The 72,089-nt window shown below is 35.8% G+C and overlaps 1 long non-coding RNA gene across 2 annotated transcripts; it reads left to right on the forward strand.

Annotated features, from left to right (window-relative positions):
* Positions 1-24,284: 24,284 nt before the first annotated feature.
* LOC110344657 (uncharacterized) lies at positions 24,285-28,813 on the forward strand. 2 transcript variants are annotated; one of them, XR_002387348.2, is made up of 4 exons: positions 24,285-24,550; positions 27,044-27,248; positions 27,627-27,790; positions 28,721-28,813. It is a non-coding gene; the product is annotated as an uncharacterized LOC110344657 (long non-coding RNA). The 2 variants fall into 2 exon arrangements; XR_015443867.1 differs by lacking the exon at positions 24,285-24,550 and adding an exon at positions 26,487-26,573.
* Positions 28,814-72,089: the final 43,276 nt, after the last annotated feature.

Consider the following 72,089-nt stretch of genomic DNA (forward strand, 5'->3'; position numbering starts at 1 on the left):
GTCATATATGCACTAATACAATTGTAGTGGGGGACCTCAACACCCCACTGTCACAAATAGATAGATCAACTAGACTAAAAATAAGTAATGAAATATGAGAACTCAATCGAACTCTTGAACAAATGAATTTAACAGATGTTTACAGAGTGTTCCACCCCAGAAAATCAGAATATACATTCTGCTCAGCTGCACATGGGTCATTCTCAAAAATAGACCACATACTCACTCATAGAACATGTTTAAGTAAGTGCAAAGGAATTGAAGTTATCCCCTGTATATTATCAGACCATAGTGTGATGAAATTGGAGATCCATAGCAAAAGAAACTAAAAAAATTTCATAAACACGTGGAAATTGAACAACACACTTCTGAATAACCAATGGGTCACAGAGGAAATTAAAGAAGAAATCAAGCAGTTCCTTCAATTAAATGACAATGACAATACAACATATCGGAATCTATGGGACACAATGAAAGCAGTCTTACGAGGGAAATTCATAGCAGTGAATATGCATATTAGGAAAACAGAATGAGCCCAATTAAACAACATGATGCTGAAACTCAAGCTTCTAGGAAAAGAAGAGCAGGACAACCCCAAAGCTCATGCAAGGGAGGAAATTATAAATCATGAAATCAACCAATAACAAGTGCTGGTGGGGCTGTGGGGAAAGGGGAACCCTGCTCCACTGCTGGTGGGAGTGCAGACTGGTGCAAGCACTGTGGAAATCAGTATGGAGATACCTCAAAGAACTAGGACCGGAAGTCCAATTTGACCCCACTCTTCCACTGCTGGAGATCTTCCCCAAAGAATTAAAAGAATCATACCACAGTGATATATGTGCACCCATGTTCATAGCAGCACAGTTTGTGATAGCTAAAACTTGTAAACAGCCAAATGCCCATCAACTGGAGACTGGATAAAGAAAATGTGTTTCTTTTATAAAATGGAGTACTACTGAGCCATAAAACATGAGAAATTAGAGACATTTATAGCTAAGTGGATGAACATTGAGGCAATACTCTTAAGTGAAATAAATAGGACACACGTGTAAATACAGAATAGTTTCTCTGGTGTGAGAAACTGAAAGTGTAAATAAGGACTAAATGTATAATAAGTAATGTGAAATAGGAAGAAAAGGGGCAAAGGGGAAGGAAGTGGGAGTTCTAGGAGAAAGGATAGAAAGGAATGGGATTAATATGAGAAAATGGAAAAATAGGAACAAAATCTTTGTAAATAGGGAGGACTGGAGGGGTTGAAGGGAGGACTGGGCAAGGGTGAATAATAAGAACCAAGAAAGTCTATGTAAAGTTGCAAATTTCCAATGATGAATGTCATTATATTGTATACCTAAAATGTACCAATGATTAGAATGAATAATCAATAATGTAAAATAGGAAGAAAAGGTCCAAAGGGGTAGGGGTAGTGGGAGGGGCAGGGGAAAGGAAAGAAGGGAAAGGAATAATGGTGAGAAATGGAAAAAATGGAAATAAAGTCTTCATAAATAGGGAAGGGTGGAGGGGGTGAAGGAAGGGCTAGGAATGGGGAAAAAATAAGAACCAAGATGCATCATGTAAAGGTACAATTCCCAATGAGAAATGTAATTGTGTTGTATACCTAAAATATACCAATAAAAGAATTTAACAAAAAAAATTAATCACATAGTTTTAATAAATATACCTATTTTCATTTTCTAACATTGCAATTCACATACCCATCCTAGAATAAGCATAGCATTTTAATTTTAATTGTTTTATGCAATGTTTTAGCAAGAAAAAGTAACAAAATTAATAAAGTTATAAGTAATATATTTTATGACCATATAATTACCAATATAGTATAACCATACCAAATAAATTATTTTATTTGAATATATATATATTGTTGAATTCATATTTGAATACCATTAATTGTATATTTAAAATCTTTATAAAGAAATCAACCATATTAGCTATGAATTGCAATTGAGTGTGTAGAGAATAGGATATGTTTGCTGAGTTAAGTATTATGTGAATTCTCAACCATTATGTCATATTTAAAACTCTCTTGAATAATGGCTGGATCTGACAAGCCTATTGTACCTGCTATTATAATCAATGGTTAAGTTTTGAAAGCATTTCACCAAGATCAAGAACAGAGAAGAACATTCAACTCATTGCTTCTCTTCAACCAGCCAGAGAAAAGAGAGAAGAGAAAGAAACACAAAGCATCCACATAGAAAGGAAAAAGTAAAATGATCTGTAAGCAGATAACATAAACTTGTCCATACAAAATGCTACGAACTGACTATAAAATATTTACAGTTAATAAATGAATTCAGCAAAGTTTCAGATATAAAATCAACATACAAATCAGTAGCATTTCTATACACTAATAATAATCTCTCCAGAAACTAAACTTGGAAAACAGTCTCATTTTAAATGACCCCAAAATAAAGATAATTAGAAGCAAATTTAACCAAAGAAGTAGCTGTCCACTGAAAACAATAAAACTTTAATGAAACAAATTGAAGACACACATAAATGGAAAGATATCCTGTGCTCAAGAATTAGAAAAATTAACATTTCTAAAATAAGCCAAAATAAAATAAACCAAAGCAGTCTACAGATTCAGTGCAATTCCTGTCAAAATTCCAGTAAAATTTTTCACAGAGATAGAAAAAATGGTATAATTTGTATAGAATAAGAGTGGACACCAAGTAGCTAAAAAAATCTTGAACCAAAAAGATGAAAGCTGGTGATATCAGGCTAAAAGACTTCAGAAGATTGTTTACTACTGAGAAGTAGACCAAGTGATATTGGAATACACAATGGATTACACGTGGAATTCCCATGTGAATACAATTAGTATGTACTGAAAATATGTTCTAGTAAAAATTAAAAAATAAAGGGAAAGTGAACTTCTCATTGAAGCTAAATAATACTCTAACAGGTACTCAGTAATAGAAAAGTCTGCTACTGCCATAGAAACAGACAAAAAAAAAAAAAATCCAGAAACAAGCAACAGAGTTGCTGTCAAAAGATTTCCAACAAAGACAGGAACATTGCTACCTCAGTAAAGGATGATATTATTTATTTATTTACTTTTGGTTTTTCTAGACAGGGTCTCTCTATGTAGCCCAGGCTGGCCATAAACTCTCTGTGTTCCTTCTGATTCATCCTGCAGAGGGTTGGGATTACAGGCTTTGACCACCACGTCTGACAAGTCATTTTAATTAATGTTGCTAACAGAATTGGATATACACCCTCAGAATAATGAAAATAGACCATCATGTCACACCACATACAAAAATTAGCAAAGTATGTGTTAAATATTTAAATTCAAGTCTTGCAACTGCAGAACTACCATAAGAAAAAATTCAAGAAAAGGCTCCATTTATTGGTATAGGCAATTTTTTTCATATAACCTCAAAAGTGGAGGTAAAAGCAAAACTAGATAAATCGGATTCCATTAAAGTAAAAGCTTCAACCCAGCAAACAGTCAACAAAGAGGAAAAAAAAGGCCCCTGGAAATAAGAATTTATTTTCTAAATTACATAAGGTACTCAGATAACACAGTAAGGATACAAATAACTCCATTATAACAGAAACAGGTAAACTAAATGGGCATTTTCACAACACACACACTCTCATACATATACACATATCTCCAACAAGTATGAGAAAATGCTGAATTTCACTAATTATTAAGGAAATGCAATTTGAAATTACAGTGAAGCCAAAAATCACATGCATAAATACTTCAAAATGAAGTTAGCCTGAAAGGGCAAAATTAAGACACCCATGTCACCAGATATAATTTTTAATTTTATAACTACTCTCTTTCCCAATTAATTCCCCTTTTACTCTAAGTCTAAGCCTTGAATTAATATGATTATTTAGTTTCTGTTCTACAATAATTACTTCAATTAACATTTCTGAATCCAGATTATGCTTTTCGGCATATGTAGAATTCACCTGACACTTGCTAGGATGAGTATTATACAAAAGACAAAAGTGAGTGGGAGTGAGGAGTGGAGAAGCAGAAATTCGAACAGTGTTACTGAGCAGGCACATTAGTGCAGCCATTATGGAAATCAGTATGGAGGCTTTTCAAAGAACTGAAAATTTGACTATTTATGACCCACTCTTCCTTCTACGGGCATTCATATCCAAAGAAAGTAGAATCACTGTGTTCAACAGCCATTTATACCTCTGCATTCATCCCAGCATTATTCACTATAGCCTAGAAATAGAATGAACCTAAGTGTTCATCTATAGATACAAGGGAAAAGAAGATGTGGTACTGACACCCAGAGGAACATCATCCTGTCATCTGACACGACGTGGAGGAGCCCCGGTGTGATTAGATTGAATGAAATTAGGCAGCCACTGAAAGACGACCACCATGTGATCTCACTCCCCTGTCGAACCTGACAATGTTGAACATCTACGGAGGAGATGTTGGAAAAGAACACAAAATTATGCCCACACTTAGACAGGAGGGATAAATTCAGGAGATCTGTACGTCATGGGGACAATAATTAACAGCAATATATTGCGTAGTTGAAAACGCTAAGAGAATAGATTTTTAGATGCTCTCCTGATAAAAATAACATCTCTATGAGGTATGCCCACATTGAAGAACAGGTCGTTCTGCAACGCATAGGTACATCGAAACATCATGCTGTACACATCACCATGCAAAATTTTTACTTGTCAGTTAAAAGAAAAGAAGAACCAGGCATGGTGCCGCAGCTTGTAATCCTAGCAGTGGGGAGGCTGAGGTGGGAGGATTTCTATAAACTCAAGGCCAGACTGGGTTACACAGTGGTTTAAGGCCAGTCTGAATTACGGAAAAAGACCCTGCCCCCAGACCTCCCTCCCAAGAAAACCCCTGAATAGTCAAAGAAAGAAAGGAAAGAAAAGAAAGAAACTACCCGCTTGAGGCTGCTAAATCAACTCTTCAAAATTAATCACTCTCAGTTGGGAATAAAACCAACTGCTTCTACACAAGAAGAAACAAAACACAGAAACTGTCTCTGTATTGTTTTCTTGTAGTGAAATGTCTTACCCAGGTAACTGATCTAATTAATGAGCATATTTATCAAAATTCATAGTGAGCTTTGCTCTGATACATTTAGAGTTGTGACAATGAGCATTCTTTTTCAATGGACAGATCATGGCCAAATAGTGTGTTTACTAATACACAAATTCAGTAATTCCTATATTAAAGGAATATTTAGTTTCCTATCAAGTTGTTTATTTCCCCTTCATGCTGAAATCTGTTTTTCATCACTGAACTTGCCAGGACATTTTCAAACAAGTTTTCAGAACTCTGAAATGTGCTTTTGATGTAATATTTCTCAAAACACACCTAATTACTATTTTTATGGAAAAAAATGGCACACATAAATATTTCATATTGAAGTTAGCTCTTGGAGGCAAATTTAAGACATAATGTCAGCTGGCATCTGTGCAATTCCTTGCCATTATTACAATAAAGATAATTTTGAGTTTTATAATTATTTCCTTTCTACTATTTTTTTTATTTTTTTAACTATCAACCTTTGAATGAAGAGGATAATCCCTTTCCCAGTCTATATCAATTAACTTAATTAAAATGTCAGAGTCTAGATAATACTTTAATATGTATAAAACACAATTTTACCATCTCTAACTGGTACATTCTCTTCTCTTTTCTCTCTTTCCAGGGTTACTGCCTCTTTCAGAATTTCTGAGGCCTTTTACACTTCTAATCTCTTCATGATATATGTCACACAGTATAATTTATGTTTTAATTATATTTTGCTTCTTAGATCTTGAAACCAAACAGCTGTTGTCTGTTGTGACTCTCCGGAGTCTCTCTCACATGATCCATTACTGTTGAAAACCTTTTACTCATGTTTGCCTTCAAAAGCCCCAAACTTTGAAACACACTACATCAAATCATTTCTGCTCTTATTCTTGATGTCAGGATTTCCTAAGACTACCTAAGATTCACTCCAGTCTGTGACCAGAATGAGCCCTCATGTGCCCATAACAATCCCCAAGCCTCTCATCCTGCTGTATTTGTATTCCTTCTCCATGCTCCTTATGGGCCCAGTATTTTGCATTTCTTTTTACTTAGCGCTATAACAGCTCTTTTGCAAGCATCCAAACTTCTGCCCATTGGTGTTTTGTTTTTATTTTTGTTTTGAGGAGGGAGCCATCCACACTTGCCGCAGTAAGAATGTTTGAAAAGCCTCAGCATCTGCAAGTGCTGCACATCCCCAGGCAGTCAATGCTGCAGGAGGAAATCCCGCACTGGCTGGGCTCACTTTGTACATATAAGTACTTAGAGAAAGAGGCTCCCAACATTCACGGACAAGGAAGCTGCGTTTCTCCAGTGTGTCAGCTGCTCTGCTCTATCTAAGCCTTCTCAGATCTTCAGCAGCACCCCTCATAGTTCTCAGCACAGGAATGACATGATTAAGTTCAATGACAACTTCATCTTCGCTTCGCCACTCCCCCCCGCGTGCGCCCCTATGCTCACCTGCCACACCTGTGTGCAGGCGAGGACAGCAGCTGTTCAAAGCCAGCCTCAATCTCTGGGTCCTTGGCACCATTGCTCCCTGGCTCCACACTCAAGTTCATGGCATCGCTTTGTCCTTCAAGGCTCCCTGAACCGCAGGGCGCTCACCCGGGCCACCTTGGTGTCTGATTCCTTCTTCCACAGCTGTCCTCTTGCACTCATGCTGCATGGATCAACTACAGTGTTGCTTTGCTCTGTGTTTTGTCACTCCATAGATTCAAACCTCCACCTCGTGCATGGTAGGCAAGTGCTGTACAGTACCTCCGAGCTGCCTCTCCTTCCTCTTTTTCTATTTGGAGATATATTCTTACTAAATTGCTCGGGCTGCCTCAAAACATGCCACCTTCCTGCCTCAGCCTCCAGGTAACTGGGATTACAGGGTTGCGACTGGCCCGTGCTCACTCCAGTTATTTTTCTTAAGTGTAAATTGACATGCTCTTGTCTGACATCCTTCAACTGTAAAAAAGTAGAAGTCAACCCCAGCTCCCCATCCTGACCTGGAAGACCCTGCGGGGCTTGTGTCTGCCTTTTTCAGAGCGCTTGGCCCCTTCATGCCTTTTCCCAGCACACCTTGCAGCTGGCCTGGCTCTGCGACAGCTGGGTTTTTCCTGACCGTCTCTTCCGCTGCCACCCTTTGCTCCCAGGATGAGCTTCTTCCAAGTCCTGTATAGCTCTCCCTTCAGAAGTCGGGTGTCAGGTGAGGGCTCATGCTTAGCGATGGCTCACCCGACCGTAGCCCAAAAACCTCGCTCTCCGTGCTTCTCAGAACTCTGGTTTGCATGTTCCTTGTTTTATGTTATTCATAGCATTGGTTAGTAGCTGAAGTTATCTTAATTATTTCTTTATATTTTCTGGCTTGTTTTAAATTTTTTCAGTATTCTTTTTAGGCAGTGTCCCTTGCTGTGTAATTCAGTCTGGCCTTGTGCTTCCAGTGGTCCTCCTGCCTCAGGCTCCACAGTGCTGGAACTATGGGTGTGCACCATCACACTAGAATTGTATTTTCTAGTTTATTAAAGGTATTTAAAACAAAAGAAGCATCTGATATATGATAAAAATACACAGGGAATGTTTAAATTTAAAACACGTATTAGAGTAAAAGACACATTCCCGTTAACTCCTCTCAAAATACCTCCCCTGCCTTTAGCACTCTTATCCCATTGCTCTTGCCACTTTCTGAAAGAATTCTGGAAGTTCCTATTTTATGACTGTCTTTATGAAATGCGATGGAACAAAAAACATACTGTGAATGCTGCTGCTGGGTGCCATCCAATGGCAAGGGAGGTAAAAACATGACAGTGTGTCCTCATCTACCTCATTCACCAGACCTGCCCACTGTAGAACTTCTTGCTCTTCCCCAAAGCCAAATGACTGTGAAAAATAACGGTTTTGAATCAATTCAGGACATGGATGCAGCTGTAACAGCACAATTAAAGAAAGACACTCACAGAAGAGAATTTTCACAGCTGCTTCTGAAAATTGCAAGAAAGATGGGAGAAATAAATATTTCTACTCCTAGCTAGGAGGGTTAATGGCAATGTGTCTTTTGCTGTAATTTTGCCTTCAAATTTAAACATTCACTATATAATCACACCAAGCAGATTGTGTCAGTTTCTATCAGCATTGTGTACATGGTACCTGGGGGATGTTTATAATATAGGGCCTGCTCAAAAAACATTTGTCAATTGACTACACTAACCAAATATCTTGAACAACATATCTGCTTTAAAAATAATTTGAAATAACATGTTGGTTATATTGCAATGCTTATAAATAGTTGTATTTTTCACTTCATATATAGAATTATTAGGGTACTTATTTATTATAGCATACTTGGAGATCTATTAATACCTTCAGTATTCCTTTTATACACACACATGTAATACTTATGTAAGAACTAATTCTGAGTGAACTTTTCACAGAGTTTCCTTTTAGTTACTTTGGTTATTCTCAGCCCTAGAAATGAAAATAAAATAAAACCCAAGTGTGGCTCTAAGTAGAATGGGATAAAGAGTGGGAAAGCATTTTAAAACGATGTTTTTGCATCCATAAAACTTGGGATAGAATGATGGTAAAGTTTGCTTTTCTTTTACATCGGCAAGATACCATTTTCAAGTATTAGATATATTACCAACAATTATTCTACCTCATTTGAGCTATTGCAAGCAAACTTGAATCAGTACCACACATTATGTGATGAACCTGAAAACGGCATGAGAAGAAAATGATTTATATCTGGTGAATTGTGTCTTTGTAAGATTATTAATGTTATTGGTTAACTTCAGCTCATCAAAGACAACAATCTTCCCCATTTTCCACATTCCAGTGTGCTTTTGACCAAATTTTAGGGACTGCTTAATTTGTCAAGATTTTCTCTATCTAGATTTGTGAATTTTGTTTAATTAGAGTATTTTGGGTAGTGATAAATGTTTATTAACTAAGTGAGTAAAACTGACCTTTAGGAAAATTGATTCAGGATTTAATTTAAAATGAACAGTCTGTATTATCTCAGTTTTCCAAGATAGACCTCACACTGGCGGATGTGTTGCACTTGCAGTTCTGACCGAGGTCTGTGTGGGTTTGTGAGCCTACGTGAGCTCGTGTGTATAGAAATCTTTAACTGTTATCAGGAACGAATCACAGGCAGGGTTTAGGAAAAGTCCTCTTGCTTCTTGGATTAGTGTCTGGCAGGGACAGCTGAAGTGAGGCAGTTGTCATAGGGTGTCAGCAACTAGCAGGAGCACTGTTTCTGGGGTCTCTGTCTGAACTTCCACTTGGGAAAGGCATTTTCCAAGCCCCACTTACTGGGAGCCCCAGAAATTCCCCTCAACCCTAGGTTCTGTTGTGAATGTACAAACTAATGGGTTGTTTCTTCCCACCCGTTCTCAGCACATAAAGATTGTAGGTGGTCCTTCCTGCCTATCCCTGTAAGTATAAGCAGAAAACCAAGATGGAGGCTCGGATGAGATGGATAGGAGGAAAATCTCCATCTGCCGTGCACTCAATGGTATCCATGACAAATTATCATAAAAGGTGAATCTAGCTTTTGAGATTTAATTATTCTATCATATCTACACTTCACAGTGACTAGACTGGTTCACACTGAGGTTATCACTTCTAAGAATCTCTTAATATTAACTATGAAACACAGACTTAATTAAATCATTTATCAAATTTGAGGATTCTGGAATAATCCCAAATCCTCCCAGAAGACAATCAAAACTTTTAAAGCTATAAAAATGTAAAGAAAAAAAAAGAAATATCATGTGCAATTATTTTCATATGCCACGTTTAGTTTGGCACTATCCCTTCACACAGATGTCTAAAAAATAGATAAACACTGTTACTGTCTGTTGTAGAAGCAGAGCAGATGGAACTCAGGGTCAGGGGGGTAAAACCAGAGGCTCACATCTGGACAGCTCCATATGCAGCCCTGACCTTACCAAGGGCATCCTGAACATTTTGAGAGAGCAGAGTCCTGAAAATATATTGTCATCATGCATTCCTTATATTTGGCCACTCATATCAGATCTGTTCTCTCTAATTTAAGCTTCAATCTACTGAACTGAGAAAGGAAAGGATGATGCATGTTACTCATTAATGACTTAAAACTCCAGCCTCAGATTCCTAAACAATATTTCTTAAGATATAGTCTCCTGGTAGTAAGCTGCTAGCCTAGGAAACAAGGCTGTTGAAATGCTATGAAGTTCAGGATGACAAATAAAATCTTGAGAGTAACTTTTTAACATTCTATGGAGAAAGGAGAATGTATAATGTATTTGCATTAATGATGCATCAAAAGGTAAGCAATTTGGGGAAAATATTTGTTCAGAGAATTTAAGTAAATTACCAATACAGATAGATGGCCCAGATTCATTTTGGTTTATGATATAGATAGATAGATATGCATAGATAGATAGATATGTGTGTCTCTGTGTGTACGTAGACATATGAATCCAAACATCTATAAGAACATTAGAGATATAACTACGCTCATACAATAACCACCGTCCGATTATGAGACAATTTACAAACTCAGTAGCATTGTTGTGTCTTACATTACAGAACAGTCTTAGCAAAACTTTTTGAGGTAGTTTTATCAAAACACCAATTTACATACTTCATGAAAATTTTATTAATTATCTTATCAGTCACTTGCCTGTTATTTCTCTTGAAGGATTTTTTTAAAACTCCATTCCTTCCACAGTTAGCCTCATGTTTGTCAGGTATTTGTTAGTCTTGGCACTTGGTAGCAAAAAGCAGGTTTGTAGGTGCCTTCCAAGGTGCAGGATGAACAGAGTGGTGATGTTCAGGAATAAAACACTTCAGTTTGTAGCGATTCTGATTTCATGATTGCAAAACTAACCTCCCCAGATGAAAATGAAGTTACTGTTTTCCTTAGGGAGGAGGACAAAGTCAGAGCCACGCTCTTGAAACAATAGAGTCATGGCCAACGTTATGCCCTGCTCTAATGCGACGTATCAGGGCCTAAACAGCTCTGTTTCCCAGCGCCTTGCTCCCTAAGAGCACATTTGTTTAAGCACAACCTCTATTTCAGCATGACTGCAGAGGGAAGAATAACGGACCAAACCAGGCATATCTCGCGGGTTGTGTTACGGGCACAAAGTGAATCCATCATTTGCAGGAGAGGCAAGGAAAAGTGACAGACTCATTCATGCCCCGGAGACATTTTTAGGTCTACTGAAAATTTTAATCTGTGCACTCTGGATGAACCTTCTGCACTCAGCAATTTGGTCCATGCAGCCGGGTGCAGGGTCTGCCTGCCTCAGATAGGGTGGCTTCTGTAGGAGGCCCCCCCTCCGAGCAGTCTTCCTCTGAATCCATCCTGCCTTGAACTTAGCTCACACACATAAGCTCCATTTACAGGAGGATTTCTGAGTTAATTAAATGCTGAATTTGTTTCTTTAGAAATCACATGTGCCTCGGGGTTAAAGCATAGCATCGCAGCAACTACTTTCATTTAGGATTAAGCATACTGTACATTTTCTGAGGAAATTTTATTTTTGTAAGTACACATCTATAGAGATGGGGAAATGCCTCCCTCCTTTGTTACCTTAAAAGGTTTTAAAAATAGGTTTAAAAAGCAACCATATGCTAAAGATGCTGCGAATCAGCAAATTCAAAATCATCCTCTTTTCGTAAAAGGCATTGGAAGCAGACAAACTAGAAGGGTGGTAAATTTGTTGTCTTGCGGATAAGGTCGTCGAATGGCTTCTCCCAAAGGCTGCTTCATTAGATTCCTTTTCTGTGCATCTGCTCTGTGCACGCCACGGTGACAATCCCAGAACTGTAATATTTACAAATATTTGGGTCCCAGATGATGGGTCTGTGTTTTGTTATCAAACTGGCAAGTCAGTACGGATATAGGGCATTTTATGCCTACAAAATGGACTATGTATTACAGTGAATACCTACATTCTTAATTTTCTTAAAATTGCATTTTTATCAGGGGGAAAAAAGCGAGGAAATGGACAGAAAAATTCAGGATCCTAGTATTGTCCTCAGTGGCTTTACTTTAAAATACCATGTTATAGAATCTTCACAATTAATTTAGCATCTTGAGATTATTTTCAATTTCTTTGAGCATCTTTTGGAAAGATGAACTTTGGCAAATTATCAATCTCTTCTTAAGTCATAGACTTAGAGTTAAAAAAAGAATATTCTTTGAAATCAAATTCAGGAAAACATAGGGAAAAAAAGAAAAAATGCATTTAAAGATTGTGAACAGTCCCAACCTTGTACTGTTTATATGTTTAGTTTAAATTATTAATGAGACTTGTGTGTTCATTTCAAAATGGAATGTTTCTTTCCCTTCCTGTGCTTTTTCACTGGCCGTAAAGTTTGGAATAAATCAGTAAAGTTTGAAATAAAAATAATTATTGCAGTGTTTGAGGTAGATATACAATTAGGCAGCCTTTGGCATTTTCTTTAGGTCAGAGGAGCATATGGATTCTTGGAGGTAAAAAGTTCAATTTATGAAGAAGAACAGAGACAACCCAAGGCTACATGGCTACAGTAAAATAAAACAGCCTGAAGCCCAGTTGTGTAAAGCTCCTGTCCATAAATCTTATTAATCAGGAGTACTTCAAAATAAAAGGAGCAAGGGAGAAAAGTGTGTCCTATTTTAGACTTGCCCAGTGTCTTTCTTACTTAAAAGAGAGGGTAGGAAAGAGAACCTATCAGAAAAATGAAAAAAAGTTACTCAAATCAAAGAATGACACAACTTTTGTAATCTGAAGAATAACATCATGTATAGTATTTTGAAGAGGCATGGGCAGCCTATATTAAATGTGTCAAAATTTTATATTTACACATGTGCAGAATTTCTATTGGTTGCATGAAATACTTTTATTTTTAGAAGGTTATATCTGCATGTCATATAATTTCCACTGCTTGACCTATTAAGATAAAAATAATGGTCATTCTAAATGTATCCTCTGTCTAAATGTATTGTTCAGGAAACTTTTCATTCTGGAACACTTGCTGTTTCAGTTCTTTTCAATTTAAGAAGAATTCATTTTCCTGATTTCTAAAAGCAGACATTGAGAAAGGAATTGAATAAAATAAACTAAGATGATCTAATTGTAAGTCAAAGTCTTTTAAAGCATTGTAACATGGAAATTTTCTCTTAATGTCTCTCCTAAGAAGCTGCTGTTAAAATAGAGAAAAACAACACATATAATAGTGCAAACATTAACATGAGCCTAATTAACCCATTATTAGATAAAAATTAAGTACTCATGATTATTTGGTAAATCATAAAACAAGATGACTTTATAAAACTTCAAAGCTGTAAATGTAGTAAAATAACCTTTAAGTAATTTTTCATTTTTTAAAAATATTTTTCTTTATTATAAAACAATGTAATATTTCATGAAATTTCAATACACACATAATAAAATAAATGAGCCTATCTCAAAACATGTAGTAGTAATACTTACATTTTGGAATGTGTCTTTCTCATTTTTCCTTTTTTTGGTACCAGGGATCAAACTGTCTTTCTCATTTTTATTACTTTCATTCAATGAGGACAGATTTCAACATAGCTATGTAGAAACAGATGCATATATAAGTCAGATTTTACTGTTTAAGTGAATTTTTGTGGAAGATTAAAAGCAGTTGCACATAAATAGATAGCAAAATATCAATCTCTTACTATATCTTTGCCTGCTGTCACGTAATATTTACTATATCAAGTATTTATTTACTATATCAAGTATTCTTTAGGAATTTTGCAGCTTTATTCATTTCCATTGAATAGATATATTATAGTATAGTCGGTTAACTACATCTCTGAGCATTTACTGTATTTCTTTTATCCTCATATTGAAAAAGACGCTATGCAGTTTATTTTTTCTTCAGAAAAAGCAGATCAATTATAATGAGCTTAAATTACCTATTTTGAGGCATCTAATACAAATATCTTTATTTCCATAATTCAAACAGAAATATTCACCTGGGTTTATGTAGCCTTCTTGACATTTTCATAATTACAATTATATTTACTTATCGAATATTTTGTTTCTTTTCTAATCAATATTATGATCTTTTATATGATCAGTGTTTTTCTTAAATTTTACCAATATTTTGCTATTATAAGGGACCTTGAAAAGTCATCCCAAATTTACAAAATTAAATACAGCATTTCATTGTAATTTGTACTTTTATATGTGTTTATAATATTTTCTAATCATGAAAATATTCCATCTTTAATTGTATTTTTCTTTTGTTTTTTTATACTATTTTGAGTATCACTTCTTGAGTTTTATGTGTCTTATGTTTCAAGAACAGATTTGATCTGGGCCGGGGATTTAGCTCACTGGTTTTGCCACTTGCTGTGCAAGCGCAAGGGCCCGAGTTCGATTCCCAGTACCAAAAAAAAGGAACAGATTTGATCTTATTTTTAAAGTTATCCTACAAATATTAATGAAATAATCTAACTTTTTATGGTAGATTTTAGTGTCTCTGAAAATCAAGACACTTATGACTGCATTTGCATTCTTTTTGTTTTCTATAAAAGTTTTTCCTATTCAGTAGAATGACACTAAAATCATTGTAGCTCTACTAGTATTTCAATATTTGATAGATTAAGTCCTCTCATTATTACTATTTTTAAAAACCTGGACAAATTCCTATTAATTCCTTTATCATTCTTTTGTTAATTTCTCACACTTGTTATTATATGCACTTATATTTCACTTAGGAATGTTGCATCTTGAAAACATTTTTTTGTAGATTCACATGATTTTATAAACCTCTCTCACCCCCTCTCTTCCTAACATGTAAGGTTGATTCTTCAATGAATAGCACCCTTGTGGCATGTGTTAGTGAAGGCTTTGTGTATATGTGCTACTTGTGAATCATTAGATTTTGGAAAGCTGAATCTATTACTCTGAATACTATTTACTTTATTTCTTTGGCTTATATATTGAATGAAAATATTTGCAAAGTTGATTTTTTTACTTCCCTATTTTCTAAGAAATTTTATAAATTTTCCATGCTCCATCATTTTGGGTAAAAAAGGAACAGCACCGATAATGACAGAATAGACACTCTCGCCATTGCTTTTCTCAGGTCTGGAAAGACAGCTCTGAGCTCGGCAACCACACCTGGGATAAGAAGAACTTGACAGCTCCAATTTATTCCATATTTATGCCTCCTTTGAGAGTTCTGAGTCTTTTAAATACATATTAGTCTGTGTTATTTTTCAAAGATGGATTTTAATAATTATCATTTCTATTCTTTCCTGTTAGATCATTAACATATACTTTTTCCTTCATTTGCTTAATTTTCTGGATGTTTAGGCTATTTTTATTCTAGTTTATTGAGTCTAATGCCTGGTTTATTTTAACACCTTTCCATTGGTTTTGACCTGATTAATCTAAGGTTTTATTGTGTGGCTTCTAAAAAGTGTAAATTGTTGTATTGTGAACTTTTCTTTTTACCCATAGTCAATCCCTAATACGATTTTTTTTTTTTAGAGGTAGGTATACACATATAGAGGAGGCATAGGTAGGTCAGAACTCAGATATATAATAGACTTATACTTCCACACATAGAAAAATGAAGGAAAAGAAGCAGCCTTCATCTATTCCTAGTACTTTCCTCGGGCAGTGCAAACAATTCCTCTCCTCCTCCGTCTCCTATTTACTCTTGGACTCCAGGGTTAGGGGTCCGGTTGTTTAAATAAGAAGGTCGTGAGGTGTCGAGCGAAGAGCCCACTAGCTTGTCTCTCAAGGTCCCTTACCATCACCTGAGCGAGCAGGTGCCTGTCTGTCACGCTGGGGACCTGCATGCTGTCCTTTGTTTTCAGGTCCTGGTAAAAGAAGGACTTGACTTTAGGAGGCTGTGGGTGAGACCCCAGATGCAGCCCAGCATGACCTGGCTCCAGGGGATCACCTTGAGCAGGGACAGAAGAACACTCTCCTTCTGGACCAGGTTAGGGCTATTGTTTAAAAGTTATGGGGAAAACAAAATACACCAAAAAGCCCAGGTCTCAGCTCTTTCCAGTTGCGGTCAGGTGCTGATGTCTAAATGGCGGGTCTGATGAAACACATTCAGATAGTTTAGAGTGGGAGATGACGCGCTCCTGTCCACCCCAGCCAAGGGACAGGATTCTCTGAGCACAGGCGGTGAACTGTGCGTCACACATGCTGGTCAAGTGACCTGTCTATCATGAGCTCCTGGCTGCTCCCTCAGCCCTTGCACTCCACGCAAAGACCTGGGGCCATGTGTGACCATGTGTGACTGGATTCCACCTCCCTGGAGCACGGGGCTCGTTCTGGTCAGGCTAAACCCAAATCTGTTGTGAGAAGTGACTGCTTATCTTCCTATCACTTTGTGTTCATATTACTTATTAAGGTTTATGTGTTTTCTTTCTCATTTAGCAAATGAAATTTTTATCAATACTTTAATCAATAGAGACTTTATTTCACCTACAACGTTGCTTTAAGGAAAGTAAAAATCTTTAGAGGAATTTTTTGCACTAATTTCCATCTTAAAAAAAGAGATTTTTTTTAGATACAAACTTATAATGCATTCTTAAAAGATTAGATCTTCATAAAAAATGATTCAAGAAACCCAATATTCTTTCAGAGTTAAGTGTAGAGTTCATTCCGATGTCCTTAATTTGGTTGTACAAATAAGCATTTCATAATTTGTAAGAATGTGTGTAATGTGTGATATCGAGCATGAAGTATTAATGATTATTCTGAACCAAAACTTAGATTGTTAACATAGACTTTATTTAGTAACTCATGAAAGCCATGGTCACAAGTACTTTTCATCTTTCTTTTCAATTTGTTTGTGTCATAATTTACCAGATTACCTCATTGAATCTACAGATTAGAATTTTAGAGGTAAATTGCTATTTGGGTGTATTTTTTTTTTTTTTTTTTTTTTTTTTGGTACCAGGGATCGAACTCGGATCCTGGCACTTGAGAGGCAGGCAGTGAAACCACTGAGCTAAATCCCCAGCCTTGGGTGTATTCTTGACAAACATCTGTATTCTACCTCTACTTCAGAATCTTTTGAAAATTAAAAGCATGTTTGTATAAAAAAGAAAAAACTGATTCTAACAATTAACTCTTAAACAAAGTGTAAATTTGAAATCCTAAGTTGCTTCTTCTTTTTTGATGAATAGCCTACATCACTATTATTAATGATATTTGAGAATGTTTGCATACAATTTCTTTTTTATCTTAATGTACATGGAAACACTAGAGGATCAAGCTTTATGAATCTTCTACATTCACCAAATAAATAATTGAGATTTCATTAAAAAGAATTCCTGAAAGACTAATTTAAATGATGCTACATCTTCAGAGGTAGATGACTCACTACACAGGCCATTGGAATTGCGTGCATCTGCCAGCCATTGGACAACTGGCACTGTGGCCTTCAAAGCCTTTAGTATGGCCAAGCCCTTCAGTGGCAGGCTGCACATGCATAGTGGTTTGGCTATTAACGTGATAGATGCAAAATGCTTTAAAAAATCATATGATGGCAACCAATAACAGGTAATATTGTTAGTATCACTATTATTAATATTATTAGTGACACATAAATGTCAGAACAGAAATATAGAAGACTTCATCAAGATACATGGTAAATGATTTTTAAAATTTATTACAGTAAAAGATGCATTGCCATTAATTCCCCTCAGAATACTTCCTTTGCTTTAAATATATTTATCCAACTTTCTTATGATTCCGGAAGCATCTCTGGCAATCCTTTTTCCAGAGTGTCCTTATGAGGTGTGATCACAAATATGATGAATACCTCAAGGGAGCGCCATACGGCATCCAACAGAAAGCTGCATTTACCATGGATAAGAATAAATACGCACAAACAAGGGCAGAAAAGGTCATGTAAAAGTAGCTACCATTCATGCACACATGCAAAATGCAGACCTAGGCTGTGCTTGTTATGACCACAGCTTGGGTCTAATTGGAAGTGGTCTGTGATTCACCTTGACCTTTCCTATTTAGCTGTGGTTTTGTGTGTGTGTGTATTTTTTTTGTGGCCAGATTTTGGGGTAGAATAGTACCTTTAAATGAATTTCATTAAAGACAAACAAGATGATTAACAAAGGCAAACACATCTTATAGCCTCTACCTACCACTGTGGCTTTTACCTAGCACAAACCATTCTCTCGAGTCCCCAAAAGAAGGAAATCATCTCTGTGTTAGTGATGTTTTCTTTTGTCATTAATTGGTCTATGTCTCTGGTACATAGTGATCACATTCCTCCTCCCAACTGGTGCATCGACGTGTCGTGCCTTGATCATTTTAGGGTCCCCTTTGCCCATCCTCCCGTCTTCCTCCTTCCCTCAATCCCCTTCCTTCTCCACAAAGTCAATCTCCTGGTTTCCTACTTTAAATTATTTATATTTTGAGTTTCTCATATATAAAAACCATTCAATATTTATCCTTTTGAGGCTTTTCACGTATCCATCTCAAGATCCATCCATTTTCCTACAACTGACTCAAATGTATCTTTATGGCAGAGTAGTACTCCACTGGGTGTAAATATTGTCTGGCCTTGCTTCACTCACCTGCTGATGGACACATAGGCCACTTCCATAATTTAGCTACTGTGGATTGTGTTGCTAAGAACACGGATGTGCCTGCATCAGTATAGTATGATGACTTTACCCAGAAGAGGAATAGCTGGGTCCAACAAAATTTCTATTTTTAATTTTTGGGGAAATCTCCAATTGGTTTCCATAGAAGTGTGAATTTAAATCCCTACTTTGGTTTTTGTTTTGTAATTCAGAAAATGCAAAACTTGATGGGCTTGTTAAGACAAGTGGCTTAGAATGAATGGACACTCTTTGGGGTAATTATTTTTTCTTTTTTTTTTGGTACCGGGGATCGAACTCAGGTCCTCGAGCTTGCGAAGCAGGTGTTGAAACCAGTGAGCTAAATCCCAGGCTAGTATGGTTATTTTTTCATAAAATTCATGCAGAAATTCCCCAGAGTCCTTTGTCGAGTGATGTCCTAGCAGTTTTCTTTCTTTCCACTTGTTTTAATAGTTTTCTCACTCTGCAGCTCTTGTGCCCATGCTCCTGCCCATGCTTTTTCTGGCCCTGTGTGAGCTGCTGCACTGGGCACATGCACCTCAGCCTCGGCTTTGTCCCCAGTTGGTGAGTCTTGGACTGGACTGGAGGGAAGAATGGCTCCTTTCCTGGCTGCTCTTCACTCTAACTCAGCCCCTCCACATGAGTCCCTTCTCTTCAGTCTCCAGTCACCCTCAAAGACAGCCCGCACCCCAGTGGTGCAGAGCTGCTCACAGCCCCAAGGCATTTAAAAGGCCACTTCTGATTTCGATAGCTCTGGAACCATGAAGACCCATGTTTCATTTCCCATGGAGTTAAGACAGAACTGCTTCCTGGAGCACACAGCTGTTCTGCCCTTTGCTCCAGAGAGAAGAGGACCCAGCTAAGAGTGAGGCAGAAAGGGAAGCAAAAGACCCTGGGTCTGGAGCTGGAGAAGTGGACACTGATAGCCAGAGGGAGCCCCCGAGGCACATGGATGCTGAGACTTCCCCCGGAGAGTCTGTGACTCTTCAGCACTATCTGGCAAGTGGCCCTCATCTTCAACTTTGGGACAGCCGTGCCTCATGATATTGTTGACCCTGTCTGCAATGGGCATCACACCAATCTCTCTGGCTGGGCCTCTGCCACAGAGCCAGGTAAAGCAAGAGGTAAGGCAGATGCCACCTCTGCTTCCCTTGCAGAGCCCAAGAGTGTGTGCTGGGCTCCCTAGCTGGAATGGAAATGGATTTTCTCCAGGAGACAACATTGGCACCAGGAAAGGGATCAATAACTCTGATTGTGGGACTGTAAGTTGTGTTCATTATGCATGAAGTTAACTTTTATGGCTCTTCTTCAGAAGCCAACCACAGTTCCAACACTTTCTCTAGTAAAAGGTCAAGTTCTGGGTAGGGAATTATAAAACCAACTATTGAAATGTGACATCTTTAAGTGGAACTGGAGTGAATTTCTTCAGGAACCTGCGCACAGAGAGGCTGTGTGTCCAGCAACCATCGTCCCCACTAGAGTTTTGGAAGTGGAAATTCAAACAAATCCTCAGTTATTGTATCATCCTTCAGAAAATGTGGCTCATCTTTACTTCAAATGTGCTAAGATTCTGTAGGCAGCAAGTTGGGCCGAGTGCTGTTTCTGGTCCCCTTACAAAACCTAACTGTAGGGTTTGCCTTTCAGGGTTTCATTGATGGAGTCTGGCTAAGTGACTCAGGGCATGGAAAGTTCACTCCCAGCCCAAGGTTCCTGCAGCATTTATTTCCTTGTCAGTGTTATGATGTTGGCAATAGAGGTGGTACAGGAGGCCCAAGGGACATGAGGTGTTCACCACTGACGTAAAAAGCTGCAAAAAAATGCAAATGGGGAAAGAGAGGATCACCTAATCACAACATTCTACACTAAAATAAAAAACCTAAGGATTTAAAAAGAAAACTGCCAGCATTGCATACACATTTTTTTTGTCCAGGTTTGTCATAACCTTAAAATAAACATTGTACACAGGGAGTTAATGCGACATAAAGTCTCACCTCTGAAAGGGTTTTCATCTGGCATGTCGTCCTTTGTAAAAAGAATAAAATTTGGACTTATCAAGAGAGGAAACACAGCCCCTTGTATTTGGCTGCTTTTTACATAAATAGTTATAAGGAGCTTATTAATGAATTTTTTGGTTTGAAGTGATGGATTTCTCTATTAAAATATTTTGCAAGCAAAATTGTGTCAACTAGTCTACAAATAGCAATTTCTGGATCCTGGAGTAGTATATGTGTCCACTGAAGAGGAATGTGGATGTTTTTACAAGCAGGATTTCTCTATGTCACCCCCACCTCTGTGGCAGCTTTGTGACCTGCTTTCTAGCAAGCATAACTTTAGGGGCAGATTATGACTTGTAAAATGACATCCCTGAGTGAAGGTTTAAGACAGATGAAGCAGGACTGTTTGATCTTAATGAAATCTTTAATGGGAAATCCAACCCAATTACCTGTTTCTGTTAAGAGTGTTCTTTATTCATTCTTATTTTCTGGGAAAAAAACAGGGTGATATGGTAAGTATATTAATCAAGTTACTACTTTGGCTTGAATAATTATTAAACAGTATCCTAGGTTTCCTGGAAGATTTATTAAGCCTCTTCAATTACTTAACTCTTGTAGAATAATTTATATCCTGGCATTGCTGATGAGAAAAAAATGGATGAATGAAGTTATTAACTTAGAATATTTCAGAAGCACCTGGATGATGATAATGTTTTCATCTACTCAGTTCTTCTTATGGCAATATTTACTGTGTATCAGCATTTTAATAAAAGCTGTTCCAAATTGTTCTTTCACTTAGTCTTTCTCATCTTTAATATTGGGAATCAACTGCAGATATTTATTAATTAGTAACTCTATGAAAACATGAATCAATTTGTTTATTTGTGGAATAAATGTTATATTCCAGGTTGCTGGTAACAGTTGACTTTCAGGCAAAAGTGTTTGGTTGTTTCCATTAGTAACCCCTGGATTCCTTCTTACTGAAGGACTTTCCTCTCCCTCCAGGTGTTGTAAGGACCTCGTGAACAGCCTTGTTCCAAGATGCCTATAGATCAACCTAATAAAGACTTTTCCAAAAAGATTTACAATGTATCTCTGAAAGGGACATTTGAACAGAAGGCTTAAAATCAAAATAATGGAATTGCAGGCTCTTCCCTACATATAAAAGGGATCTTGTTTTTGCTTAAATCTAAGATGTCACAGATTATTACACATACCATTATTTTTGGTACCACTCAGAAAGAAAAAGTTTATAAATAATAATGCATGTTTTGGAATAATTCCATACAGAATATATATTGGTCACATTAGCTTTTGGAAACTCTGAAATTTATTTAATATATTCCAAGAGAGATCTCATTTCCCCCCTATATTGCTTGTAGATGTAGGTTTTGTGCATATCTCAGTTGCAAAATGTAACAACTTGCTCTATTTCCATTCTTGGGTACAATAAAGCACTACATTTTTGCTTTGCAAGAAGCCAAATGGAATCACAGTCTTCCTACCAATAGCTAATATCAGCCAGCAGATATTGAAAGATGCCTTCAATTCCTAGATGTATTCTGATTTCAGAGATAAATTGGGGGAAATGCGTTAGAGAAAGAGTAGAAGGGGGATACTAAACACCATTGATGGAAAGTTAGGTCTAATATTACAAACCACAATGGGATGATTGTAGTTTCAAATAACTAATTATCCATGTCAAAATAACTAGAGGACAAGGAACCAAGGTTTGCAAGACATAGACATGATAATATTTGAGGAGATGGAAAAATTAATTACCTTGATTTGATGCATGCATATAATATAATAAAGGGAAAATACTGTGTCAATTAAAAATAAAATTATTTATTGAAATCTAGTATATGGGAAAGTTCCATTCTTTAATTTTTTTAATTTGTCCACTCAAAAGAATGAATTATCTGGTATTCCCATCTAGGCATGATTATCAACTCTGAATCTTTAATAAGTTATTAGTATGACATTTACCAAGAACTGGACCATGGAGAGTTATGCTGTAAGAGACGTAGACCATGTTTTCACTATGGTCACTATGATTTCTTTTCACTATGATTTTCCAACATTAAAAATTTCAACAATTAGTTTTAACATCTTTCATTTACTTTCATTTTTAGTTATAAATTCTGTATTTGAAGTGAATACTTCTCAAAAACATCACAAACTGATCAATAAGGCAAACTTCTGTGAAATAAAATGAGAATCATTACAGAATGATGTCTTACATTGCATAATTCTGAACACCTGATATATAAATGATTATTACTGCCACTTCACAGATTATAGTTTGGTATCCAAATGTTCACAGCAGCCTATAGTACACCTTTGATCTTTCATTAAAACATTGAACACCCTCCAAACACTTCAAACCAGCCCAATACCTAATTTGAAAAGTTAAATAGATGGGAATGACTAAATGTAGTATATTTTAACTGAGTTATTTATTTAAAATTATCAAAGCTGTAGACATTATTTTTATGTTAAGAAACATATACTTAGTGGAAATGCATAGTGGAAAAACAAGATACTGCAGAAACAAATGGAGATAACTTTTTATACATTTGTCACTAATATGAAACAGCTTTGTTTCATATGTACTACCTCACAATTTAAAAAGAACACTTTGTTTCTCTCATCCTTTAGTTTTGTGATAAAAATATATATTGCCTATGTGATAATTAAAATACCAGTTTCCTTTATTTAAAATGTCAGCGAGGATTCCCTCACTTCTTTGGTTACCTATCATGTAGTCCCTTTGATTCAATTTCAATTTGAAGTGGTAAAATATGAAGTAAATGCGCATTGGGTTTTGGCAGAGTTGGATGTGCATCCCTGCAGCAACTCCACTTACATGTATTCTCTGTTCCTAAAAGGGAAGCGATAATGCATGATTATTGCAACGTTTGCCTGAGCTGATACACGGAGACCACTTTGCATGTCTTAGAAAGTCCAATCAAGTGTGCTATCCTTCCTCGCCCATAGACACGTCACGAGGGGAAAAACTCCAAAAGCATTTTGGAAAAGGTGAGCTTTCCTAATCATTCTACAAATTAATATCTGAATGCAAATATCTGAGCACAGAAGCATTTATGAACTGAAAAGGATCACTTCTTGGCCCTTTGGCTAAGATCAAGGGTAAACTGGAAAGGAGAAAGAGGGTAGAAAAGACAGAGTAGTAAAAGGATTCAGATGCCGAGATTGACAAAAAGGAAGGGAAGGAAGAATAATGGGAGGGAGGAGGGAACTAGCCTTGCATCTAAATTATAGATATTGGACATTAATCAAAATTTAAGGTTTAATTTTTTTACTTTTTGATTTACATTCTCAAGTATCATTTTCATTCTTAAAGTCATTTAAAAGGGATGCTATTTTTAGTGTATAATTGTAAACTTGTGTAATGGCTGAGCAATTCCTAGACAATGTCTTATTCAAACATGAAACAAATTCAATCACTAGGCTTATTTATTTATTTATTTTTGGTACTGGGGATTAAACTCAGGTCCTTGCACTTGTGCAGCAGGTGGTGGAACCACCCGGCCCTACTAGGCTTATTTTTATTTTACAGGTGAGATCCTTGAAGCTGAAGCTTACTGAAAAATGTGCTCTGCTTGCATGAGATATACGCGTGCCTACCAAGTACACAGTGACTCTGAACATTTTTGCTTAAATTGACAAAACATGGATGGTTATTTCACAGGAGCCTAAAACAAAACTCTTAACCAAAAGGATCCTACATGCTAATAATTCTTTTGGTGAACACTAGTAGTAAGTAGACCTCACAATAGGTAAAGCATGACAATGAGGCATTCCAGTCTCCTGGGTGTCCATTTAGTGCTGCATCAAACCTTGGGCAGTCCCTTTATATCCTTAGCCGAAAGTCTTACGTGAGTAAGTTGGAAACAATAGCAAAACGGGGAAAAAAATGCAATATGCTATGTATAAAATGTGTACCCAAATTGCAAGTGTAATTATTTTTGTCTATAATCTCTCGAATACTGTTTTAGACAACTATTATAATGGTATACCAATAATAAAACATTCATAATATTGTTAATTTTTAAAAAGAAATTGATTATAGAACCATACTATAGATTTCCAATCATAAAATTGAGTAATAAGAAAATACAAAGAAACTAAATGTTCTTTAAGAAGCACATTGTTGATGGACCCTCTTTTATCTTTATAAATATGATTTTTTCAATTAAAATATCCATAAATATTTTGAGTTTTTAAAGAAATGGTGTAACTGTTTTTACAAAGTGATGTTTAATATGTGAGTCAAATACAAGATGTAAAAATTTGCCTGAGAAGTCCTTCAAGTAAATGTAATATGGATTCTGAAAACATATTTATAATATGACATATTTTGATAAAAGCCAAAGTTTAGGATGAACCTGCTTTGATTTTAGAAAGGCGGCACACAGTTTAATCTCCTAAAACTAAATGTACTAAATTGCTACTTAAAAAGAAAGTAAATGTTATTTATGAGTTAGTCAACAGAGAATGTGAGACTTTTTTCAGAGAAGTTGGACTACGTGAAACACGAATACTCACTCTTTTTAACATGAGAGATGCAGATAAAAATGGCACTGAACTTTGTGTCCTCCCCTCTCTGTTTTTGATGGTAGATTAAACATGAGAAACGGGGAGGAATAAGAGAAGTTGTTTTAATTTCTTTCATTACATCATGGAAAAGGTTAGTTTAAGATGTACACAAGTCAAAGAGAAAAATAGGTGATTTGTAAAAGGCTGTCAGCATCGAAGGGCCAAGAGGAATCAAAAGAACTTGTTTGCTTTTTTGCTTGCTTGTTTGTTTATGTACATCAGGAAGATGTTAATCCCAAGAGTAGTAATCCAGTAAGATGCAAATTTTAATTTAAAAAGAAGGGAAAATTGTGAATATTCCACTTTTAGCTAAAATCTTGTTTCAACAAGTTCTCAGAGAGAAAAATGGGTATTTCTTCCTTATTCATACACATATTTACATTTACATTTTGAACACAAAAATGCATGGCTGACTTATCCCCTAACAAATATCCAAGTGAGTATAGTATATTTAAAAGTACATGGTAGCATCACAGATAGTTCATTATTTAAACCCTGACATAACCAATAGAAGGAATGAAAACCTAGAGAAATACTCTATAAAAAAGTTTAGAATGTTATATTTCTTGTATTGAAACCATATTAACCATATTTATCTCCTTACCAAATATCTAATATCCTCTTATTATATGTAAAAATCCAATAGGATTGACACACACACAGAAAGTGATTTACATATAAGAAAATGCTTTTAGATTCCCCAATGGTATCAACTCAAAAGTTCACAGAATTTACCCATTCAGAAATGAAATAAATTCATAAATTTTTCTTCTGATACAGGGATATTGTATAATTCAAATCATAGCACATTATAAAAACTGTTTTACTGAACAAACAAGCAAATGGCTGAGCATCTAAGAAAGTTGCCAGAAATCATACAAAGGGTCAACAGGACCAAAACTGGATATTGTAGTTTTCAAATTTGATACCAGTTTTACTGTTTCACAATAGATCAAAATATATTAATCCATTTATTTCCTTTTGAAATTGAAAAGAGAATATCCTTTTGTTTATTGAGTCACTGAAAAATTTTAGTGACTTCAGATATCTTGAAACCAGAAGTCCTTTAGATTGTTTTCCCTTGTACTGTGCCTAGAAAATATTTTTTATGAAACTACTTGTTTTCAAAAATAAATTTAAGGTCTGATTCCCAAAAAAGCTTCTTACACCCTATCATGAATTTGAGTTTTATTTTTTTTAAATATTTGTTTTACTTCAGCTTCCCAAGATGTACAGCAAGTGACATTTAATACCATGAGATTCACAGCAGTTGTGTTGCTACCTCAAGCTCCGTCACGTAGATATGGTAGGGTGTTTAATCCCTCTCTCCCTTGGAAAGCTGTAACATATGGTAGTCTTCTTAGTAAGACTGCAGCCTATTTGGAGGAAAAACATACATGTGACACAAAATAATAAACTCACAAACTATTAGATGCTCAAACCGGCAAAACCATGCACAGAATGTCTTAATGTTAAGGGTGTGGATTTTATCGCCATTCTATAGACTTGGGGTCAAAAACATTTTAAGTTAAAAATATGTTTACTATGTAACTTTGCTAGCACTTTATTCTGATTCATCCTATCCTTAGCTTATTAAGCATTCTCTGGAAACCAATGGCTGCCAAAATGTTAGTTTCTAGCTTTACTTACTTTTAATGGCTCCACTCTGGGAACATTGAGAAAAAAACCTAAATGCATTTTATTACTTCTGAAAATTACATTGCAGTGATCACTGAAATACCAGTACCTGAGCATTTCCCCCCTTTTCTTCTTTAGCCAGGATGTGGAGGCTCCTGGACACATAGTGCCGCCTGTACCAACTTGGTGGGTGCCATATTGAATTGACTGCATCTGTCACCCACCGTGTGTCATGTTGCATTGTATGGCAGCTTATAATCAGTGCTGACATGAAGTAGCAGGCTACTCTCACACCTCTGAAAGCAGATTCAGAACGAAACCAGATGGCTCCTTGTCTGCTGTGGTAACTATTGTGACTGAGAAATTGTTTTGACCTAATTGTAGAAAAGGATATCCTATTGCTAATTCTTGTAGCCAGAACTGCATCAAACATCTCCCGATGTAAAAGATAAATGTTATTTGTTTTAAATGTGCTCCCCCTAAATCATGTGCTCAAGACAGAAAACAGGTTCATAAGTTTGTTTTTAAACATCTCACCATTTAATAAACGAGAATGTATAATGCACCTCTTTCCATGGTACCATGATAATTTAAAATGATACTTTTAAAGTTGCAATAACTGCAGTGCTTTGCATTTACTTGTAGTGACATTTGAAGCTGGACAGATATTGTGGTAGTCGGTATCTGCTTTGGAGAAAGTGACAGGGACTATTTTTTCCAGTGATCAATTCAGATTTCCAATCTTCAGTGAAGAGGAGCCAGTGGACTTCAGCGGAAGTTTGCAGACATAATAACCATTTAAAAGGAAGCAGAATGAACAGCTGCTGCTAAATAAGGCTACAAGGTAGCCAGACTCCTTCTGCATCGCATTAAATTTGAAGCTAGGTCAGTGAGCACTGGAAACAGAGCCTAATTGTCCCCAGTTGAAAAGTCCAATATCACGGTCGCAATCTGACCTTCTCTGGATCTCCGTAAGTCTCTCTGCTGCAATGAATAGCAGGTCCTCCAAATGTGTTTGTAAAAATACTCAGCTATTGAATGATACTGTATAGTATTTATTACATCTCTCCAATTGCTATGAGGAGAAAATTGATGTTTTATATGATATAGGAAATTAATCATTATGAAAATAATTTATAATTAGATGAATTTCTCTTTAGTGTTACAATTAAAGATGTCCTCACACAATCAAAATATTTTTTAAAAAAACTATTAAACAGGTTAATTAGTCTAATGAATTAAATTTGAAACCTTATCAATTTAATGATTAGGTTACATTCTGTTTTTTGTTTTGAGACAGGGTCTCATTATGTAGTTCAGGCTGTCCTTGAACCCACCGTGCAGCCCAGATTGGCTTGAACTCATGGTGATCCTCCTGCCTCAGCCTCTGAAAGGCTGGAAGTACAGCCGTGAGCCCCGTGCTTATGTATATTTTTAAACCACAGACATTCTACATAAAGATTTATTTTCTTTAGACCTCATGAGGATATGTGCTAGTTTGCATTTTAACTAAAGAGGTACCATCATATAGAAAATTATTCTTATAGCATGCATTCCTTGATCAGTTCAGAATATAACCATAAGAATAAATATACTGCTTCAGTTCTTTGAAATTTGTCTTTATGTGGGCTTCATTGAGATGCATCAATATTGTTTATTTTTCTATAGCAAAATAAATCCATATTAAAGGAGTTATATATTCTTCTATATGAAAGGGTAGTGCAAAATTTAGGGAAAATGTTAATGTTATTCCCAAATAAAGTAATAAAATTGAACATATATATTTTTACCAATATCTTGTTTTTTTAATTTCAGGAGCTACCCCAAGGAATATAACAGCACACAAGTCCAGGTTATATAATGATAAAGTAGCATTGTTTGTTTAAGCCTAAGTTATTAAAGATCCATTTACTCACTGTGTAGAGTTGAGGTTATTTAACCAGCCCTCGGGGTGCGTGTGTGTGTGCGTGTATGTGTGCGTGTGTGTGTGGTTTTTCTACTTAAACCATAATAAGACCAATGAGCGCTAAATGAACTTGATAGACAAACAGATAACTAGAGCAAAATCTGAGGGACAGAGTGACACATGATTTCACATACTTACTAGACAACTGTCCCATGCTGGTTCATGGCTATTGGTCTAGAGAACCAAGTACAAGCCTGTATCCATCCTATACTATAGAAACAAGTATAGAAACCGCGAATCCCATGAAATCTACCATACTAAAATATATATATATATTTTCAGGATACAATTGGGCCACATAAATGTAATCTGTGAACTTTAGGGTGAAGTCTCAGGAAAAAAAATCAAAGAGAGGGTGGCTCTCTAGGGCTGAGTCTTGATACTAAAGGCTTACTGTACTTGGGATGAGGACTTTTTCCCACTGAAGAAACCACTGGGCAAAGGGGAATTAGAAATATCCAGGGAGGTGTTTGGGAGAAAGAAGTCCAGTGCTTTGGTGTCGCTAAAGGAAATCCACGAAGCCAGCACATCAGTGCATTGAGAGAATAAGGATGGAAAGAAAGAGCAGCCATATTTTAGAGGCCACATCAGGAGATAGAAGACAAACTAATCTTATCTGCAGAACAGTCGAACGATTGCCACTGGGATTCCTTGGAACTAGGATGTCCTGTGTTCATGTTCTGGAGGTGACATTTTAGAACAGTCTACATAGCCTTCAGAAATCTTGTCTGTCCAAAATATGGTATTTCCTTTCCATTTTTTTCTCTTCACTTATTCACACATACTTTTATGGGCCGTTCACAATGGAAACCCATTTGTTTTCAAGGTGAGTCTTTTCTCTCCCCTGACTTTTAACATTAGCTGCCACAGAAAGTCAACTTGGTCTCCGAATTGTTCTTTAATCCACTCCTTCCTCCTCATCCCCAGTGAAATTTTCCTATCTCAGCCTCTCAGAGTCTATCGCTTAAAAGACTGTGCTATTATTTTCCGGACTTCGCATATGCCTTGATCCCTTGTAATTTATTACCTGCCCTGTCACTGAGGTTGCTGCCTTTATCACAACACTCCCATGTTGGGTCATTACTGGACCAAATCCAAACTCAGCAGCATGAACTGAAGATTTGTTTTCAACTTTGACCCCAACTTCTGGTGCTTGAACCCAGATCTGGCCTTGACATAAGAAATTCTGCAACACTAGCGGGTAGAAATGGAATTCAGCACATATGAATACCTGGAATACATAAAATCTAAGCTAGTATTTGATATTATAATTACAGAAAATGCAGATGTTTATGAAGGCACAAGAGAATTAGATAGAGCTAATATGAATGAACTAGAAAATAATTCAGAACTCATCTACAGAACTGAATATTCTGAAACACATTTGGAAATATAGGGTCCATGTACAGAAATCGTATATCCTGGAATGTCACATACAGGTCAATGGATAGCATGAGAATCCCTCAGAATCCCTCCCCAGTGCAGTTTTGACAGGAGAGGGGCCTGTAGTGTGGTGATTGTACCTGAACTTCACATATGTTACTACTTCTTCTTCTCCCCCTTTTTCATGGGCAAATGATATTTGCATCTGAGTTTCTTTGATTTGATACTGACATGAATAATCTAGCCGCTATAAATATTACAACTCTGCTCCTTTAGCATATTATTTTCACTAGCAACAAGAAAGAGTAACTCATGATTCAAACAAAAGGAATAGAGATTATATACTGAAGATCGAATGGCAATTTCATTGGCCTGAATTTTGATCTGTGGCCAACTAAAATCATCTGGATTTCTCCCACCTGCCCAGTGAAGTTCAGCTTTGCTAGCTCAAATTCAAGGAACAGGCAGTTTTTCCCAAGCACAAGAAGAGAATATTTAACAGGAAGCAAATATATTACTATTGTGTTCCAGACCTTCAAATTTGAATTTTCTAAACCATATCTAAGAAGCTGGCACAGAATTCTTTCCATGTTTGGTACATGTGGTCTATTTTGGAAGCAAATCTAATTTATCTCTTTCTAAGAGCTGGTCAACAAAACTGTGTCTTTTTTTTTAATGAGATTGTATTGGTCCATGTCAAAAATTTAAAAAAAATCAGCATTGTTAAAGACTTGAAAGATTGATATTATTTGCTTTCTAATTTTGGGTGATGAAAAGTCTTTTATTTAGTGAAATGAAGGAGATGGAAGGTTCTACTCTAAGATGGCAGAAATAGTATTTTGTTTTGGCGTATTACAACCTCAGTAGGGAAAAAAAGTAAACATTGTCAACCCAGTTACCTTTTTCCCATACATATTTTAAATTTTACTGTTCTTTGAAGTCCAATTATCCACCAGGCATGGTAGCTCATGCCTGTAATCCCAGCACTCAGGAGGCTGAGACAGGAGGATCGCCGTGAGTTCAAAGCCAAGCCTGGGTGAGGTCAGGGTCAGCCTGAACTACAAAGTGAGACCCTGACTCAAAAAAACCCCCTCAAAATAAAATAAAATCCAAATATCCAAGAACTTTCCTAGTATCTATTAACAATGACCCTGATCCTCTCATTCTGATTAAACATTTTAGGACTTATGCCAAGTTTCCCTTCTTCAGAACAAATAGATCACTCAGTCCTTTAACTTTAGTTCATGGGGGCCGGGATTTAGCTCAGTGGTTCCAGCACCTGCCTTGTAAGCACAAGGTCCTGAGTTCGATCCCTAGTACCAAAAAAAAAAAAAACCAAACAAGCTTTAGTTCATGGGCCTCTTAAATTACTGCCTTGGCCCTGACACTCACAAGGGCTCTTTCTTTCTGTTAATCAAGTTATCAGAGGTTTGGTTTTATGTTTCATTAAATTTTAAATGTATATTTTGTGCTATGGTGAATATACAAATTATATATATATATATATATATATATGTGTGTACGTATATCATCATTTCAGACACACAGCCACACACACATATACACGGTGGTACCTCGGTTCATGAACCTACTTATCACTGTATAAATATCCATCATATGATTGATAAAACATGTGTTAATGACTATTAATAAGTTTAAATTCTCATACTATTATTTATAGTAATAGACTAAATAGTATATAAAAATATATAACAACAACATAGTAAATTATTATTATGAAGTTATTTATCTTACATAATTACATTCTGCTTTGAATTTTTAAAAGTTGTACATATTTATTGGGTGCAGTAAGATAATTTGATATGTGTATACAATATATGATCAAATCAGGGTAATTAGCATTCCCATCCCCTTAAGCACTAGTAATTTGTGTTGGAAAACTTGAAACTGATCTAGGTATTTTTTGAAATACAATATATAGTAAATATTTGCAAACTCTAGACACTGTCCTCCGCTGTACAACATGGTACTTATTCCTCTTTACTGTATTTGGTACCTGCTCTCACCTCCCTCTCTAGTCCCCCTCCACCCCATAATTCCCAGCCTCTAGTGACCACTGATATTCTCTCTACTTCTATGATGTGAACTTTTTCAGTTGCACATACAAGTGAGAACCTGTGGTATTTGTCTTTCTTTGCCTGAATTATTTCATGTTACATAATCTCTAGTTCCATTTATTGCTCCAGATGACTAGGACTCACTCATTCTTATGGCTGATATATTAATCATAGTCATATATATATACATATATATGATTCAATCACTCTATATCTTAGATGCTGTAGTCATTTAGTCATTCCATATCACTCCTTTACTGACCCTTCCCAGAATCTGAAGGGAAACGCCTAAAGAGAGACCTCATGGAAGATGTATTAGGCAGATTCCACAGACAGGCACCAAACTTTGATCCACCAGGGCAGCAAGAATGATGAATCACATGAGAGATGAAAAGAAAGGTGCCCTCAGAAGGTTAACTGAATGGCAGTAGGGTTCAGGTAAGTTGTCCAACTGCTACGTGTAAGAAGGATCTGTTTCTCCTACTGGGGAAGCAGCTAGATAACATTTCTCAAACCTCTAACGTTAGATGGGGCTGCTATAGGGACCTGGCCAATGGAATGACCCTGCCGCAATGTGCTCCATTCTTCAGTGAGCCACAAAACCTGACCTGTGGCTGCCATGCTGTTTTGTTCCATCTTCTGGGCAAGTGAACAGAAATCCAGGAATCTAGAGGTGAGAGAAAAATATAAAGTCAGAGTAAGGTCTGTGGATTGTCTGGTGGAAGGCTATGTACTTGGATTCTGACATGAATAAGCAATAAATTCTATGATGTTAAGCAGCTGGTGTTGAGGCACTATTTATCTTAACTTTATTAATACAATGTAAATAGTTCGGCTAATCCCAAATGAGGTCATAATGTCTTATATGAAAGTAACTATTTAGATCAAATTTTATTATGTATACAATTGTGAACATGTGGTCTGTACATTCTGATAACAAAAGACTCATTGTCTTGTGATATCATGGATATGATAGATACTATCTTTTCCTTTGAAAATAACTATAATGGACTTCAGTAAAATAAGAGACAAATCAGATCTGAGGATGGTATTGCGCATATGCTGAGCTAGTAATTTTTACATTGTTCGGAGCTGTGGGAAAGAAAAAAATTACCATGAGACAGTATATGCTCTGAAAAACCTAAAATATGTACTGTCTGGTCTTTCACATGCAAAAGGCTTGTTTACCAGCTCCTAAATTGCAACATAAATTTTGGGAATAAATCTGTCAACTGGCAGATTAGTTGAGTGAATTTAATCCTGGTATTTATAATAGAATTAAAAACATAGTAATAGCCTAAAATGTATTTTGTAATTCTAACAAAAATAATGTTTAATTATTTCAGGACACTTTTTTAGTAATTCTAATTTTATGATAGTAAATATTGTCATCACCAAAAAATTCAAGGGTATCTTTTGGGGTATATTATTAATGAATATAATGTATATGAATAGATATTTCTGTGATGTATATTTCAAAACATCAAAGATATTAACATCACACATACACAATTTGGGCAAATGCACTTATATAAAAGCCATGTTCTATCTGTTTCTAGGAAGATTCATTTGTGGAACCATAAACAATAAATAACTGTCCATTTTTCTCAATCAAGTAGTAAGATCATTAGTAACAGCATATGCATAGAGTTAACATGTATTGTAATTGAAAATACATTATGTGAATGGATGGCTAATTCCTAATCAGTGACAGAATCTTCAAATATCAAGTGTCACACAATCACGGAGTTCATTTCAATATCATTATATCTATACAGAGTTTTAACATAGTAAAGTGAATAAGATAGAAGAGACAGATTTTGTTGTTATGGTGTTTTTCCCATTCTCTACACATCCTTTAAATATTGGTGCTTGATATGCCTTGAATAATTCCTAGGGAGGAATGGGCAGAAGAGCCAGGTGCTTGTGAGCCAAGCACTAATATTAGCAGAACTGCATGTTTCATAAAGATCAGTCATCATTAGGAAAAACTGAAGAGAACTTAGAGGATAAATTTCTGACACTAGGGCAGAAGGTCAATCAGACATAATTAGCTCCAGATAATCTCCTAATCTACCATTTTTAAATGTTCAAAATTTATTTATTTAGAATTTGTGGAATATAATTTCATACTGATTTATATTGCTTATATATGCTTATCATTATATTATTCTCTCATTTTATAATATGAATTATGATAGTATAGATACTTTATTTTATATCCATATTTAAGCCAATTTTTGTCATAATTTATTACTATTAACAAAAACAAAGAAAAACTAATGGTAAACTTTTCTCTAATTTTACTTAGTTGTTTTTCTTCTCATTTCCCTTTTCATATTTTTCCTCTTTTTTTTTTTTTTTTTTTAGGAAGATGGTTTATTTGGAAAAGGGTAGAACAAGAGAAGATAAACAGCTACTCTGAAAGAGTATGGGGCATTGGAAAGGTGAATACTTTCATATTTTTTTCCTCTTTAAGGAAAAACTTGAGGAATAGAACATATTTAAATTTTAAATCAAAATTTAAATTAATTTGCTGGGTAAATAGCATTAGGCCTTACATTGTTGTGATTCATTATTTCAGCTCATTCAGACTGAATTTTGTATATCATAAAATGTATCTTTGGTACAAATACCTACATGGGAGAGTATTTGTGATCAACTTCTATTTCATTATTATATTGATATGACATACTGGTATGACTCCTTAACAACTGGCTGTCTGATCATATGCTTCTGGATATGATACTTTAAAACCCTATATAGGGAATAGAAACTTCCACTGGGAATGAAAATAGGCATTGTAAAATTGTATGAATAGACAGAATTTTGTTGTTTCTATTTTTTATAAAACATTTTTTACAATGTCACTTTTTGAAGTTTGAACAAGAAAAACAATAACCTCATGGGTTCACTCCCATGATGTTGTAAACAATATGGGATTAATAATACCTTTTAAGATTCTGAAAGCCAGCCAAAGAGCAACAAAAGATAGCCATTACTGAAAATAAGGTTTTAGAAAAGGCCCCCAGAGAACTGACGTGCCGGAAATGTAGAAAGAGAAAAAGAGCTTATCAAATTTTCCAATAGTCAAGTAAATATTCCTGGTTGGGTTAATTGATTAAAGATGTTGAGAGGGTGGAAATAATTTTTAGACTATACTTCACAGGGATACTTAACAATGGTATAAGAAAGAAATACTACAATGTAGAATTTTCTACTAAGTAAAATGTTTTATTGTCATGACATCAAGTAATAAATGTATTTCAGATGTCTCTCATTGATTTTCTAATTCTTTACCATTGTTCAATTACACAACTCCAGTTTAAATCTTATGTCCACCTTTCTAGAGCCCCAAGGTAACGTGTGATGCTCGTATTTATTATGTTTACTTGCCAAATACATGACCCCAAATGTACACTCATCGAACAGCCCCAAACCTCCTTCTCTTCCCAGACTTCCCAAGAACTTATTTATTTTTCTCTTATTTTTTAAAATTTTAATGTATTACAAGTAGATATTAGTAAAGAAAATATAAAAGCTGTTCTATGAAAAAATAATTTTTCATAACAAAAATTATTAGAGAATAATCATAGTAAATACACTGTGCATCATGATCTTAAAAGAATAGATCTTCATTTCCTAATTTATCTCTCAGCTCATTTCCTAATACTATTATAACTTTTTTGCCCAAAAAATTTAAAGTATTGACAAAGTATCTCACATTCTGTATAATTTTGAACAATTTCTTCCTATTTCCAATATTTTTGGTCCTTATTTTCACTTTTCAGTTTCTCCCACCAGAGATCCTCTTCTTTCTGTAGCTAGAAAATTCCACTTTCTTTGCTGTTGATTTGATGACTTTTTGTTTTTTTTATTAGAGAGGGAAAAAAAGGAAGCTTGGTTTTCCTGATGCAAACTTGGCTGTTCTCTTCCTAGGAGGAGCTTGAGTCCTCACTGTCTTTGGAGACGGCTGCTGTTCTCCTCAAGGAAGCTCTGCTCTTCACCTTGAGCATCGCTTCCTGGCTCCAGTGCAGCCCCCTCAGCCTGGTGGCACAGGTCCTTCACCCAAAGTGCAGGCTTTCCCACTTCCTCCACTGGCCTTTGGGCCTTCCCCGTGCAGATCCTCCATGCATACTTGCATGAGACATTGCCATGGGCTCCAGGTCTCTGTCTGGACCCCTGGAGGACAGTGCCTCGGGCTCTAGGCCTTCAGCTGGATTTGTGCGTGACATTGCCATGGGATCCAGGCTCTCTGCTGGGTTCTTTGGGTCTCTCCTGTGTGGACAGATCTCTTGCACTTTTCTGCATTTGATTTTTTGGGTGAATACTATAAAGTAATCCTGTTAATTTTGTGTCCTGTATTACACCTATTCCCTTGCAAACCCCGACTATAATACAAAGCAACTTCAAACTCCAGTGAGCTAAATAAGATAGTTCATTTCTCTCTCGAGTCCATCCCTGAGCTTTTCAAGATGGTGGAATTTAAATGCAATTTCACAACATAATGACTTCCACAAGAAAATGGCTTCGATCCTTTGAGTCCATATTAATGACTCTAGTATTTGCCATAACCTAGCTAAATGAGAGTAGAAAGTGGGAATAAAAGACAACTTATATTATAAAAATATGAAAGAGAAGTACATATGTTACTACAACCACATTCTGTCTCTGCCAAGTTAATCTCTTAATATTACTGAAAAGAAAGAAGGAATAATGGATATTGAGGATGATTTGTTTTCTCTACCCAACTCACTTATACGGAGAGAATAAGATGATAAACCAACCTAAATAAAAACTGAGTCATTGAGACACAGTGAAAATCCAGACATGGAGTGTTTTAGCATGACATTGCTTATGTTTTGGAGAAGCTATGTTTCAGCCAAGCCTCTCGTCTGACTTGACCCATATTCACACTTTGTTGTGCTGGTATGACCATTTAAATATTAGGTGAATGCGTAATACCCCCCCCATAGCGACCCTAAAACACTGATCATTCCAAATGCATTTTTCTTGAAATTAAAATGTGATATATATAATATATATTATATGTGTATCTTGTGTATATATATCATATATATACATATATATGAATCTGGACATATTGTACAGACAATAGTTGTTACTTTCAAGTTCTTGTAAATGAATAGTAATCAGATATTTGAGACATCTTACAGAATTATTTGTATTCTTGACCACAAGTTTATTTAAGAAATTTTTCTCTATTTTGTGTTCCTGTTCTATTGCTGCAAAAATAATCAAACAAACATACTAAAACTTAGCTTGAAACTACACACTTCCATTTGTGATGGCTTCTGCAGGTCAGGAGTCAGGCATGGCTATACCGAGTCACATCTCAGGGTTTCACAAGGCAGGACGCACGATATGTCATGCTGCATTTGTATTTGGGAGTTTGATGAAGAATTGGCTTCCAAGCTCAAATGGGATGTTGACAGAATAGATTTTATGTGATTACATAACTGAGATCCCCCTTTTGCCAGCTGTCTATGGGTGCCAGCTCCCAGCTCTTAGAAGCTGTCCCTAGAACTTCAGCCACCATTACCCACAGTACACCATATGACATTGTGAAAGAATAATTCTTCAAGGCTAAACTGAAAAACTCTCTTCCTAAAGGCAATTAATATTGAGTCTCATACAATATAATATAATTTGTGAATAACTACAATATCATCTTTGCCATTTAAAATAATAAAGAGAATAACTACCCTATTATTTTGCTACATTTCAAAAACAAGACACAAAGATTCTATGTGCACTGAAAAAAGAGTTTTATATAAAAGTGAGGACTTTTGAGGGTCATATTATCATTAGGTCCACAATAAATCTTAATGTATTATATAAATTATCAATCCATCTATCTCTTAACACACTGCATGAGAATGATTATAATAATTTTATGAACTTATGAGTATGCCAATCTTCTGAAGTAATGTGGTTATATACTCAAATACCTTGTTTGAATCATATATGTATTTCATATATATGCATTTCAAATATATGATATATAAATTTCTCTCTTTTTTGCTTAAATTCTTTTATTGGTATATTTTAGGTATGCAATATGTTTACATTTATCATTGTGTGCTTGTACCTGTACATGATGTATCTTGGTTCTTATTTTTTCCCCATTACCTGTGCATCCTTCACCCCTCCACCCTTCCCTATTTACATAGACTTTGTTCCCATTTTTAAAATTTTTTTCTCATAATTTTTCCTTTCCATTCTTTCCTTTCCCCATCTCCTCCCACCACCCCTAGCCCTTTGGACCTTTTCCTATTTCAAAGTATCAATTATTAGTTATTAATCCTTTTAATCCCTATTTACACTCTCAGTTTCTCACACTAGAGAAACTATTTGGTATTTACACATGTGTGTCCTATTTATTTCACTTACATATACATTTATGTCTATGTTTATATATATATATTTTTTTCTATCAAGAGAGTAATTTTTGATCACATTTGTTTTCTTACTCATTAGAATGTAACTGTTCATAAGTATTACAGTGAAAGCACAAAGAGTAAATGTATTAATATTTAATAGTAACTCTTGAGATATATTAGACTATCTTTTATTCTTCTGCAACTATTGATGAAATAGAAAATATGAATGCACTTAGAAGACCAAGTCTACTCTAAATAGCATATAAGGAAAAATGAAATTCCTAGTGAATTTAAAATGCCAATGGAAATTTTAGTAAGGAATTTGGGGAAAACAATAAAATACAATTAAAATTTATATGACATTTTTTGTGAAGTAAATGCTATGAATGCAACTTCTGCTACAGTACTATAGAAGTAACTAAATCATAGATAAGTTAAATCATAGTGCTGTTTAAAAATAAAACAGAAAAGAACATATGCCTACAAAAGATATTTTACTAAAGAAGTAAAACTTGTAGGTAAAAGGTACAAAGTACACACAAGAAAATCTCTATTCCCACATGGCTGCACTGGTAAATTTATAGCTCCTATTTAATGAAAAAATAATATTAGTTGTACAAAAAATCTTCCAAAATATTGTAGAAGGAATACTTAGTAAATCATTCTGAATCCAACATCAACATTACATAAAAAGAAAATCACACTGAAAAAAACTGATGAACAATATCCCTTAGGAATATGAAGAAAAAATTATAAACAATATTTTACCAAGTTGAACGGAACACTATATAAAAATGATATTACATTATGAATAATTGGATTTTATTTCAATAATGCTAAGATATTCTTGTGTTTGTTTAACATTAAAAATTAGTCTATGTAATTCACTAATAAAAAACAATTGAATGAATCATCTCAATTTTATATATACAGAAAATCAGTAGATACTATTATCCATTGCCTTAAGTATTCTGAAAAAATTAAATACAGTAGAAATTTTCTTAATATGATAAATTTCATATACAAAAAAGGATAATGCACAGTAATTCAGCCATTGAAAGAGACCAAGTATCCATCAATCAATGAGTGGATCAAAAAAAAATGTGGTTTATTTGCCTAATGGAGTATTATTGAGCCATAAAGAAAAATTAAATAAAATAATTGGCAGGAAAATGAATGTAACCAAAAAACAATCATTTTATGCAAAAGAAGCAGATTTGGAAAGGCAAATTCTTTCATTTTTTTCTAAATACATAAAATACATAAGCAAAAATTGGCACAAAAAGTAGAGATGGGGTTATGGAAAAGGAAAAAGATGGGGCAGTGGGAAAAAGTAACTGGAATAATGGAGGATAGAAATTATGGAAGTGTGAGCATGTGTTACAGCTGTATCTAGAGGTTCCACTAAAGCCTCGTGTGGTAATAGGTGGGGCTTTTTCAGAGGTGGCTGCATCTAGAGGGTGTGATGCTGGGATTAAGGGTGTGTGATTACTAAATCAGTCCACTGATTGGTTTGGCTCCACCCTAATCCCTGTAGTCTGGATAAGATAAAAGCAGCAGAAAGGAGCTTTCAAGGTTCCCTTGTTGCTTTTGCTACCATGTGGGCACCATGAACTGTTTCCACGTGTCATGTACCACCCTGCCTTGGAACCAGCTGAGATTATGGACTGAAACCTCTACAAACTGGGAGATAAGTAAACATTTCCCCCTTTAACTTTGGGAGTTGGGTATTTTGTCTCAGGAAGGAGAGAGCAGTAAAAAAACAGCGTGCATGACTATGCCAATGAAACCCACTAATCTGTATAGTAAATATGCACTATTATAAATGAGAACTAATGTTACCACTAAAAATAAGTGACTGAATAATTCCCTCTAAGACCGATAACCAGGCCAAGATGTCTGATGTTTCCTGTTTTATTCAACTTTGTGTTTGATGTTCTAATCAATGTGTTGCACCAGAAAAATAAATAAATAAATAAAATGCTTTTAGAATGGAAAAGAAAAAAATCTAATACCTTTATTTAAAGATGATTGTCTTTAGAAATTCCAATAAACCTACAAAAAACTAGAACTATTAAATGAGTTTGGCAGGGAATTGAGATAGAATATCAATCAGCCAAATCAATTGCATTGCAGTATACTTCTAATCAAGACTGGGAAACTGAAATAGTAAAATGTCCAACAACCTTAGAGGATGAATTCTTCCAAGAAATGGAAGCGTGTTACTCCCCAAGAGCTTCCAGTAAGAAATACAGTCCTGCTGGCCTCTTGATTTAAGCTTGCAATACCTTTGACAGAACCTGAAAAACTAAAAAGAAAAGAAAAGAAAACAAAACAAAACAAAACAAAAATCAGATATGTAGGCCTGAGTTCTGCTTCCAGGAATGACTTATAAACCCTCAAAAAAAAAAAAAATCATACCACTCAAATTTAAAGACCCAATCCAAAAATGTACACCTGAAATGAATACAGATTTCTCAGATGAAGAAGTACAATGGAAAATAAATATATGAAAAAATTGTTCAACATCACCGGTCATTTCAGAGATGCAAATGAAAACAATGCCGAGATTCCACCTCACCCCAGAAAGAATGGTTGCTATGAAGAAATCAACCAATAACAAATGCTGATGGGACCATGGAGAAAGAGGAACCCTGCTCCACTGCTGGTGGGAGTGTAGGCTGGTGCAACCACTGTGGAAATCAGTATGGAGATACCTCAAAGAACTGAAACTAGTGGTTTCATTTGACTCAACTAATTCCCTTCTTGATATCCTCCCAAAATAACTAGAAGTATCATATCACAGCATTATATGCACATCCATGTTTATAGCAGCACAGTTTGCAATAACTAAATCTTGGAAACAGCCCAAATGCCCATTAACTAATGAATGGACAAAGTGAAGTACAACTGAGCCATAAAGCATAAAATTGAGACATTTCTAGGTAAATGGATGCACCTTGAGAAGATATTTTTTTGGTGAAATAAATAGGAGACACGTGTAAATATCACATTATTTCTCTGGTGTGAGAAATTGAAAGTGTGAATAAGGACCAAAGTGTATAATAGATACCGTGAAATAGGAAAAATATGTTCAGATAGGAAAGGAAACTGGGGATGAGGCAAGAGGGACAGGAAGGAAGGGAAGAGAAAAAGAGAAAGAAGGAAAAATGAAAATAAAGCTTTTGTAAATAAGGAGGGAAGGAAGGTTGAGGGAAGGGAAGGGGAATGGGAAGAAAGAAGAATCAAGATGTACGATGTACAAACACATATTTCCTATGATGAATGTGATCATGATGTATATCTAAACTGCACCAATAAACTTAATTTATTAAAGAATAAAAAATTTAAAAGTAAATGATACACTCGTGGGCTGGGGATTTACCTCAGTGGTTTTGCTGACTGCTGCACAAGCGCAAGGACCAGAGTTTGATCCCTGGTACCCCCCAAAAAGTAAATAATACACTCATGATTTGATCATTTAGCTCCTAAATATTTTCATAAGAAAATTGAAAACACACCTCCACACAAACACTTGTACACAAATATTCATTGCACCATTATTTCAATTAGCCTAAATCTGGAAATAATCCAAATACTCAAAACCAAATAAAAGACAAACAAAATGGGGGCTGGGGATTTAGCTCAGTGGTTCTGCTGCTTGCCCTGAAAGCACAAGGACCTGAGTTCAATCCCTGGTACCAAAAAAAAAAAAAAAAAAAAAGACAAACAAACCTCTTATGACAGCAATGGAAAACTAATGAAGCCTATACATGAAAAACAGTATAGCCAGAATATATAACACATTAAATGCATAATGAAAGAACAAATAAAATGAAGTATAAGACTAAAGAAGCTGTATATAGATAGATATGTAGATGTAAAGATACAAATAGAAATAAATGGGGATGTTATGGCCTCAAATTGTATTCATTTACCTATGAATGTGTCAAGTTAATCTTTCTTTCTGACATAGTTTACTCCATCGTGTGTAAATACAACATTTTCTTCACTTGAGATCATAATAAGTGAAATAAACAAAATATACAAGGTTAAATATCACATTTTTCTCCTAAATAAATTTCTCTCTCTCTCTGTTTCTCTCTCTCTCTGTCTCTGTTTCTATTTCTCTCTCTCTGTTTCTCTCTCTCTATCTCTCTCTGTCTCTCTCTCTGTCTCTCTCTGTTTCTCTCTCTGTCTCTCTGTTTCTCTCTCTGTTTCTCTCTGTCTCTCTCTCTGTGTTTCTCTCTCTCTATTTCTCTCTCTGTTTCTCTCTCTCTCACTCCTCTTCTGAGAGCAAAATAGAAAATAGATGAATCTGAAGTAAGGAGATATCTTTCAAATGGATGGAAGCACAAGAGATAGAGGGAGAGAGGAGGGAAGGGAGGGAAAGGAATTGAAACAAAAAAAAAGAGAATTTATGTGAAAAATGATAAAAATAGAGTTTTTGCAAATGGAAGGGTATCAAGAGTTGGAGGGAGTGGAAATGAAGGTGAGGGGAAGGGGAGAAGTAGAAGAAGAGGAATTATGATGCTTTGTGTACCTGTACCACCGCCACGTATGTCTCCAGGGTGTACTATAAATATGTACTGGTAGAAAAAAATTAAGAAAACAAAAATAAAAACTAAACTGGAATGCATTGCTGAAGAAGAGATTGTCATTGGAAATTAGTGTTGAGTCATGAAGTTTAAAATGACAATATATAAGACATTTAATAAGATTCTCAGTAGGAAAGTAAAAATGTGGGAGAGAAATGGTGAGAGAAGTAAATAGTGAGAATTATTTAGAACAATGAAAGAAAGAAATCTGCTGACCCAGGAAGCAAGATATATTCCAAGCAATATCTTGAAAAACAAAAATCATTCTGGGGCAGTGGAGCTCAGTTGGGACAGGCCCCTTCAGCAAGTAGCTGCCTGGTGTGAGCTTGGGTCTGAAGGACGAAGAGGGCCATCCCTAGCCCTTCCCACAACCTGAAGGGAATACTTATGCCAAATGAATTCTGATTCTACTTGGGAACATCAACAGGAACAAATGAAAGATAAAGGTGAATGTGAAACAACTGGAATGTTTAAGGCCCACCAGCCGCCAGCTTGGCCTTGCAGTTAGAATGGTCACAGGTGGCTGTGCCCTGCTCCACCCAGCTTGCCCTGCTGATTTATGTCCAAGAGACTGTGAGGACCCCCTCCCCCAGGCACGCCCACCAGCCTCCAGTTTAGCTGCATGGGTGCCTGCAACAATAGCCCTCCCACCCCACCCCGCCTCTCGCCTCTTGGCTGTGCAGCTACCTGGTTCCACACGACCCAGGCACAGGGGGATATAAAGGCCACTATCCTGAGCTGCAGAAGTGAACAACAGAGAGAGGCCCTCTCTCAGGCTCCCTGATGAAAACTGAAGCCCAATGGAAAAGTGAAGAGAATCTCTGCAATAAAGGCACACCAGACCACTGTGCTTGCTAAGTTGGAGGGATCATCACCTCCCATTTGAACCTGGACTATCTTCAGAGGAAAGGTACCTTGAACCTGTAAAAGAATCCTGCAGGGTTGAACCCTGCAGGAGGACAAGGAGCTCAAGTTGGGACTTGTAGCCAGAAATCTCCCTGAATCTCCAAGTCTGTGACTGTCTTACTGAGACTCATTGACTTATAACTGCACATTGCTGCCCACATTGTTTATTGTGACAGCAGAGATATACCCCGAAGGAGGCCCTTCATTTTTATCTTTTATTTGTTGTTTTCAAAATAACCACTATTATTTTTGCTCTTATTTTTTTCTACTCTTTAAAAATTTTTCTTTTTCTCCTTTTTCTTTTTCTTTTTCTCCTCTCTCTCTCTCCCTCCCTCCCTCCCTCCCTCCCTCCCTCCCTTGCTGTCTCTCACTGTTCTTCATCTCCCTTGGGTTCCTGTTCTGGCCCTAATTTTCTTCTTTATTTTTCCTTTCTTCTCTCTTCTCTTGCCTGTGTCCTCTGGCCTCACTGCTAACCTTATCCTATCCCTCTATCTACCTATTCCTCCTCTCCAACACCTTCTAACTCCCCATCCTGAAGGCTGAAGTTGGTATATTGAAGAGTTTATTCACTGTAAACATATGTTGGATTGGTCCTTGATCTTGATTTAATTCAGATAAAAGTGATAGATTAATAACCACCACAAATTATCACTTTATAAAAGGTACTTGCTGCTATTGTGTTGCTGATTGTATCATTTGGGCTAAAGTGTTGTGATTGATCTAATCAGTTGTCCTTCCAGGTATAATGAAAATGAGACAGCCTCAGAGATATTAGAGACTCAAAACCCAAAGACTACCTATACCTGGAAGACACCTCTGAAAAGCAATCATTCCATAAGGGTTCTAAATATACCAACAAAGATACTTATGATAAGCAACTTAAAGTATCAACCCAGGAACTAAACCAAGGACAATACCAAAAACAAAAATGCCAAGACATTTAAGCAAGGCACAGACTAAGGTTTCCACCCCACAAAAGGCAAATTCTGAGGGAAACGAGGTGGAAAAGTCTGATAATCAACCACCTGGACACTCTGAAGTGATAGCACAGGAAGTAATAAAAGAGATGAATGAGGCTCTAGAAAAATTCAAACCAGAAATAATCTCCCAGATAACTACAGAGATGGTGAGCAGAGTGAAAGACAGGATTAGAAGCTCTAGAACAGAAACAGATAAAAAAAACAGATGAGCTCAGAAACATGCTGGAAGCCATGAATGGCCAGCATAAGAAAGAAATGGAAACCATGATCACCAAAAAGAAGAAAGAAATGGAAGCCGTGAAACAGATTCAAACAGATATTCAGGAGATTAAAAACTCCATTGAAAGCATGCATAGCAGGTTAAGGGAATCTGAAGATAGAATATCAGATACAGAAGACAAGATTGCAGTTAAGGACCATGAAAACAGAAATTTCTTTAAAATAGTAAGGGACCATGAAAAAATCAATCCAGCAGCTGATAGATGATACAAGGACGAATAACATAAGACTGATAGGAGTCCATGAAAAAGTAGGAGAAAGTACAATTGATATTAAAAAAAAACTTTTCACAGAAGGAATAGTAGAAAATTTCTCAGAGGTGGAGAATTGGACATACAGATAAGTGAGGGATATAGAACTTCAACTAGCCATGATCAAAAAAAATCTACACTTAGACATATAATAGTCAAGATCCCAGAAACCCAACAGAAGAACAAAATCCTACAGGCAGGCAGAGAAAAGAAACAAATCACCTACATAGGTAAACTCATCAGAATCATGGCAGATATTTTCAACACAAACCTTCAAATCAAGGAAAGCCTGGAATGAAGTATTTCAAGCTCTAAAAGAAAATAACTGCCAACCTGGAATGTTGTATCCTACAAAATTATCTTTCAAAATAGATGGGGAAATTAGATACTTCCACGGCAAAGAACACCTGAAAAATTTCATGAACACCAAACCAGCACTCCAAACAATCCTAAGCAATATCCTAGAAAAAGACAATGAAGGTCACAACTCCATGATGCCCAACAGAGAGAAGCCACGAGGCAAGGTAAGAAACTAAAGGGAAAGGGGAAAAAAATTAGAAATAAAAGAGCCAACAATAGTAAAACATCATTGACAAGGATGAGTCAATATCTATCAATTATAACTATCAATGTTAATGGTCTCAATTTACCAATCAAAAGAAATAGACTGACAGAATGGATTAAGAAGCAGAATCCAACAATATACTGTATACAAGAAACACACCTAACTCAAAAAGAAATACATAGACTGAAAGTAAAAGGATGGAAAACAGTTCTCCATGCGACAGGAACCCAGAAAAAAGCAGGGGTAGCAATTTTATTTACAGAAAAAGTAGACTTCCTACCAAAACTAATTAAGAGAGACAAAGATGGTCACTACATTCTTGTGAAAGGAGCAGTCCAAGAGAAAGAGATGACAATCCTAAATATATATGCAGCAAATACAAATGCCCCCAACTATACAAAACAAATATTAATGGACATGAAAAACCAAATAAGCACTAATACAATTATAGTGGGGCACCTCAATACTCCACTATCACAAATAGACAGATATTCTAGACAAAAATTAGCAAGGAAATTCTAGAACTGAACCAAGCTATTGAACAAATGGACTTACTAGATGTTTACAGAGTGTTCCAACAAACAAAATCAGAATATACATTCTTTTCAGCTACACACTGGTCATTTTCCAAATTAGGCCACGTGCTAGCTCATAGGACATGTTTAAGTAAATGTAAAAGAATTGAAGTTAGCTCCTGTATATTATCAGACAATAGTGCATTAAAATTGGAGATCAATGAAATGAGAAGCTGCAAAACTCACACAAACACATGGAAATTAAACAACACCCAACTGAACAACCAGTGAGTCACAGAGGAAATTAAAGAAGAAATTAGACAGTTTCTTCAAGTAAATGATAATGCTAGTACAACATACAAGTGTCTATGGGACACAAGGAAAGCAGTTCCACACGGGAAATTCATAGCTGTTAATGCCCATATTAGGAAAACAGAGAGAAATCAAGTAAATAACCTAATGCAGAACCTCAAGCTCCTAGAAAAAGAAGAGCATAAGAAAACCAGAGTGCATACAAGAGAAGAAATTTTAAAGATCAGAGCAGAAATCAATGCAACGGAGACTAACAGAACAATACAAAAAATCAATGAATCAAAGACTTTGTTTTTTGATAGAATCAATAAAATCAATAAACCATTAGCCAACCTTAACAAAAAAAGGAAAGAAAAGGCTCAAATCCATCCAATTAAGAATGAAAAAGTTGAAGTCACAACAGACCCAGCAGAAATCCAGAGCATCATCAATACCTACTTTGAGAACCTGTACTCTAATAAAGTGGAAAAACAGAAGAAATGGATACATTCCTAGATACACATGAATTGCCAAAATTAAATGAAGAAAATATAGAAATTCTAAACATTTCAATTACAATGAGTGAAATTGAAAAGGTAATAAAAAATTTACCAACAAAAAAAGCCCAGGTCCTGATGGCTTCACTGCTGAATTCTACAAAACATTTAAAGAAGAACTATTCGCCGCCTGCTGTGCAAACACAAGGACCCGAGCTCAATCCCCGGTACCAAAAGAAAAAAAAAGCCATTTTGGGCTGGGGATTTAGCTCAGTGGTTTCGCCACCTGCTGCTCAAGCGCAAGGACCCGAGTTCGATCCCCAGTACCAAAAAAAAAAAAAAAAAAGAAAGAAAAACAGAACAACTATTGCCATTACCCATTAAACTCATCAAGGAAATTGAAAGGGAAGCAAGGCTTCCAAATTCATTCCTGGAAGCAAGTATTACTTTGATTCCAAAACCAGGGAAAGACCCAAACCGAAAAGAGAACTACAGGCCAATCTCCCTAATGAACATAGATGCAAAAATCCTCATCAAGATACTGGCAAACAGAATAGAGAGGGTCATCAAGAAGATCATACACCCTGACCAAGTCAGATTTATCCCAGGGATACAAGGATAGTTCAATATTCATAAATCAATAAGTGTAATACACTATATTAACAGAGCAAAGGACCAAAACCATATGATCACCTCAATAGATTCAGAAAATACTTTCAACAAAATCTAACACCCATTCATGATAAAAACCATACAGAAAATTGGCATAGAAGGTCTTTATCTCAACCTGATTAAGGCTATCTATGAAAAATCAACAGCCAACATCATACTAAATTGTCAAAATCTGAAAACTTTCATGCTAAAATCAGGAACAAGACAAGGATGCCCACTATCACTACCCCTGTTCAATATAGTTCTGGAACATTAGCCATAGCAATTATAAAAGAGAAAGAAATAAAAAGAATAATGATAGGAAAGGAAGGAGTTAAACTGTCATTATTTGCTGATGATATGATACTTTACATAGAAGACCCAAAAACCTGTACCAAAAGACTTCTAGATTTAATTGACAGATTCAGTAGAGTAGCTGGATATAAAGTCAACATTCCAAAAGCAATAGCCTTCTTATACACAAATAGCAGACTCAATGAGAGAGAAATTAGAGAAACAATTCCTTTTATAGTAGCATCCAAAAAAATGAAATATCTAGGAATCAATCTAACAAAGGAAGCAAAAGATCTCTACACTGAAAACTATAACACTCTGAAAAAGGAGATCAAGGAGGATATAAGAAAATGGAAAAACATCCCTTATTCCTGGTTAGAGAGAACTAATACAGTGAAAATGGCCATACTTCCAAAACTAATATATAGATTTCATGCAATGCTGATTGAAATTCCAAGAATGCATTTCACAGAACTAGAGAAAACACTTAAAAAATTCATTTGGAATCAGAAGAGACCTAGAATAGCAAAAGAAATTCTTGGCAACAGAGACATGGCAGGGGGTATTACAATACCCAACTTGAAACCGCACTACAAAGCTACTGTGATAAAAACAGCACAGTACTGGCAAAGAAACAGACCCAAGGATCAGTGGAATAGATTAGAAGATCCAGAAACAACTGCAGATATACTCAGCCACCTCATTTTTGACAAAGGAGCCAACCATCCTCATTGGAGGAAAGATAGCCTATTTAATAAATGGTGTTGGAAAAAAACAATTTTAACCTGCCAAAGATTAAAACTAGACTCATACCTATCACTGTGCACTAAACTAAGATTGAAGTGGGTTAAAGATCTAAATATTAAAACAGAAACATTAAATTTTTGGAAGATAAGTTAGGTAGATCTCTTGAAGACATTGGCATAGGAAAAGATTTTATGAACAAAACCTCAGTAGCATGGGAACTAGTACAAAGAATCAACAACTGGGATCTCATCATATTAAAAAGCTTCTGCACTGCAAGAGAAACAACCAACAGAGCTAAGACACAATGTGTAATGTGGGAAAAAATTTTCAGCAGCTGTACCTTAAGCAAAGGACTACTATCTAGAATATATAAAGAACTGAAAAAAATTAGACCCCTCAAATTCAAAGACCCAATTCAAAAATGGGCATCTGAAATGAACAGACATTTCTCAGACAAAGAAGTAAAAGCAGCAAATAAATATATGAAAACATTTTCAACATCTCTGATTATTCGTGCGATGTAGATGAAAACAACACTGAGATTCCACCTCACCCCAGATAGAAAGGCTGCTATCAAGAAATCTTTTAATAAAAATTGCTGGCGGTGATGTGGGGAGAAAGGAACCCTTCTCCACTGTTGGTGGGAGTGAAGACTGGTACAACTACTGTGGAAATCAGTATGGAGATACCTCAAAGAACTAGGCTTAGAGGTCCCATTTGACCCAGCTATTCCCCTGCTGAGGATGTTCCCAAAAGAATTAAAAGAATCATACCACAGTGATATATGTGCACCCATGTTTGTAGCAGCACAGTTTGTAATAGCTAAAGCTTGGATACAGCCCAAGTGCCCACCAACTGGAGACTGGATAAAAAAGATGTTTTTTTTTTTTTTTTTTTTTTATAAAATGGAACACTACTCAGCCATAAAGAACAAGAAACTAGAGTCATTTATAGCTAAATGTATGCATATTTTGGCCATCCTCTTAAGTGAAATAAATAGGTCACACATGTGTAAATACAGAATAGTTTCTCTAGTGTGAGAAACTGGAAGTGTAATTAAGTATTAAAATGATTAAAATGAATAATTGATAATTTGAAATATGAAGAAATGGTTCAAAGGGGTAGGGGTGGCAGAAGGGGAAGGGGAGAGATCAGAGTCACTGGCTGGAATCTGGAAAGAATCCACATATAGATTGTGTTTAAGACTACAGGAAGAGATGTAGATAGAGACTAGGCTGGAGCTCACCAGTGGGTTGGGAAGGAAGAGTCACTGAGATCAAAGGAGAGAAGGGTGTGTTTCCAGAAGAAGCACATACAACTATGTACAGTACACAGTACTCGAAGTATGATGAATGACTTTTACTGTTTTAGGGACTTATCATAACATGCTGTGCTTGTCATCCATTATAGTATAATCCTACTTATATAAAAGAATTTACTGTAAAATAGTGTGCTGTTATGTCAGTGGTAGCCTCATATATCTCGTGTTTAACTGCACATTTGGATAATGTCAAGGGGGCACCACAGATGATTGACGTGTACCTTTTCAGTTTGCACTTAGAAGCTGGCACTCTGTGTGGTACTTTGTGATACACTTGGATGAAATTGCCTAATAACATATTTCTCAGATTATATTTCCATCACGTGTCACATGATTGTAATGAAATTTAAATTAAAAATATTGGGCCCGTGTGGAGTCTACTAGTTAATTAGAATTTTTTCTCCAGACCACTATTTGTTCAATATCGGTTCTTAAAATCTTTCTAAAACAAATCAAATCTTCTGATGTCTTGTTAATGTTTGAGTTTTTTTTAATTATATGGAAAAATGTTTAAGTACTTTTCAGTTTTGTTTTGGTTGAGTTCTATTATATTTGAATATTATTATAGTTTTTTCCCTTGCATTGCTTTCATTTGAATAATTTTATTTTTTGTATATGTGTGTGTTTAGTGAATGATAATAAAGTTATACATTTAAAATAAAAAAAACTATTCTGGATAGTGATTTTTTTTTCAGATTTCAAGATGTTAATTACTTCATTGTACTTATACTGGATGTTTCATAGAATACCTAGATATGGAAAACATAAATGGAAGTCATTAATCATCTTAAAACTGAAAATTAATCTCAGTCAATCCTGATTTTAGGAGTAATTGTAAAGCAAGTACTCCTGTCTTTCTAGTGTACACTTTCCCTTCATTATTTTTTAGTGTTTCAAGGCATTCCATCATCTAGTGACCCAACATTGCCATGGAAAAGCTAGTAAATGATCAAATAAGGAGAGCTGTAATTAAAGATTAACATGTGTGGAGCAAAGCAATAGTTTAGACAGAAGGCAGAATACCAGAACAAATGATTGCTCAGGGGAGTTCTCTGTGTCGGTGGACCCATCATGCGCAGGCAGCATCTGGCGCAGTAAGAGCCTGAGTCTGTGTAGCATCACCAGTGAGGGTCCAGCTGCATCTGGTGTGCAGCCCTGGAGCTGATGGTGAACCTGGACTTGGGATCTGGGCTCCGTAGCCAAACACATTAAGGCTGATATAGAGCCATACACACCATGGTGCGCTGTGACTCCAGGTTACAGTCTCTCCTCCCCACGGATGTAGAGATGCACACAGAAATAGTTCTGTATCTGGGTGAGTTCTAGAAGCAAAAGTGATTCAAGGAAGTGCAAGAATTATGATCCGTTTATTACCCCTCAGGGCAGAAATAGTGATTTAAATTTTCCACTGATAGATTCTCTCAAATTGAGTCTTCAAAGGAAAATATCTGCATATGCATGTGAGTCTTTGTGTGTTCCTTCCCTATTCTTTGATAGAATCGCTAAGATAAAAAACATGCAATTTTTAGAAAGAAAAGAAAGATGTCATGGAAAATTTTCAGTGTGTCACTTGTTCTGTATTTCCTTTCTTCTTGGACGATATACATTTTCTTAAAATGAATGTCACAGCTTTGCACTACCATGCTGTCAGGAAAAGATGATGACGGATTAACAAATCTCCGTCCCAATCCCAACTAACTCACATCTGTCTGATGAACACAGTCATCTTGATATTCCATAGACTTCTCAGGTTGTGTAGTCCACCCCAAATCCCTCTTCTTGAAAAAAAGCATGCTCCTCCTCTCTGTATCTCATATGTCCACTTGGAGGATCAACCTGAAGGCCATTATTTTCCTACCTTTTATTGCCAGTCAGTCTCTAAATTTTATATTATGTCCTACATTTCCCTGAAACTGGCTTGTAGTCTCTATTTAACCAGTGTGGTTTTCTCTCCCAGTCTTTATTGATAGTACTACTGGTACAAAGTGTTGGGCAGTCAGCCTGAATTCTTTTTCCAGTCTACCATTTGCACACATACACTTGGGTATCTGTGTAAACATCACATTACTTACCTATTTGAATTTTTACCCATCTTCCAGAATCGAGAGAGCACAATTAAGCTTATTAAAATTGGATTCAGTAACTGGGATGGCTTCCTTCTTAGCCTTACTTCTTGTAACTTTTTCCTGCACAATTCAAGCTAGACTGGCCCCATTGATGCCGCTCTTGATCACAAAACAGTTTCCATGGAAAAGAGGTGGTTTGAACTGTCTGAAGAAGTGGCTGGTGTAAGGATGGGGAATGTGGGAGCCTGAGGATAGGATTTTATGAATACCTTTCTGGCCAGAGTCTGGAAGCAGTTGAAGGAAAAGTGGTATGTTTTTAACATCACCAGAGCTTTACTGTGGACACAAAGGGAGCTAGCTGCAAACAAGTTTACAAAGCAGATGACAGAGCTACAGCAAGCGATCAATTAAGGAAAAAATGATTAAAAAGCCATTGGATTCAGCAATTAAATAATTAAACAACAAATATTTTCATTATCATGTTGACTTGAAGCTTATATTCCAAATTGGAAATATACAAGAAATGAGACACATGAGAATACACTATGAGAATTTTTAAATAACAGGAGAATAGAAGGAAAAAATCTACTGCTCTCATAGAACCCTGGAAAGTGAGATATGACCAAGGAACTAAAAAGGCAAAACTATAAAATATCTAAAATTTTATGCATGCATGTACACAAGAGTTTCAAACTGTTTATCTTCCCGAACTAAAATCCTAGTTTGTCTCTTCCATGCATTCGCTGTTCACTTCCATTCTTCATTGCTCACTTTACTTTGTTTTTTGTCTCTCATCCTCTGTACTTTTTCCTCTTCTTCTTTCATGTCTTCCCCTACTGCTTACCCATTCCTTAAATACATATAAGATAAGTATGAGGGAAGCTTTCCTCAAAACTATCTGAGGATGAGGTTTCAGAGCAAGGAACTCTTCCGTAATGTGGGGGGGGGGGGAGAGGAGGAGAGATTGCTCAAGGGAGAAAGCAGAACAAACATTTCTTGTGCCCTCAGCACCACGTAAGGCCAGCTAGGGATTTCGAATGCAGCACTAAAGGCCAAGTGTGAGCTAGCAAGACAGGTTTACACTCTCGCAAGTTTGGCCATGAGGTGCTGACCAAGAAGACAGCTGGATCCTAATGTCGCTCACCTGGTGTGGTGTTGGGGACAGGAACAGCAGCTTCTACCTACATATGCCCAGAGGTACCACATTCTCTTATGGGCTCTGGAAAACAAAAAACCAAAGCAACACACCAAAACAGCACTTAATCAACAAGGAAGGCCGAGGAAAACTGAAGCCCAAGGGCACACTGATTCATTCAGGTTGTTTCAGTAAAAAAAAAGAAAGAAAGAAAACAGAAAAATCTCTGAGCATGTGTCCCATTCCAAATGTTTATATCTTTAAAACTCACATGGTTCCAAAATGGAAAAATAGAAAGGACTCTAAAGTCTGACTCTGCATTTATAACTAGTTTATGATATTTTGAATTACTACAGGGCACGCTGGAACTTGCATTGATTATGAAGCTATGTTAAATAAGTATGTGGCTTAACCGATTTTATTATTTTGATATTCATAGATTAAAGAAAAACTAATTCTCCTCTGGGAAACAGCCTCCTGGAGGCGTAACTCACAGCTAAGTAGTAGTTTAAAATCCTAGTGTCTCTTTTTACTTCTGACTCTTGATTCGTCATGAGAATAGGTTTTCTAGGTGCAGCACCCCTGCCGTGTGAGGTTCCATATGAAGCTGTGGGTGTTCGACACATGCAGTCTCTGAGTGGATGGACTGATATCAAAGATTGTGCTTTTCTCAATCTGAATTCTAGGCCTTAGTTGATGACTAGTAGAACTACTAGGGCAGAAAGAAGGAAATAACTGCATATTTCTATTAGGATGGTGAAGTAACAGAATGCCTTTAGAAGTGGCTACTTCTGGGATCCAATGTGACTCTGCTTTGACAAAATCTGTGACTCTTTCAAAAATATTTACCTTCCCTGAATTTCAATCAATAATTATAAAAAGTAAATCAATAAGTACATGAAGGATTATTGTGAGGATTAATTAAATATCATTATATACCAGGATTTTATTTAACCATTCCATAGTGAAAACTAGCATTACTAGTGATATTAGAAATTTTGAAATAAAATTGGTGTCATGTTTTTATGTGGTATATAATTACATGGATGTTTCCCTCTAATTCCTATAAATATAAGATACATTTGTATTATAGATACTACTTTATTTTAATATACTATAATTCTTCAATTAGATGTGGGAATGCTCCTCTTTGGACTAGAACATCCTTGTCCCAGGTAAGATAGGTTAAAAAAAGTTCACCATTCATCAAATGCTGAAGCCCATGAAGAGTTCTTTCAAAGAAAAACTGTCTAAACTTGCAAATTGCAGAGATGTAATCATGGATGTGGCTTATGGACTTGCAGTACATGACATTTCATCAGGCACTCAGTGAGCTAAATTTAGAGCAGCAGCTTGGGTAATGGTACCAAGGAGTCAAATAAAATCAGTGCAATGATAGCAACCTGCAAACTTGACAGGCATTTGCAATGTTAACACATTTGATATATTAATCTTTTCCATTCAGCATCTCAGTAGGTCTTCAATAGTCAATACTTAGCATCAGATTTCTAGAAAGAAAACGAACCCCTGTCATATACTGAATTGAAAATGAAAATCTAATACTTTGTGACTACAACAGATCTTGTTTGTGTTCATCATGGGTGAAACAAATGCTACATGGAAACCATTTTCTTTGTCTCTGAATTCACTTGAGATGGAGATACTTTTAGTTGCTTTTGTATTGGTGAAATTCAGTTCCTCCTAACCATGGTCTTGTAAGAACAAGAGAATACCTGGTATAGAAAAGATCATTGATTCAGAAATTTTCCTCTATCTCCTCACACACACTTTAATTACAGGAGAGCACTGTGCACTGAATAACAAGAAACATTTGTAGGAAATGAGCATGCAGCTGAAAATCCTAACTCCTCTGTATTCCTTCAACCTGTGGGTCATTCTGCTCATCCCTTCCCCCCCGGCTACCTTTTCAGAATGCCACATTTCTCACCCTTCCCTAACATTCCACAGTTTGACTAATATGCCTCAGAATGAGAAGCCATATCTCTGAGAAATCGTCTTTAATTTTGAGAAACAAGATATGCAAATGAACACAACCATACTGTAATCATTTTGATATTTGATAGATTCTGACCTATATCATATTTGCAATTCCATCTGTGTATCATCTGTCTTTCTTTGCTACACCTAACTGTGCAGACTTTGACCACTGTATTCTTTCATAATACTGTGAGAACAATTTTGAAAAAGATCTATTTGTTGAATAAATAAGTTAGTAAAATCAAAGGGGAAGTTTTAAAACATTAAAATTGCCACACATAGGATGTAAGTATATTATTAAACATTTTACTTGGTGTTTACTGAAAAAGACTGTTTCTCTTGTGGAAAACTCTGCAGGACCCTCATTCCCTGGCCCTGTGAGGTGCTCTGTGGCATCAGATCTGCAGAGAGCTTGGCTGACGCAGCCTGCAGGGCTGGCACCTTGGGATCCCAGGCTCCTTGTGCTGTGCAGGCAGAGCTCACACTGAGATGCAGGTATCGCACAGGCAGACCTGGAAACCCTCGTGATATCCAGGCAAGAGTCAGCAGCATTTTGCCGAGACAAGCCTGTTCACTGCAATATCTTCTTTTTCTAAAATTCCAGTACAAAAGTTCAAGCTTGCTTCAACAAGGAAGCCCTGGGATAGTCCGTGGCATGGTTCTGCCAGTCACCCATGAGCTGCCAAGGTGCCTGGACTCGAAGGACCCTTGCCATCCAAGGCAATGCATCCTCTCTGTAGCTAGAGAAGCTCAGCTGTCACCACATGGGATCCAGCCAGCAGCCAAGAGGCAGCAACTTGCAAGATCAGCAGGGAGAGACTGGGGAACCCGAGATGCTCTGGATGTTTTGGAACATATGACATTTCCTAGTCTCAGAAAGCTGTTGAGTATCTTAGGAACCTTGATATAAATCTTCTCAATGACTGATTTAGACAAGAAAATGATTTCACCTAATTCTAGTTACTGTAGGAATTTTCTCTGAGTTAGACAAAATTTTATTAACACTATGCTTACAATTTTCCACTTTTTTCAATACAGAGAATGAATAATTCCAACACGATTGAGTCACAAAACAACAGAAATATCATCATTTTTCTTTAAATATCATAAGTCATTTCTTCATAGATGCTTTTGTTGTTTTTGAGGTTCTGGTGATTGAACTCAGGGTTGTGGACACACTCGGCCAAAATTTTACCACTGAGCTACAGCCCCAGGCCCATCATGCATTTTTAGTTAACAGTACCAACATCTTTCTGATTTACCATATGTCAATAGATTGCAAATAACATTTTCCTTTTAGTTTCAAATTGTCTCAAACGTAGCCAAGGTCAGGTGCTCTATCAGCTCTTAATGGATTGAATAATTACCAGTAATCTATAAAAGCAGACAGATTTTCTAGCAAAAGAAGATGACCCAAGAGCAGCCTGGACCTTCGTGCCAAAGACATGAAGCCAGAAAGTCATCTAAGAAACTCTGATTCTTTTAAGGTGAAAAATAATATAGCCAACTGAAATCTGGCTGCTGATGTATTATGTAAGAAACATTGCTACTATTTTAGTAAGTACAGTGAGACAAGTTATCTTTCCTTGAATTATACATAATATATTTATAGTCATGATTTTAAACCAGTTTTAAAAAGAATATTATAATATCATATACACATATTTCATACAATTATATGACAAAGGGAGTCACTTTATAAAAATAAAGCTAGACGAAAATGCGAGCATTGCAGAGACATTGGGATAAACAGAATTATTAATGAATTGTTCTATAAATTCAAACTTCCTACGTACATTTAAGTATATTATAAATTATAATCAAAATATAACAACATGAAATAAAATTGGATCTTAAAAGTCGAAATTCTGTCAGAAATTATACTTTCAAACCATTCTGCTCAAAGTGAAAATTTCATAGATTCATTTAGCATATTATCTAAATCTGTTAGTTATTTTCCGAAATATAATACATATTTATCACACTATATTTAATCAAAGTACTCTGTGTTATACCATATCTACCAGAGTTATGTCACATTTCCAACTCTAAACTCAATTTACAAAAAAAAATGGAATCACGCTAATTTCTTTACATCCACTGGTTTATCTTTGGAGATTGGAATTGAATAAATTTTCCCAAATTTCACAGGTAGGTACTTGAACAAATTTAGTAGCCTGCCCAAGAAAAAAATAAAAAAATAATTATCAAGGAAATAATAGTGACTGTTATAGCATGTATATAATGAAATATCGTTCATATCCACTAATATAATCCTCTTTACTCATTAGAAATGATGATAAATATTTGGAGAAATAAAGACATATTAAAGCATTAAATGACAACATTCATAGTATAAATTGACCATTGGTGTTATCTTGTTTGATTCTCATTTGGCAAGCACAATGGCATGGATAGATAGATGATAGATAGATAGATGATTAAATAAATATACAAGTCCATAAAGAGGTGCAGCTGTTATAATGATAAGCCTTCTTTTTATCTGCATTTTCTACTTCTTTTTCAGAGCAAATGTTTATGGCTTGCAAAATGATAAAAAGAGTCATGCAAGTTTCATTCAGTTCCTAAACAATGTTAGCTTTCAGTTTATATGACTTATGCATCCACACCCTTCGAACTATTGTGAAGATAATTTGTTCCCTTCATAACAGAGGCATGACATACCACACTAGGTCATGTTCTAAACAGGACACTGATATTTTGAGCACTGACACATGTGACAGAGTTTTTTGGTGACAAATGCAGCTGGTTTGAAAACACTGCATTATTAGCAACACTAAACCATATTTAAGCAAAATTGTCCCCATTTAATACTTAAAATTAGAATTTATCCTTTCTTTTGAGTAAACTCTGATCTTATTCCTCTTTCTTGCTAAAAATTTGTACCTTTCGAAAAAGTATTTAAATTATTTGAAGGCTCTTCATACTCATTGCCAGGGTTTAGTAGTGACTGTTAGTTAAATAAACATCGGGAATTTAAAACACTGTAAGACTTCATAGCGGAAAGTGACGTCTGAGGACCAAGGAAAAATAATAAACCATCTATCACTGGTTATTTTTAAAATCATATTTCTTGTTTGAAAATAGAAAGCTCCCTTTTCCTTACCTTTGATCGCTCAGTGATTGCAACTAAAGGGCCCTTGCAAAGTTCCCGCTGAGCGTATTAGAAAAGATTAGGTGACAAATCCAGTGAAGTTGAATTGAAAAAAGATGTGTAGTGTGCCCCTATGTGATTTTAAACTCCTATTTACTTTCTTTTTTCAGCTCACATCATTTTTGATTGTTGCTTTTAGATAGGATTAAAATTATAGCATTTGAAAGTCAGTGGTATTGAAATAAATACAAAATATTATGTATTATATGAGTTGAAGAAGTTGCCTCAATTTCTACAGCAATTTTATAAAGCTCAAATATCAAACACACAAAACATACATATTAGCCCAAGGGAAAATAGACTCCAATTACTGGCAATAATTTGCATGCATTTATAATTTTATTCTTACAACTATATGTATGCTAGAACAAGCAATATGAGAGAGCTACAAAAATGATTTTTGAAAAAAGGGTAAATTCAACTTCATGGCCTTATAAATTTCTAGGATTTTGTTGAATAGAAGAGTGACCATGTCTTACAGAAAGAACCTCAGAGAATTCTTTATGTGTGATGTTTTCATATACGTAATAAGATTAAGTTTTGATTGTGTTGGGAATGGCTGATGCCATTGAAGTACTGCAAGTGTTAACATCATCTGTACAATTATGAATTCATAAATATTTTAAAGAAATAGAATTTTATAAGGTAAATCATGTAAGGTGAGAATTAAACAATAAATGCCAAAAGTATGCCATGCATCAAAAGCTAATAAGCAGCAAAGGGTTTCTAAGTCTGAAGTTGGAAGGCATTGATTGAAAGGCTTGTGCAAAGAGATTAATTGAAACACAGGAAGGATGTATTAGTTATTCCACTTCCATACATACACAGTTATAAAACAATTAATATTTACTAAATTAACATTTGAATTGGTTGATATATATCCAAAAATTATAAACAAATATGTAAATTTTTAAACAATTTCTGTTTACTTACAGTTATTAAAGTTGTTTTGAGACTACTTTTGTAAGCAATGGGAAAGTGCATAAGGTTAATATCTCAAAGAGTAATCTACATTAAACTTTTCAGTAATATCATTTCATAATAAGAAATTATGTTGAAATCCCCTCCTCCACTGGTCTATCTAGGAACAGAATTTCCTTGCAGAAGTATTGCAGAACAGACAGTGGAAAAATATCCCTTCTCCTATAGTTAAATACCCATAAAGATATGTATGTCAAAGTAACAGGAAGGGAGCCAACTAAAACAATCCATAACAATAAAACTAATTCTAGATTGCTAAGATGATAAAAAATTAATTAAAATAATTCCTATAACAAAAAGTATGTCAATTAAAAGATAAAATATTTGTAAGAATGTGATAGGGCCATGGTTGGTATAAAGCATTTGCAGTTTTCTTCTTTGATATATTGCCATTTAAAATTCTCACTAGGTAAGCATGATGGTCAGCTTACGGGAGCTGCCTGAGCCTAGGAAGAAAGGTTGCTTAGCACAGCAAATAGAAGAAAAAGTGACTGACTTGCAAAAGAGGAAGAACCCTAAACATGCAGAGGAAATCTCAAGCTACTTGGAAGCACATTACATAATATATAGAATATCACAGAATTAAATATTAACTTTCTCTTAGGTTTGGATTAATTTCTATAATTATTTACATCAAGATTGACTTTTTAGTAAATTGATCATAATTATTTATAAAGATGAAGTTAAATTTCTCTCAGTGAAAGAGTTTTATATTTTTAAATTTTCATATCAGGAACAATTTCAGCTTTCCTTAGATGGGTGATTGGTGTGAACACAATGTCTGGATGATCAGAATAGACCATGAACAAAAGCTGTTTCCCCTCCAGTATTTCTCAAAATGCAATTCCCTGACCACTTATTGCAGAATGGCATTAACTGTTTTTTTAAAATGCAGGCCAATAGGATCCATCTTAATACAATGGTGGAACAAAGTTTCATGAAGCAGGCTTCTACGGAGTTGTCCTGGGTGCATACATGCCTAACAATATCCAGAGATGCTCTTTGCCCAGCTGAAATTTGAAGACGAATGTTTACTATTGTCTGTTAAGTAAAACCTAGTGATGCTCAGTGTTCTATTAATAATACCACTTAATAAAATTGTTAGTAACTTTCAATACCTCCTCCTTCAGTTGGCCATTGTAGCCCATAAATCATCAAAATTGAACTTGGAAGGTTTAGCTTCAAATAATCCTAAAGCAGAGTTCCAATTGTGCTCTCTTTGAAGCATTTAAGCCCATAAAAGTAGCACACTACTTATGGAGAAATGTCAATTTATTGTTAGGGTTGACTTTGGTAGAAGAAAATATAATTTTATTTTCCTTTATATATTTCTTCCTCCTCTTCTGCCTCTGTGTAATTTATATCCAGTAGCTTTTCCTAAAATCAATAAAACAAAGAAAGATTATAATTTTACTTCCAATAAAATGTTTTCCATACATAATGATGCTTGTACCATGTTTAGTAGACTTTATCATGCAATTTTGTTAGACTTACAATATTAAAGTCAAAATTTGAGGAAAATCCTCAAAATTTTATACTATATATTAAACCTCTGTAATTTTGATGATTGAGAGGTTGTTGAAATAGTTCTTTATAATTTTTACCTTCAACCACAAACATCATATAACATCCATGCAATTTCTGTAGTGCCTAAGTAAAACACCACGCATTTTTATGTGTGTGCATTAAATTTGAAGTTTTTTAAAGGCACTTCTTTTATCCCTTTTTGAAAATTAAGAACAATATAAAGAATTCCCATCCCGACACTCTATGTTCCTCATCATAAAATGTAATAATAACTACTTTTATTAATATTTAACAATGATTCAAAATAAGATAACTGGAGTACTATTACAGTGGATTAAATGAACAATTAGAACCAATGTACACATTAGGACCTTTTCCAATCTAGTTCCCTACCACTCTTCTACACACACAAACACACACTCACACACACACACACACCCCACATACAATTGTGTGAGAGTGCATATATTACTGTAAGTATTTATTGTTTCAGTGATGTTGGACCTTAACAAATTCTCACATGCTAATATTCAATGTATTTCACGTCTTCTGTATTATTTAGGAAAGTATCAGCAAAGCTAGTCGTGACAATGCTTAAAAATGTTTAAGGAAATGCTCTTAGAAATAGTTATTTTGTGGAAATCGAACTTTTTATGTAAAAATCTAAGTGATTTCAATTTAAGGTATATTTCTCCATTCTGTATAAATTACTGTTTTGTTTTCATGTTAGAAGAATTAATATATAAGTTTAATCAGCTCATTCGTTTATTTAAACATATATTGCATATATCAAAAGGCAAAAGTAGATTTAGGTAACACTTAAGGAATGGGCCAATTAATCTCTGCCTTATCAACTTTTTCTGGTACCTTATTTCAAAGCAAAAAGAAAAAAAAAACTATTCAGAAAAATTGCAAAACCTTCTCAGTCAGTGCTCTGTATCCAGATTTCACTTCACATGCTCTCATACAGGGTATTCAGTCCATCGTGCAAGTTCAGGCTGACTTTTCATTCTTTCAATAGGCAGCCCATTTTGGATAGAGTCTCCAAAATCAGTTCATGATAATTGCTTGTGAACTTTTTCTCACAGAACTATGTGAAAGTTATTCAAGTTGTTGTAATATTGACATCGTAAGTTTGTTCATTAAAGAGAAATTGAACAGAAAGAAGTGGAGGACAGTAGTGTTTATAGTAATATTCAATTTGGTCAAATGCTTTTTCTGCATATTTTAGAGGATCACCTACTTGGTTTTTCTCTTTTAGTCTATGAAGTGGATTACTATACAATTTTCACACACTTAGGAAACTTCATATTACTAGGATAAATGTCATCAGGCCATGGTATGTATGTAACTGAATTCAATTTTCTGTTTTGCTTTTTGTTATTGCTGTTGATTTTTAAGTTTCACGCCAATATTTATATGATACTGACCTGTAGTTTCCATATAGTTTTGAACTGGTTTTGGTATCAGAGTAACACTGGTATCAAATAATAAGGAAATTTTTCCTCTTCTTTTATTTTTCTGGTGTTCATTCTATTGTAGATAACATTTGATAATTTTTTGATAGAATTCATCAGAGAAGCTATTATATCATCATCCTTGACTCTTCCTTCTGAGAACATCTGCAAGTTTTAATTCTATCATTCTATTTGTTACATGTCTACTCAGGTTTTCTATTTCTTCTTGAGTCAGTTTTGATGGTTAGGTAGTGTCATTCTAGGAATTTTTACATTCCATCTTGTTTTCCTAATTTGATGGTGCATAATTGTTCATAATATTCTTTTATAATCCTTGGTTTTTCTAAGGATTCTCATGAAGTACCCACTTAGAATTTGATTTCAGAAATGTTAAGTTTTCTCCCCTTATCTTTCTTGGTCAGTTTTAAATTTCTCAGTTTTGTTCCTCAGAGTATGTCAGTATTTATTAACTTTCTTTTTCCAAGGGTATTTTTATGGATGTATAGTTCATGAAGAACAGTGCTTTATATCATTATTTTGAACGCGCACTTCCACTGCCTTCTGGCCACCACAATTTTTATAATATCAGCCATCAATCTTATTGAGAATCATTTGTTTAGCATGAGTAACTTCTTAGTTTCTGTCATGATTGCCTTTTTTGTCTTTGCCTTTTGACAACTTGGTTATGATGTTAAAAAGGCACAGATCTCTTTGAATTTATCCTGCTTCAACTTGGTTCAGCTTCTTGATACATAGAGGAAAATTTTCTTCAAATTTGGAAAGAATATACCATTATTTTTCACATATTCTTTGTTTTATTTTATCTATCTCTGCTCACTAGAGTCTCATGAGCGTAATAGCAAAATGAGAAAGATAAATTTCCCTTTATAGATATCACCACTTGATAGGCCCACTAGTCTTTGCAATTTTTTTGCTGGGGTATTATTGTTATTTTTCTTTTAATTTTTTAATATAGTTTATTTTACCTCCTAAGATATACCTAAAATACTTATCTTTTTCTTTGTTTTGTACATTCAGTGTTCGGGCTTTCACAAGAGAGCATCTACTGATTGGTTTAATTTATGTGTATGGGCCATACTTTACTGTTGCATTTCATATCTCTCTTTTTTTGGTAGAAAATTCGAAATTTTAAACGATAAAGTGTAAAAACTTTGCAAATCAGAAAATTTTCCTCCACATGGCTTAATGTTGGTGGTTGTAATTGTTGTTGTTGGTATCTATGTACTTAGCAAATTTTCTGAAGTAACCTTATCATCTGTGTTTTTTACCTGTGTATCTACTAAAGCCTCTGAGGGCTTAATGCAATTGTTAGCTAGACATTGGTCAGAGATATCCTTGAATGCTTGGAACCACCAATTTCCTCATTTTTTCAATGTGCTTTTGGATGTGATGGTTATGGTGTCAAAATACAGCCAGACAGCTCTCAGATCTGCTTTACTTCTTGCTCCCATTGAGTCTCTTGGTCACTGAGTGCTGAGGACCTCCAACCTTCTCAAGTGCCTCTTGCTCTGTGTACACCACTAGGTAGATGGTCTCACAGTTCCATAATATGCCAGTTATTCACATCTCTTACAGGTTCTCATCCTTCAGCTTTCCTTTCTAAACTTCTTGTTATCCCCACTTTTTTTTTTCCAACTCTTATATACCACCAAGTAAAGCTGAGAAATTAAATAATTCCTTCCAACTGTCTTCAACAACATATAGTGATTTGCAGTGGGTCATCTTTTAATTTTGCTAAATTGAAACCATTATGTAAGGAATATTTGATAGTAAATGTCTAGGAAGGTACAATAATGATATTTCTGGAATGAGGCTTTGAACAAGTCCAACTCTGTCCTGCTCCCTCCAGTGGCTTCCAGGCTACTTACTTTCATAATGTTGGAGGCCATTGGTTTTGAGAGATCTTGCAGAGCTAGGGAGAGTGGAGATGAAATAAGTTCAGCGAAAATGCCACAAAGCTCACTGTTCTCACAAGTTCAGTCCTATTACTTGAATATATACTGTTTAGAATCCTGCAAGCCCTTTGCTACTGTCCAGAGTCCTAAAAGTATTAATTCTCAACATTTCTGCCAGTTTCTTCATTGGTCTTATTCTGGTGAGAATTTTTAGTAGTCATTATTCATGACATTTTCTCTGGCATATGATTATTTTGTTCTTGTCCAAATGTATTTTTTCAGAGGTAAAGAAAGTGAGTATCGTACTCATGTAAACTCATCAAATATTTTTCTTAACTATTAATGAAGGAATAAATAATAAAGCACATCTGATTCAAAGACACTTCAATAGATTGAACATAGGCAAACAGTTAAAAGCGACCCAGACCTGAGTCAGCTAATAGATGTGAAACCTCTAAATGCCCTACAGGCAATGGAATGGTAACCTTTGTTTATACTCTTCACACAGGACAGTAATTATTCACACATTTCTCTGCAAACAAAAGTCTATGTTAATATGTAATTTGTAAGTTGACGTGTAAGTCGGCATGTCTCTATACACTGTCTTACTGAAGAGTTTGAAAAACCAAATTAAAGTTCACTAGCTAGAAAATGAAATTTTTCTTTCAAATTTTGTTAGCCAATACTTCACTGTAATTGTAGGAGCATAGGCAGTTAACCTATTGCCTTAATTTTCAATTTGAGTAACTTCAATTTATTAATAATTTGACATCCCATTTGTGTATTGCTTCAAATTAAAGGACAAGATATGTAAGGGGCTTAAACATCACTGTCATTTTTTTAATTTATGAATTTTCAATTTGAAATAGGAATTTTTTTTTGGTTTTTTTGATACTGGGAATCGAACTCAGGTCCTTGTGCTTTCAAGACAGATGGCGTAACTGCTGAGCTAAATCCCCAGACCCTGAATTTTCAATTTGAGTAGAGCTTGTTGATGTTCCATGAAGCATCAACTGGGACAATCCTCGAGATATCTGGAGGTGGTTTTCAAGAAGACCCATTTCTTGCAAGACTAGCTGAACTTGACCTATCATCAGTGAATGGATCAGCTGGAGAGGCAGGTCAGGTGAGTTCTTATCTTCATGGACATTTCCATATACTTGGACTTCAAGATGAAGAAAAAGATGCCAAGTGAGCTCTATCACATAACACAGCCTAATTTCTGGCATGAAGCATTTATTATTTGCAGTAGCTAAAAATGCCTACAGGGTTCAGGAGGAGAAAACCCAGATTCTACACTTGACTGGGGAACTGCAATTTTCTGGAGTAAATGGAAGATGGCAAATGATATAGAATACATTTCCTAAATGTATATAACATTTCACATCCACTTGCCTTTGTTTTGTTTTTGTTATTGTTTTTAAAGATGTTACCAGGTGATGAGTTTCTTTGTTAATTTCTGAATATGATCTAAAGATTAAATCAGCCACTTGACCAGAAATGCAATAAAATAAATTGATTTAATTATCTCAAGAAACTCAAAAGTATAAATTGTCTAAAAACATCATGTAAAGAATTGGTTATTTTAAATCTTGCATCCTTATCTTTAGTAAGATAAGGATGTAATAAAGTACGAAGATTTGATGCTACCCATTTAAACTATAAGTACACTTTATAAATTTTTAAAGTAGAAAAGCTCAACAATATGGGCATTGAAACAAGTCAATGGAATGATTACTTCATTGGGCATATTTCATTTTTAGTACCTGACTTTGGACAAAGCCAAACAAGCTACTTAAATAGTGAGAACTCCCCTGAATAGCCAACTGACTTTTTGTTCTTGGTTTGAGATCAGTTTATTTAATTGCTCTTTCTGTTCCATATTTCCCTCCATACGTAAGGATACACTTAGGCATCTCAGTGACACAGTGCAGTCTTGGAAATATGTTTTTCCATCCCGTCCCCAAGGACCAAGAAATTGATTTTCGAGTTTATCTCCCACTTCTAATTTGAATAATAATGAAAGCCTCTGTAATGTATAAAAATGTGTTTTTCTTTTAAAGTCTCATCAACAGGCTGTTGAAGGAGAAGAGTGTACTTACATGAATTTTGCTGTGGTGATTTACAGGATATTTAAACCATGTCACTTATCACTACAGTAATTCAGCACTAAGGCTTGTGGATAGTTCACATAATTCTCACTGAGTGTCTTTAGGGACATTTCTTATGTGTCCCTGCTCTGGATTCTTCAACATACCTGCACTAATAGAACACCAGTGAGCATGGCCAAGACATGCCTTCCTATCAATCGCAGTCTAAGGAATACTTCCTTATCAATCCTTAAGCGTCCAGGTCCTGCCAAGAGACTCTCACTGTAACTCCAAAAACGAGAATCAGTTTATGAAGTAGCCCATAAATCAGCTCTTGGTGCAAAAAGTCAGCAGGTGCAAAAACACTTCAAAGTGTCTGAAAGTAACCTTTGGCCACAGATAAACTCATTATCTATTCTTCCATATGGGTTACATCTCATGGATAAACAGATAACAGAGTAATGGATAAGGATATGTTCAGTTAATACAAAGAACAGGATTCAGTATGAGCTCTCAAGCACATCAAAAACAGCCCTTTGGGAGGCACTCAACCAGGAAAAAAGGCATCTCCAGCCATACCCCAGGGTTCCTGCCATTTCCCTTTCAGGTGCAAGCTACTCCTCTTTGAGGATACTCCTACTGCGTCTATGAGCTTTGCTTGTTTGCTCTTCTGTGTCCATACGAGTAGTTCAATTCTTTGTTCTGATGTACCAGAATCTGGTCCTTTGGAACTCACTAGCGCTGGGTAGCAGGCACTGCAGTAACAGTGCCTCTGCTACAAACTTGCCTGAGTTCTCAGAGTACTTTAGCTCCTGGGTGACATGTGGAAATATCTGATGTGTAGGGAAGGAAAACTGATCCATCACAAATTCTCCTTTCACTTTTACCAGTAATCTAAGTTATTATAAAGACCAAGAGAGTGTTATTGTTGTTGAACTCCCAAATTTACCAAATTCTAATCTCCTTATTGAGCTCTCTCCAAAAGTCTACCATAGCAGACAGTCAAAACCTATTCTCTTCTTCTGTTTGTCCTCCAGGCTTTCCTATCACTCTATATCTCTCACACTATGTGTTTATCTCCCTCATTCCCTTACCCCAAATCCATCAAACACTGCTAGAAATCCTTGAGCAACTCATGAAAATACATTCCAAAGAGACGAATAGCTTACCCATTTTGCAAGCATTCAAAGCGAATCTTGGTTAGAGCTCAGCTGGGATTCACAGCTACATAAAGATCAAAAGTGGAGGGGGAGCTAACATTAAAGCCTCATTCATCTGAATGCTTCTTTAAGGATGTTTGAATCTATCCCACGATACATTAGGAAAATATAATGACAAGTGATTCTCCTCTAAAAAATCAGAGGAATGTTCATCATTTCAAACATCAGAATGAATCCAGAGATGCTAAGCAGATTCTCCCTCTGTGTCTACAGTACAATTAATTCTTCAGAGGGTCCCCTTTAGTCAAAGGAAGGCATATTGCATTTATCTCTCTCAGAGTGAACATGTTCTTCCAAATGTGCAATTCCCTTTTGCCTTTGCATGCCCTTGTGCACGTCTTAAAATTTATAGCATTTCTTGCAAAAACAGAATTCCATCAAGGCAAGTATATCGAGGCAAGAGTATCAGTAGGAAAAAACAGCACATTCTCCTTTAATAATTTTCAATTTTGCCCCTGAAAGCCAGAAGGTATGTTTAGAACCTTCTCTTTAAAAAAAAAAATCTCACCACCAAATGAGTGTTGGAGGAATTTGGAATAAAGGTAAAAGTGTTTTATATTTTCACGTACCTTTTAGAACAGTGTCCTTCAGAGGCTTCACCCACAGAAGGGGGTGCCTTTTTCATTACCCCTTGAATTTCTCCTTCTCACCCCGCATTATTTCAGAAAGGCCTCTTCTAAATCTTTTTTTTTTTTTTGCTTAAATTCTTTTATTGGTCCATTTTAGGTATACAGTAAGTTTACATTTATCACTGGGTGCTTGTACCTGTACATGAAGTATCTTGGTTCTTATTTTTTCCCCATTCCCTGTCCTCCCTTCCCCCTCCCCCTTCCCTATGTACAAAGACTTTGTTTCCATTTTTTCCTTTTCTCATAATTTTTTCTTTCCCTTCTTTCCTTTCCCCTTCCCCTCCCACTTCCTCTACCCCTTTGGACCTTTTCTTCCTATTTCAAATTATCAATTATTCATTTTAGTCATTTTAATCCTTATTTACACCTTCAGTTTCTAACTAAATATTTAGACTAAAGACACTCCCATTATTTCTTGCTCCGAGCCTCCAATTTTTTCTTCACAGCCTTTGTGACAATCAGAAACTGTGAATTCTTTTTCACCCTGGACTTTTTATTTCTGTCTCATTAACTGAGTTGTAACAGAAGGAATATCAATTTTGTGCATTTTAAATAATACCAGACACAGGGTAGGCACTCAACAAACTTACGCAAATTGAATGCATAAAGACTATTCTAAAGCAAAACACAGCATTAGTTGTCCAGAGTTATACTTACAGAGAGTGTGTGTTGAATGATGTTCTTTCCTGAGGTGTCTGTGCCCCTACCATGGTTTTCCCTTGGCATTTCCAAGTCCTTATTTAAACTGAATGAATTTTGCCCAGAAGATAATGGCTCCTCCTTGTAAGAGAGCATTTTACCTCTTGTCTGGTGGAAAGTAGGTAGAATGTACTATCTGGCATTCCCCAGTTGTGACCAAACCCATTGGGTACACAGCATCTGTCTGAGCTCCTCTGTGAGCTGCAAGGTTAACTGATATCCACTATGTCATATGCTTTGCTGTTCCTAAGAAATTCGTTTCTGAGCCAAGTGGTTTATTTCAACATCCATGAAACTAAAAGCAGCTACTATATTACCCTGTAAGTGGGGTCAACGTCAAACTCTAGTTCCTGATGATATCACATAACACGATTACTGCACCTTTAGAAATTCATAATGAAAAAGACAATTAAGAATTAAACTTTATAATTTCTTATAGACTTTTCTCTTTAATTTCCATGCAGTAAGAAGTTATGACTACCATTTTCCATATGAAAAATGAAACTAATTTGCCCAGTTTTTTTGCCCAGAATCAATATAGGTGCAATGAGGAGAGGGCCCCGCTGTGTTGGTTCATAATAGTGTCTTGCTAAGATAGCATCTAATTCTGCCCATGACACTGTGACAGTGACTAAAAGAAGTGAGCTCTTATTGTCTGATGATGTGTACTCTCTGGACAATTGTAATAAATGTCCTCTCTGGCCATTAATAAATGAAATGAATGAATTATATCAGTACGGCTAGGATTGTGACGACATTATTATCCCAGAGAGCTCACATTCATGATGTTCAAAATGTGGTTCTGAACCAATGGCATTCGTACTGACTGAGAACTTGTCAGGAAACCAGTGTCTGGTACCCACCACAGAACTGGTGACCTGCATAGTAAGTCTTCCAAGTGACTATGATGCTTGTTAAATTTGGTCACCACCATGTTCAGTGATGATGTGATACAGTCACAAAATAGCTATGAAACCACCTTGGACCCCTTCACATTCTCTTGCTGGCAAACACCAGCAGCCATCTGAGTTGCATAGAACACATCAGTTAGCCAAGTAGGAGGTTATCAGCACTGCAGCAGTATAGGCCAGCAAAGTTCAAGCTGAAATGCTAGCGAAGCATGGTAAATACTGCCTTGCACAGACAAGAACATTTTCTATGGCATAGAGGACAAAACTGTATTGACCATTAGATGGGGACTCACTTTATTCTTTGGTTATAATTTATTATCCATGTTTTCTAAATAAAAATCTAGGAACCTGTGTTGTATCTTCTTCATTTGCCTGGAATAAAAAAGGGATGGAATTTAAGGTCAAACACATCTTAGTCCAAAACTCACACTCACGACCATTGGTTATTCCTGATGTGCAGACACCACGTGCTGGCGATGGCGACAGAGGGGCCCCAAAGAAGCAAACTACAGAGGAAGAATCAGGATCTGCACTGGTCAGCTAGAATTCGCTGTTTGTTACCTGTTCTGCTGTTATCTGCCCATGTAGGCTGCCTCAGCCCACGCCTTATCTACCAGAACAGTGTATACCCTGCATCGCAGACTTGCTTAGTACAAAGATGAGAACCAAGGCCTAATTCCAGGGACAACCCTGGCACAGGGTAGATGCGCAAATACAAGTCCACTCTAATATGAGTGAGCAAAGTGAGTTTGTACCCAGGAATTATTTCCTTATGGGCGTGGAAGTGTTTCCAACTCCCCGACTTCTCCAGACATATGTCAAAAATAAAATGAATCTCATTTAGTGAATGATAATATTCAATTTCTTGTATTTGGAGTGGTTTTGTACCAATGATCAATTTTATATTTTTAGTGGAAACTGTAACTTCATATTAGATTTCTTTTCCATTATGCTTATTTCTTATGCCTGGTGTATCAAAGCTACGTGAATTTAAACTATGAAAGTCTTGGTGAAAGATCATCTCAGGACAGTTTTTTATTGGATAGTTGGAAAGGACAGTTAAAATGATGAATGAAAGAAAGTCATAATTGCATTTCAAGTATTTTATTTCATTTGACTCAAAACAAGTAAACACACCTAAGTTTCCTCATTCCTTGAGGTTGAGTCACCATAGAAGTTAAGTTTGTATCTTGTGTCCTGGATTCAATCTTCTGATTAGCTCTTTGCCATAAGGAAACTGACTTAATTCTCTTCCTCTCACTTGGCACCTGTTTAAATCGGGAGGCTGGGGCCGGGGATTTAGCTCAGTGTTTTCGCCGCCTGCTGCGCAAGCACAAGGACCCGAGTTCAATCCCCAGTACCAAAAAACAAACAAACAAAAAACAAAATTGGGAGGCTAATATTAGCTAACTTTTATAAATCTTAGAGAACACTGCCTTACTTCAGCTACATGTATGTAATATAATAAATACGACCCCAATCACATAGGTACAGTCTGAGGGATTATTGTGATGCAAACATCCTGTGACCTATGGTGGCCTCACAGACTCACACTTGCTGTAAAATTACATACAACCAATAGCATCTACATGAAGCTGCTGGAGTCTGACAGAAGTCAGTGGAGTGTATCAGTTTCATTGTCCTGATTTTGACC

This window comes from Heterocephalus glaber, unplaced genomic scaffold (genome assembly GCF_053883595.1).
Source record: "Heterocephalus glaber isolate CG9 unplaced genomic scaffold, H.glaber_assembly_v1.0 deba00001579, whole genome shotgun sequence".
Lineage (NCBI taxonomy): Eukaryota > Metazoa > Chordata > Mammalia > Rodentia > Bathyergidae > Heterocephalus > Heterocephalus glaber.